General features: G+C 43.6%; 1 protein-coding gene across 2 annotated transcripts; it reads right to left on the reverse strand.

Annotated features, from left to right (window-relative positions):
• Window positions 1-22414: 22414 nt before the first annotated feature.
• On the reverse strand, window positions 22415-55428 carry LOC115153855 (globoside alpha-1,3-N-acetylgalactosaminyltransferase 1). Of its 2 annotated transcripts, XM_029699471.1 has the most exons (11): window positions 53992-55427; window positions 35827-35881; window positions 35665-35700; window positions 31256-31288; window positions 27191-27226; window positions 26575-26709; window positions 25469-25520; window positions 24699-24854; window positions 23574-23698; window positions 23168-23330; window positions 22415-23071 (listed from the first exon to the last, which is right to left on the reverse strand). In XM_029699471.1, the coding sequence occupies exons 1-11, from the start codon at window positions 54056-54058 to the stop codon at window positions 22871-22873; spliced, it is 1059 nt and encodes a 352-aa protein (XP_029555331.1). In that variant the 5' UTR covers window positions 54059-55427; the 3' UTR covers window positions 22415-22870. The 2 variants fall into 2 exon arrangements, with proteins under 2 accessions (XP_029555331.1, XP_029555332.1); XM_029699472.1 differs by lacking the exon at window positions 31256-31288 and having other exon boundaries at window positions 22871-23071; window positions 53992-55428.
• Window positions 55429-72089: the final 16661 nt, after the last annotated feature.

Raw genomic sequence — 72089 nt, forward strand, 5'->3', positions numbered from 1 at the left:
ACCCACCTCGGTGTCCCAGATCACTAGCACTCTGCCAGGACTTACATTCTGAAAGGACACGTGTACAGGACTATGACTCATTTTGAATAGAATTGTGTTCTTCATGTATTTTAACTTGATTAGGCCTACATAGCAGAGGTTAGTCCAACTCATGTTCTTGTGATGAGGTAGCCCTGCCTGCGACCTCACCCTCAGTCTAAGAGGGAATTATTTCTTGTCATGATGGTTAAAAAACATTGGTTTCACGTGGGAGACCTCACCCATAACACTTATTAGATATGCAACCATAAACAACACAGTCGTTTGTACACATGAATGTTTGTGTTCAGCCTCTATCCATCCACTCCCTCTCCCTGTCAACCATAGAGATCAATAGAGGACTCTAGTGCCCAGAAGCCCATTTTAGGTATGGGGGTAGCACCATTAAGGACTTTCACCACTGGGTGGGACTTCCTCTTGGTTAAGGAAGGATAACGTACTTCCATCCAGGTCATCAGGAGGGATCAGCCAATGAATTATACTTGTGAGCAAACATTCCACAGCTGCAGGTGGCAGAAAAATAGTCAACCTTTGCTTTTATTCCTGTTAAAACAACACCCTCCAGGTGGCAGTATGCCCCCCCCTCAGGTTGTTTACCAACTCAAACAACACCCTCCAGGTGGCAGTATGCCCCCCCCTCAGGTTGTTTACCAACTCAAACAACACCCTCCAGGTGGCAGTATGCCCCCCCCTCAGGTTGTTTACCAACTCAAACAACACCCTCCAGGTGGCAGTATGCCCCCCCCCCTCAGGTTGTTTACCAACTCAAACAACACCCTCCAGGTGGCAGTATGCCCCCCCCTCAGGTTGTTTACCAACTCAAACAACACCCTCCAGGTGGCAGTATGCCCCCCCCCCTCAGGTTGTTTACCAACTCAAACAACACCCTCCAGGTGGCAGTATGCACCACCCTCAGGTTGTTTACCAACTCAAACAACACCCTCCAGGTGGCAGTATGCCCCCCCCCTCAGGTTGTTTACCAACTCAAACAACACCCTCCAGGTGGCAGTATGCCCCCCCCCCCCTCAGGTTGTTTACCAACTCAAACAACACCCTCCAGGTGGCAGTATGCCCCCCCCCCCCCCCCCTCAGGTTGTTTACCAACTCAAACAACACCCTCCAGGTGGCAGTATGCACCTCCCTCAGGTTGTTTACCAACTCAAACAGGTAGTAGAAGAAGAAAATGGACCAGTTGAAAATAGCTCTCACATAATAGTTGCATCCTGTAACTACCTCTATGCTGTGAACAGTTGAGGTACATTACCACAGACCTGGGATCAGATTTCCTTAAACTGATTTCTAACCATAGGCATTAGATACTAACCTAACCACAGACCTGGGATCAGATTTCCTTAAACCTGTTCCTAACCATAGGCATTAGATACTAACCTAACCACAGACCTGGGATCAGATTTCCTTAAACCTATTCCTAACCATAGGCATTAGATACTAACCTAACCACAGACCTGGGATCATATTTCCTTAAACCTATTCCTAACCATAGGCATTAGATACTAACCTAACCACATATCTGGGATCAGATTTCCTTAACCCTATTCCCTAAGCATTTAGATACTAACCTAACCACGTGTGCGTACACATCACGGACAAACTGAAATGGTCCAACCACACAGACAGCGTGGTGAAGAAGTCGCAGCAGCGCCTCTTCAACCTCAGGAGGCTGAAGAAATTCGGCTTGTCACCAAAAACACTCAAACTTTTACAGATGCACAATCGAGAGCATCCTGTCGGGCTGTATCGCCGCCTGGTACGGCAACTACTCCGCCCATAACCGGAAGGCTCTCCAGAGGGTAGTGAGGTCTGCACAACGCATCACCGGGGGCAAACTACCTGCCCTCCATGACACCTGCACCACCCGATGTCACAGGAGGCCAGAAATATCACCAAGGACAACAACCACCCGAGCCACTGCCTGTTCACCCCGCTATCACCCAGAAGGCGAGGTCAGTACAGGTGCATCAAAGCTGGGACCGAGAGACTGAAAAACAGCTTCTATCTCAAGGCCATCAGACTGTTAAACAGCCATCACTAACATTGAGTGGCTGCTGCCAACATACTGACTCAACTCCAGCCACTTTAATAAGGAAAAATTGATGTAATAAATGTATCACTAGCCACTTTAAACAATGCCACTTCATATAATGTTTACATACCCTACATTACTCATCTCATATGTATATACTGTACTCTATACCATCTACTGCATCTTGCCTATGCCGTTCGGCCATCGCTCATCCATATATTTATATGTACATATTCTTATTCATTCCTTTACACTTGTGTGTATAAGGTAATTGTTGTTAAATTGTTAGGTTATATTACTTGTTAGATATTACCGCATTGTCGGAACTAGAAGCACAAGCGTTTCGCTACACTCGCATTAACATCTGCTAACCATGTGTATGTGACCAATAAAATTTGATTTGATTTGTGTCTTCTTGAAATAAATGGCAGTGTCTATCCACTAGATGGAGCTAGTGAGCTGCTATGAACATTACCCTCCATCTCAACATGGGGGAAGTAGGCGAGAATGTCCTTTCTAATTCTCACTTGAAACATCATTTGTGTATTTAATAGGCTCAATTACACATTTTGTTAATAACATCGGACTCCAGAGTGATCTGTTCCTGCAATTTGGAGTCTATGACATTTCAGGTTTGGATATGATCATTTATCATGAAGTAGTTTGGATGTAAGGCACTACTTTACCTAAATAAATAAACTATATTTAATAAATAATAAGAAGAAAAAATATTTTCCTTAAAGGGTAGAATTAATGTAGCTTTACTTCTTCCAGTGTGAAGTAAATAGTAGCTTGGTCAACTTTATTTTTTAAAGCAGATTCCCCAACGTTTCCCCAAACTCAGTCCTCAATGGGTGCACATTTTGTTGTTTGTCCCTAGCAATACACAGCTGATTCAAATAATCAACTCATCAAGCTTTGATCATTTGATTCAGCTGTATGGCCAACAAAGAAAACAATCTGTCCTAACACACCTAATTCTGCTAATCAAAGGTCTTGATGAGTATGTTTTAATGCATTAACTGAAATGTTCTCTCCAGGACTGGACATTATCATCACATGTGTTTCCCTTCTGAAATACTTCCTATAAAAGAAGGCGCCAAAAAGGTTTTAGTTACATTAAATGCAGCCTTCTGCAGATATGCTGCAGCTCTATTTTCATGTCATCTGACCATAGCATCAGTTCCAATCCAAGTGCCATGGTTAGCATCTACATAACATACATGTAATTCAGAGTCACTTGATGATAGATCTGTATATATATATACAGTACACACACACACACACACAATGAGACATGGCTTTTTAGCGTTTATTGAGTACACTTCAATGTTTCTAACTAGATTCCATCAGAAGTTATGATGGTTTAAACAAGCGTGACTTGTTTGTTGAACTGTCCCCCTTTTTTCTACAGCAAATGACATCTCCAGTAAGAGCATTAGGGACGGTAGGTAGCCTAGTGGTTAGAGTGTAGAGGCGGTAGGTAGCCTAGTGGTTAGAGTGTAGAGGTGGCAGGTAGTCTAGTGGTTAGAGTGTAGAGGGGGTAGGTAGCCTAGTGGTTAGAGTGTAGGGGTGGCAGGTAGTCTAGTGGTTAGAGTGTAGGGGTGGCAGGTAGTCTAGTGGTTAGAGTGTAGGGGGGGTAGGTAGCCTAGTGGTTAGAGTGTAGGGGGGGGGTAGGTAGCCTAGTGGTTAGAGTGTAGGGGGGTAGGTAGTCTAGTGGTTAGAGTGTAGGGGGGGTAGGTAGCCTAGTGGTTAGAGTGTAGGGGGGGTAGGTAGCCTAGTGGTTAGAGTGTAGGGGCGGTAGTTAGCCTAGTGGTTAGAGTGTAGGGGCGGCAGTTAGCCTAGTGGTTAGAGTGTAGGGGCGGCAGGTAGCCTAGTGGTTAGAGTGTAGGGGGGGTAGGTAGCCTAGTGGTTAGAGTGTAGGGGCGGCAGGTAGTCTAGTGGTTAGAGTGTAGAGGGGGTAGGTAGCCTAGTGGTTAGAGTGTATGGACGGCAGGTAGCCTAGTGGTTAGAGTGTAGGGGTGGCAGGTAGCCTAGTGGTTAGAGTGTATGGACGGCAGGTAGCCTAGTGGTTAGAGTGTATGGACGGCAGGTATCCTAGTGGTTAGAGTGTAGGGGCGGCAGGTAGCCTAGTGGTTAGAGTGTAGGGGCGGCAGGTAGTCTAGTGGTTAGAGTGTAGGGGGGGGGGGGCAGGTAGCCTAGTGGTTAGAGCATAGGGACGGCAGGTAGCCTAGTGGTTAGAGTGTAGGGACAAATCTCCGAGCTGACAATGTAAAAATCTGTCATTCTGCCCCTGAACAAGACAGTTAACCCACTGTTCCCCGGTAGGCCGTCAATGTAAATAAGAATTTGTTCTTAGCTGACTTGCCTAGTTTCAGTTAATGATTGGATATAACTTTAAAAGGTTTCATGTGTTAAACTGATTTGTTTACATATTTAATGAATGTAAATTAGGTTTTAGAATCAACAAGAGCATTGATGTAGTGTTGATAGTGATGCTATGTGAACAAGATGGCGCTGACAGAGGGCAGCCTCGTTTCTAGTCCTTAGGAAACTTCAGTATTTCGTTTTTTATGTATTATTTCTTACATGGCCCAGAAATGTTTTATTTTTTTTATTTCACCTTTATTTAACCAGGTAGGCAAGTTGAGAACAAGTTCTCATTTACAACTGAGACCTGGCCAAGATAAAGCAAAGCAGTGTGACACAGACAACAACACAGAGTTACACATGGAGTAAAACAATAAACAAGTCAATGACATAGTACAAAGGAAAAAAAAGAAAGTCTATATACAGTGTGTGCAAAAGGCATGAGGAGGTAGGCAATAAATAGGCCATAGGAGCGAAGTAATTACAATTTAGCAGATTAACACTGGAGTGATAAATGAGCAGATGATGATGGGCAAATAGAAATACCGGTGTGCAAAAGAGCAGAAAAGTAAATAAAATAAAAACAGTATGGGGATGAGGTAGGTAGATTGGATGGGCTATTTACAGATGGACTATGTACAGCTGCAGCGATCGGTTAGAAGCTCAGGTAGCTGATGTTTAAAGTTGGTGAGGGAAATAAAAGTCTCCAACTTCAGCGATTTTTGCAATTCGTTCCAGTCACTGGCAGCAGAGAACTGGAAGGAAAGGCGGCCAAATGAGGTGTTGGCTTTGGGGATGATCAGTGAGATATACCTGCTGGAACGTGTGCTACGGGTGGGTGTTGTTATCGTGACCAGTGAACTGAGATAAGGCGGAGCTTTACCTAGCATAGACTTATAGATGACCTGGAGCCAGTGGGTCTGGCGACGAATATGTAGCGAGGGCCAGCCGACTAGAGCATAGAGGTCACAGTGGTGGGTGGTATAAGGTGATTTGGTAACAAAACAGATGGCACTGTGATAGACTGCATCTAGTTTGTTGAGTAGAGTAATGGAAGCTATTTTGTAGATGACATCGCCGAAGTCGAGGATCGGTAGGATAGTCAGTTTTACTAGGGTAAGTTTGGCAGCGTGAGTGAAGAAGGCTTTGTTGCAAAATAGAAAGCCGATTCTAGATTTGATTTTTGGTTTGGAGATGTTTAATATCAAATCAAATCAAATTTATTTATATAGCCCTTCGTACATCAGCTGAAATCTCAAAGTGCTGTACAGAAACCCAGCCTAAAACCCCAAACAGCAAGCAATGCATGTGAAAGAAGCACGGTGGCTGGGAAAAACTCCCTAGGAAAAACTCCTGAGAAAGGCCAAAAACCTAGGAAGAAACCTAGAGAGGAACCAGGCTATGAGGGGTGGCCAGTCCTCTTCTGGCTGTGCCGGGTGGATATTATAACAGAACATGGTCAAGATGTTAAAATGTTCGTAAATGACCAGCATGGTCAAATAATAATAATCATAGTAATTGTCGAGGGTGCAACAAGCACGTCCGGTGAACAGGTCAGGGTTCCGTAGCCGCAGGCAGAACAGTTGAAACTGGAGCAGCAGCATGGCCAGGTGGACTGGGGACAGCAAGGAGTCATCATGCCAGGTAGTCCTAGGGCTCAGGTCCTCCGAGAGAAGGAAAGAAAGAAAGAAAGAGAGAATTAGAGAGAGCATATTTACATTCACACAGGACACTGGATAAGACAAGAGAATACTCCAGATGTAACAGACTGACCCTAGCCCCCCGACACATAAACTACTGCAGCATAAATACTGGAGGCTGAGACAGGAGGGATCAGAAGACACTGTGGCCCCATCCGATGATACCCCAGGACAGGGCCAAACAGGCAGGATATAACCCCACCCACTTTGCCAAAGCACAGCCCCCACACCACTAGAGGGATATCTACAACCACCAACTTACCGTCCGAAGACAAGGCCGAGTATAGCCCACAAAGATGTCCGCCACGGCACAACCCAAGGGGGGGCGCCAACCCAGACAGGAAGACCACGTCAGTGGCTCAACCTACTCAAGTGACGCACCCCTCCCATGGACGGCATGGAAGAACACCAGTAAGTCAGTGACTCAGCCCCTGTAAAAGGGTTAGAGGCAGAGAATCCCAGTGGGAAGAGGGGAACCGACAAGGCAGAGACAGCAAGGGCGGTTCGTTGCTCCAGCCTTTCCGTTCACCTTCACACTCCTGGGCCAGACTATACTTAATCATAGGACCTACTGAAGAGATAAGTCTTCAGTAAAGACTTAAAGGTTGAGACTGAGTCTGCGTCTCTCACATGGGTAGGCAGACCATTCCATAAAAATGGAGCTCTATAGGAGAAAGCCCTACCTCCAGCCGTTTGCTTAGAAATTCTAGGGACAATTAGGAGGCCTGCGTCTTGTGACCGTAGCGTACGTGTAGGTATGTACGGCAGGACCAAATCGGAAAGATAGGTAGGAGCAAGCCCATGTAATGCTTTGTAGGTTAGCAGTAAAACCTTGAAATCAGCCCTTGCCTTAACAGGAAGCCAGTGTAGGGAAGCTAGCACTGGAGTAATATGATCAAATTTTTTGGTTCTAGTCAGGATTCTAGCAGCCGTATTTAGCACTAACTGAAGTTTGTTTAGTGCTTTATCCGGGTAGCCGGAAAGTAGAGCATTGCAGTAGTCGAGCCTAGAAGTAACAAAAGCATGGATTAATTTTTCTGCGTCATTTTTGGACAGAAAGTTTCTGATTTTTGCAATGTTACGTAGATGGAAAAAAGCTGTCCTTGAAGCAGTCTTGATATGTTCTTCAAAAGAGAGATCAGGGTCCAGAGTAACGCCGAGGTCCTTCACAGTTTTATTTGAGACGACTGTACAACCATCCAGATTAATTGTCAGATTCAACAGAAGATCTCTTTGTTTCTTGGGACCTAGGACAAGCATCTCTGTTTTGTCCGAGTTTAAAAGTAGAAAATTTGCAGCCATCCACTTCCTTATGTCTGAAACACAGGCTTCTAGCGAGGGCAATTTTGGGGCTTCACCATGTTTCATTGAAATGTACAGCTGTGTGTCGTCCGCATAGCAGTGAAATTTAACATTATGTTTTCGAATGACATCCCCAAGAGGTAAAATATATAGTGAAAACAATAGTGGTCCTAGAACGGAACCTTGAGGAACACCGAAATTTACAATTGATTTGTCAGAGGACGAACCATTCACAGAGACAAACTGATATCTTTCCGACAGATAAGATCTAAACCAGGCCAGAACTTGTCCATGTAGACCAATTTGGGTTTCCAATCTCTCCAAAAGAATGTGGTGATCGATGGTATCAAAAGCGGCACTAAGATCTAGGAGCACGAGGACAGATGCAGAGCCTCGGTCTGACGTCATTAAAAGGTCATTTACCACCTTCACAAGTGCAGTCTCAGTGCTATGATGGGGTCTAAAACCAGACTGAAGCGTTTCGTATACATTGTTTGTCTTCAGGAAGGCAGTGAGTTGCTGCGCAACAACTTTTTCTAAAATTTTTGAGAGGAATGGAAGATTCGATATAGGCCGATAGTTTTTTATAATTTCTGGGTCAAGATTCGGCTTTTTCAAGAGAGGCTTTATTACTGCCACTTTTAGTGAGCTTGGTACACATCCGGTGGATAGAGAGCCGTTTATTATGTTCAACATAGGAGGGCCAAGCACAGGAAGCAGCTCTTTCAGTAGTTTAGTTGGAATAGGGTCCAGTATGCAGCTTGAGGGTTTGGAGGCCATGATTATTTTCATCATTGTGTCAAGAGATATAGTACTAAAACACTTTAGTATCTCCCTTGAGCCAAGGTCCTGGCAGAGTTGTGCAGACTCTGGACAATGAAGCCCTGGAGGAATACCCAGATTTAAAGATGAGTCCGTAATTTGCTTTCTAATGATCATGATCTTTTCCTCAAAAAAGTTCATAAATTTATTACTGCTGAAGTGAAAGCCATCCTCCATTTGCGAATGCTGCTTTTTAGTTAGCTTTGCGACAGTGTCAAAAAGAAATTTCAGATTGTTCTTATTTTCCTCAATTAAGTTGGAAAAATAGGATGATCGTGCAGCAGTGAGGGCTCTTCGATACTGCACGGTACTGTCTTTCCAAGCTAGTCGGAAGACTTCCAGTTTAGTGTGGCGCCATTTCCGTTCCAATTTTCTGGAAGCTTGCTTCAGAGCTCGTGTATTTTCTGTATACCAGGGAGCTAGTTTCTTATGACAGATGTTTTTAATTTTTAGGGGTGCAACTGCATCTAGGGTGTTGCGCAAGGTTGAATTGAGTTCCTCGGTTAGGTGGTTAACTGATTCTTGTCCTCTGACGTCCTTGGGTAGGCAGAGGGAGTCTGGAAGGGCATCAAGGAATCTTTGGGTTGTCTGAGAATTTATAGCACGACTTTTAATCTTCCTTGGTTGGGGTCTGAGCAGATTATTTGTTGCAATTGTAAACGCAATAAAATGGTGGTCCGATAATCCAGGATTATGAGGAAAAACATTAAGATCCACAACATTTATTCCATGGGACAAAACTAGGTCCAGAGTATGACTGTGGCAGTGAGTAGGTCCAGAGACATGTTGGACAAAACCCACTGAGTCGATGATGGCTCCGAAAGCCTTTTGGAGTGGGTCTGTGGACTTTTCCATGTGAATGTTAAAGTCACCAAAAATTAGAATATTATCTGCTATGACTACAAGATCCGATAGGAATTCAGGGAACTCAGTAAGGAACACTGCATATGGCCCAGGAGGCCTGTAAACAGTAGCTATAAAAAGTGATTGAGTAGGCTGCATAGATTTCATGACTAGAAGCTCAAAAGACGAAAACGTCATTGTTTTTTTTTTTGTAAATTGAAATTTGCTATCGTAAATGTTAGCAACACCTCCGCCTTTGCCGGATGCACGGGGGGTTTGGTCACTAGTGTAACCAGGGGGTGAGGCCTCATTTAACACAGTAAATTCATCAGGCTTAAGCCATGTTTCAGTCAGGCCAATCACATCAAGATTATGATCAGTGATTAGTTCATTGACTATAACTGCCTTGGAAGTGAGGGATCTAACATTAAGTAACCCAATTTTGAGATGTGAAGTATCACAATCTCTTTCAATAATGGCAGGAATGGAGGAGGTCTTTATACTAGTAAGATTACTGAAGCGAACACCGCCATTTTTAATTTTGCCCAACCAAGATCGAGGCACAGACACGGTCTCAATGGGGAAAGCTGAGCTGACTACGCTAACTGTGCTAGTGGCAGACTCCACTAAGCTGGCAGGCTGGCTAACAGCCTGTTGCCTGGCCTGCACCCTATTTCATTGTGGAGCTAGAGGAGTTAGAGCCCTGTCTATGTTCGTAGATAAGATGAGAGCACCCCTCCAGCTAGGATGGAGTCCGTCACTCCTCAGCAGGCCAGGCTTGGTCCTGTTTGTGGGTGAATCCCAGAAAGAGGGCCAGTTATCTACAAATTCTATCTTTTGGGAGGGGCAGAAAACAGTTTTCATCCAGCGATTGAGTTGTGAGACTCTGCTGTAGAGCTCATCACTCCCCCTAACTGGGTGGGGGCCAGAGACAATTACTCGATGCCGACACATCTTTCTAGCTGATTTACACGCTGAAGCTATATTGCGCTTGGTGACCTCTGACTGTTTCATCCTAACATCGTTGGTGCCGACGTGGATAACAATATCTCTATACTCTCTACACTCGCCAGTTTTAGCTTTAGCCAGCACCGTCTTTAGATTAGCCTTAACGTCGGTAGCCCTGCCCCCTGGTAAACAGTGTATGATCGCTGGATGATTAGTTTTAAGTCTAATACTGCGGGTAATGGAGTCGCCAATGACTAGGGTTTTCAATTTGTCAGAGCTAATGGTGGGAGCCGTCGGCGTCTCAGACCCCACAACGGGAGGAGCAGAGACCAGAGAAGTCTCGGCCTCCGACTCCGACTCGCTTAACGGGGAGAACCGGTTGAAAGTTTCTGTCGGCTGAATAAGCGACACCGGTTGAGCATTCCTACAGCGTTTCCCTCCAGAAGCCATGAGAAAGATGTCCGGCTGCGGGGACCGTGCGAGGGGGTTTATACTAACGTTACTATCTGTACTTGCTGGTGGCACAGACGCTGTTTCATCCTTTCCTACACTGAAATGACCCTTGCCTAACGATTGCGTCTGAAGCTGGGCTTGCAGCACAGCTATCCTTGCCGTAAGGCGATCGTTCTCCTGTATATTATGAGTACAACGACTGCAATTAGAAGGCATCATGTTAATGTTACTTAGCTTCGGCTGTTTGAAGTCCTGACGAACCATGTCCAGATAAAACCTCCGGGGTAGGAGAGTTGAATGAAAAAAAAGTTGAGTGAGGGAAAAAGTAAAAATATACGGTAATGAAAAAGTAAAAACCGTCAGGTAGCAAAGTAAAAACGGCAACAAAAACGCACAACAGCGTAAACAAGTCTGCAAGTTGTTTACTAATCACTCTGACATAAATGCAAATGTGATTGAAAATAAAATCGAACACTTAATGAGAGCTCATGTTGAGGAACATTTCTATAGGCTATACAATTGCGCGAGAAAACAAGAGTTTTGATGGTTTTCTGATATGAGTCTGGAAGGAGAGTTTACAGTCTAACCAGACACGTAGGTATTTATAGTTGTCCACACATTCTAGGTCGGAACCGTCCAGGGTGGTGATGCTAGCCGGGCGGGCAGGTGCGGGCAGCGAACGGTTGAAAAGCATGCATTTGGTTTTACTAGCGCTTAAGAGCAGTTGGAGGCCACGGAAGGAGTGTTGTATGGCATTGAAGCTCGTTTGGAGGTTTGTTAGCACAGTGTCCAAGGAAGGGCCAGAAGTATACAGAATGGTGTCGTCTGCGTAGAGGTGGATCAGGGAATCACCCGCAGCAAGAGCGACATCATTCATATATACAGAGAAAAGAGTCGGCCCAAGAATTGAACCCTGTGGTACCCCCATAGAGACTGCCAGAGGTCCGGACAACATGCCCTCCGATTTGACATATTGAACTCTGTCTGCAAAGTAGTTGGTGAACCAGGCGAGGCAGTCATTAGAAAAACCAAGGCTATTGAGTCTGCCGATAAGAATACAGTGATTGACAGAGTCGAAAGCCTTGGCCAGGTCGATGAAGACGGCTGCACAGTACTGTCTTTTATAGATGCCGGTTATGATATCGTTTAGTACCTTGAGCGTGGCTGAGGTGCACCCGTGACCGGCTCGGAAACCGGATTGCACAGCGGAGAAGGTACGGTGGGATTCGAAATGGTCAGTGATCTGTTTATTAACTTGGCTTTCGAAGACTTTAGAGAGGCAGATCAGGATGGATATAGGTCTGTAACAGTTTGGATCTAGGGTGTCATCCCCTTTGAAGAGGGGGATGACCGCGGCAGCTTTCCAATCTTTAGGGATCTCAGACAATATGAAAGAGAGGTTGAACAGGCTGGTAATAGGGGTTGCAACAATGGCGGCGGATAGTTTCAGAAAGAGAGGGTCCAGATTGTCTAGCCCAGCTGATTTGTACAGGTCCAGGTTTTGCAGCTCTTTCAGAACATCTGCTATCTGGATTTGGGTGAAGGAGAAGCTGGGGAGGCTTGGGCGAGTAGCTGCGGTGGGGGGCGGGGGGCGGAGCTGTTGACCGGGGTTGGAGTAGCCAGGAGGAAGGCATGGCCAGCCGTTGAGAAGTGCTTATTGAAATTTTCGATTATCATGGGTTTATTGGTGGTGACTGTGTTACCTAGCCTCAGTGCAGTGGGAAGCTAGGAGGAGGTGCTCTTGTTCTCCATGGACTTTACAGTGTCCCAGAACCTTTTGAGTTAGAGCTACAGGATGCAAATTTCTGCTTGAAAAAGCTAGCCTTTGCTTTCCTGACAGACTGCGTGTATTGGTTCCTGACTTCCCTGAACAGTTGCATATCGCGGGGACTTTTCGATGCTATTGCAGTCCGCCACAGGATGTTTTTGTGCTGGTTAAGGGCAGTCAGGTCTGGAGTGAACCAAGGGCTATATCTGTTCTTAGTTCTGCATTTTTTTGAATGGGGCATGCTTATCTAAGATGGTGAGGAAATTACTTTTAAAGAATGACCAGGCATCCTCGACTGACGGGATGAGGTCAATATCCTTCCAGGATACTCGGGCCAGGTCAATTAGAAAGGCCTGCTCGCAGAAGTGTTTTAGGGAGCATTTGACAGTGATGAGGGGTGGTCTTTTGACTGGGGCCCATAGCGGATACAGGCAATGAGGCCGTGATCGCTGAGATCCTGATTGAAAACAGCGGAGGTGTATTTGGAGGGCAAGTTGGTCAGGATAATGTCTTTGAGGGTGCACCTGTTTACGGATTTGGGGTTGTACCTGGTGGGTTCCTTGATGATTTGTGTGAAATTAGATTGTAGGACTGCCGGGGTGTTAAGCATATCCCAGTTTAGATCACCTAGCAGAACGAACTCTGAGGCTAGATGGGGGGGGGCGATCAATTCACAAATGGTGTCCAGAGCACAGCTGGGAGCGAAGGGGGGTCGATAGCAGGCGGCAACAGTGAGAGACTTATTACTGGAGAGATTAATTTTTAAAATTAGAAGTTCGAACTGTTTGGGTATAGACCTGGAAAGTATGACAGAACTTTGCAGGCTATCTCTGCAGTAGATTTCAACTCCTCCCCCTTTGGCAGTTCTATCTTGACGGAAAAAGTTGTAGTTGGGTATGGAAATCTCAGAATTTATGGTGGCCTTCCTAAGCCAGGATTCAGACACGGCAAGGACATCAGTGTTGGCGGAGTGTGCTAAAGCAGTGAGTAAAACAAACTTAGGGACAAGGCTTCTGATGTTGACATGCATGAAACCAAGGCTTTTTCGATCACAGAAGTCAACAAATGAGGGTGCCTGGGGACACGCAGGGCCTGGGTTTACCTCCACATCACCCGAGGAACAGAGGAGTAGGATGAGGGTACGGCTAAAGGCTATCAAATCTGGTCGCCTAGAGCGTTGGGGACAAAGAATAAAAGGAGCAGATTTCTGGGCGTGGTAGAATAGATTCAGGGCATAATGTGCAGACAGGGGTATGGTGGGGTGCGGGTACAGCGGAGGTAAGCACAGGCACTGAGTGATGATAAGAGAAGTTGTATCTCTGGACATGCTGGTTATAATGGGTGAGGTCACCGCATGTGTGGGAGGTGGGACAAAGGAGGCATCATAGGTATGATAAGTGGAACTAGGGGCTCCATTGTAAACTAAAACAATGATAACTAACCTAAACAACAGCATACAAGGCATATTGACATTTGAGAGAGAGACATACAGCGAGGCATAAAGTTATCACAGGTGTTGATTGGGAGAGCTAGCTAGACAACAACAGGTGAGACAGCAACAGCTGATCAGCTAACACAACAACAACAGGTAAAATGGCAATGACTGGGCAGAGAGGGTTGGTTAACTACACACAGAGCCTGAGTTCGCGGCTGGGGCCGACAGAAACAAAAAATAAACAGAATGGAGTACCGTGATTAATGGACAGTCCAGCAGGCATCAGCTATGTAGCCAAGTGATCATAGGGTCCAGGGGGCAGCAATAGATGGAACAGGGAAGCCGCGGAGTAGCCGCTACTACACTAGCACGCGTGCGACACAGCGTTTAAAGTTAGTAGCCCGGGGCTAGTAGAAGCGTCTGCTCCGACGTCCGACGGAGGCCGGTTGAAGCCACAGCGGATGGAGTATTCGTCGGCAGACCAGTCGTGGTGGTGCGGCGGGGGGAAAACCTTAAGTGTTATTAAATACAGGCGGGAAGAACTATTAGATATCACGTCAACTTACCAGCACTACGACCAGGAATACGACTTTCTCAAAGCGCATCCTTTGTCCGGACTACCCAGGGCATTTGAACTGATTCCAGAGGCTGACCCAAAACAACACCGCCAGAGAAGAGGAAGACGGAGCGGTCTTCTGGTCAGACTTCGGAAGCAGGCACCCCACCCACCGTTTCCGAGTATAGTACTCGCTAATGTCCAGTCCCTAGTTAACAAAGTCGATGAAATTAGGGCAAGGGTTGCTTTCCAGAGAGACATCAGGGATTGTAACATTCTCTCTTTCACAAAAATATGGCTCTCTCAGGATATGCTGTCGGAGTCGGTATAGCAACCTGGATTCTTTGTAGGTCGTGCCGACAAGAATAAACATCTCTCTGGGAAGAAGGACGGGGTGTATGTTCATGATTAACGACTCATGGTGTAATTGTAACAACATACAGGAACTCAAGTCCTTTTGTTCACCTGTCATAGAATTCCTCACAATCAAATGACAACCGTATTATCTCCCAAGAGAATTCTCCTCGGTCATTGTCACAGCCGTGTATATCCCCCCTCAAACCGATTCCACAACGGCCCTCAAGGAACTTCACGCAAACCATATATCCTGAGGATCATTTATTGTAGCTAGGGATTTGAACAAAGCAAATTTGAGAACAAGGCTACCTAAATTCTATCAGCATATTGACTGTAGCACTCGCGCTGGCAAAACTCTGGAACACTGCTTCTCTAACTTCCGTGATGCATACAAGGCCCTCCCCCGCCCTCCTTTCGGCAAGTCTGATAACGATTATATTTTGCTCCTCCCTTCCTATAGGCAGAAACTCAAACAGGACGACCAATCGGAATCCACGCTTCAAGATTGTTTTGATCACGCGGACCGGGACATGTTCCGAGGAGCCTCAGAGAATAATATTGACGTATATGCTGATTCAGTGAGTGAGTTTATAAGGAAGTGTATAGGACATGTGGTACCCACTGTGACTATTAAAACCTACCCTAACCAGAACCCGTGGATAGATGGTGGCATTCATGGAAAACTGAAAGCGCGAACCACCGCATTTAACCATGGAAATGTGACTGGGAATATGGCCAAATACAAACAGTGTAGCTATTCTCTCCGCAAGGCAGTCAAACAAGCGAAATGTCAGTACAGAGACAAAGTGGAGTCGCAATTCAACGGCTCAAACACGAGACGTATGTGGCAGGATCTACAGACAATCACAGACTACAAAAGAAAAACCAGCCATGTCATGGACACCGACGTCTTGCTTCCAGACAAACTACAGTGGCTTGCAAAAGTATTCACCCCCCTTGGCATTTTTCCTATTTTGTTGCCCTACAACCTGGAATTAAAATTGATTTTTTGGGGGGGTTCATTTTCATTTCATTTACACAACATGTCTACCACTTTGAAGATGCAAAATATTTTTATTTTGAAACAAACAAGAAATAAGACAAACAAACAGAAAACTTAATTATTCACCCCCCCAAAGTCAATACTTTGTAGAGTCACCTTTTGCAGCAATTACAGCTGCAAGTCTCTTAGGGTCTTTTTTGCCCATTCTTCAAGGCAAAACTGCTCCAGCTCCTTCAAATTGGATGGGTTCCACTGGTGTACAGAATCTTTAAGTCATACCAAAGATTCTCAATTGGATTGAGGTCTGTGCTTTGACTAGGCCATTCCAAGACATTTAAATGTTTCCCCTTAAACCATGCAAGTGTTGCTTTAGCAAGACAAACAGGATTCCCTCAAGGATTTCCCTGTATTTAGCGCCATCCATCATTTCCCCAATTCTGACCAGTTTCCCAGTCCCTACTGATGAAAAACATCCCAACAGCATGATGCTGCCACCACCATGCTTCACTGTGGGGATGGTGTTCTCGGGGTGATAAGAGGTGTTGGGTTTGCACCAGACATAGCGTTTTCCTTGATGGCCAAAAAGCTACATTTTAGTCTCATCTGACCAGAGTACCTTCTTCCATATGTTTGGGGAGTCTCCCACATGCCTTTTGGTGAACACCAAATGTGTTTGCTTATTTCTTTCTTTAAGAAATTGCTTTTTTCTGGCCATTCTTCCGTAAAGCCCAGCTCTGTGGAGTGTATGGCTTAAAGTGGTCCTGTGGACAGATTCTCCAATCTCCGCTGTGGAGCTTTGTAGCTCCTTCAGGGTTATCTTTGGTCTCTTTGTTACCTCTGATTAATGCCCTCCTTGCCTGGTCCGTGAGTTTTAGTGGGCGGCCCTCTCTTGGCAGGTTTGTTGTGGTGCCATATTCTTTCAATTTTTTAATAATGGATTTAATGGTGCTCTGTGGGATGTTCAAAGTTTCTGATATTTTTTTTATAACCCAACCCTGATCTGTACTTCGTTTGGAGAGCTCCTTGGTCTTCATGGTGCCGCTTGCTTGGTGGTGCCGCTTGCTTGGTGGTGCCACTTGCTTAATGGTGTTGCAGACTCTGGGGCCTTTCAGAACTGAGATATATATATATATATATATATATATGAGAGACCATGTGACACAAATAAAGTCCACCTGTGTGCAATCTAACTAATTATGTGACTTCCGAAGGTATTTGGTTGCACCATATTTTATTTAGGGGCTTCATAGCAAAGGGAGTGATTACATATGCACGCACCATTTCATTTCACCAAGTTGGACTATTTTGTGTATGTCCATTACATGAAATCCAAATAAAAATCCATTTAAATTACAGTTTGTAATGTTACAAAATAGGAAAAATGCCAAGGGGGATGAATACTTTTGCAAGGCACTGTAAAAATACCTTCTTAGCACGCTTTGAGGATAATAGAGTGCCTCTGACACGGCCCTCTACCAAGTACTCTGGGCTCTCCTTCTCCGTGGCCGACATGAGTAAGACATTTAAACGTGTTAACCCTCGCAAGGCTGCCGGCCCAGACGGCATCCCTAGCCGCGTCCTCAGAGCATGTACAGTGTGCAGACCAACTGGCTGGTGTGTTTACGGACATATTCAATATCCCAGTCTGCTGTCCCCACTTGCTTCATTCAAGATGGCCACCATTGTTCCTGTACCCAAGAAGGCAAAGGTAATAGAACTAAATTACTATCGCCCCGTAGCACTCACTTCTGTCATCATGAAGTGCTTTGAGAGACTAGTCAAGGATCATTTCACCTCTACCTTACCTGTTACCCTAGACCCACTTCAATTTTCTTACCGCCCCAATAGGTCCATAGACGATGTAATCGCCATAACACTGTACAATCTCATCTGGACAAGAGGAATACTTATGTAAGAATGCTGTTTGTTGACTATAGCTCAGCATTCAACACCATAGTACCCTCCGAGCTCATCATTAAGCTTGAGGTCCTGGGTCTCAACCCCGCCCTGTGAAATTGGGTCCTGGACTTTGACGGGCTGCCCCCAGGTGGTGAAGGTAGGTAACAACATCTCCACTTCGATGATCCTCAACACTGGGGCCCCAAAATGGTGCATGCTCAGCCCCCTCTTGTACTTCCTGTTCACCCATGACTGCGTGGCCATGCACGCATCCAACTCAATCATTAAGTTTGTAGACGACACAACAGTAGTGGGCTTGGTTACCAACAACGCCGAGACACCCTACAGGGAGGAGGTGAGGGCACTCGGAGTGTTGTGTCAGCAAGGTCAACAAAACAAAGGAGATGATCGTGGACTTCAGGAAACAGCAGAGGGAGCACCACCCTATCCACTACGACAGGACAGCAGTGGAGAAGGTGGAAAGTTAAGATCATTGCGCCACACCTCACGGACAAACTGAAATGGTCCACCCACCCACACAGACAGGCTGGAGGCTGAAGAAATTTGGCGTGTCACCTAAAACCCTCACAAACTTTTACACATGCACAACTGAGAGCATCCTGTCGGGCTGTTTTACGGCAACTGCACCACCTACAATCGCAAGGCTCTCCAGAGGGTGGTGTGGTCTGCACAACGCATCACCGGGGGCACACTGCCTACCCTCCAGGACATCTACAGCACCCGGTGTCACAGGAAGGCCAAGGACAAAAACCACACGAGCCACAGCCTGTTCACCCCGTTACCATCCAGAAGGTGAGTACAAATGGGACCAAGAGACTGAAAAACAGCTTGTATCTCAAGGCCATCAGACTGTTAAACAGCCACCACTAACACAGGAGAGGCTGCTGCCTACATACAGACTTAAAATCTGTGGCCACTTAAATAAATGGATCAGTAGTCACTTTAATAATGCCACTTTAATAATGTTTACATATCTTGCATTACTCATCTCATATGTATATACTGTATTTTATACCATCTTAGCCTATGCCGCTCTGTCATTACTCATCCATATATTTATATGTATATATTCTTATTCCATTCCTTTACTTAGATGTGTGTATATTAGGTAGTTGTTGTGGAATTGTTAGATTACATGTTAGATATTGCTGCACTGTCAGAACTAGAAGCACAAGCATTTCGCTTCACTTGCAATAGCATCTGCTAACCATGTGTATGTGACCAACTAAATTTGATTTGACAGTGTTGATAGAGTTGGTATATAGAGTTGATATAGTATTTATGTATAGAGTTGATGTATATAGTTGGTATATAATGTATGTATATAGTTGGTATATAGTGTATGTATATAGTTGGTGTATAGTGTATGTATATAGTGGGTATATAGTGTATGTATATAGTGGTGTTGATATAGTGTATGTATATAGTGATGTTGATATAGTGTATGTATATAGTGGTGTTGATATAGTGTATGTATATAGTGGTGTTGATATAGTGATGTAGTGTTGATATAGTGATGTGGTGTTGATATAGTGATAGTGTTGATGTAGTGATGATATAGTGATGTAGTGTTGATATAGTGATGATATATAGTGTTGATATAGTGATGTAGTGTTGATATAGTGATGTAGTGTTGATATAGTGATGTAGTGTTGATGTGGTGTTGATATAGTGATGTAGTGTTGATATAGTGATGTGGTGTTGATATAGTGATGTAGTGTTGATATGGTGATGTAGTGTTGATATAGTGATATGGTGATGTAGTGTTGATAGTGATGTAGTGTTGATATAGTGATATAGTGATATAGTGTTATAGTGATATAGTGATGATATAGTGATATAGTGATATAGTGGTATAGTGATATAGTGGTATAGTGATATAGTGATATAGTGATATAGTGATAGTGATGATATAGTGGTATAGTGATATAGTGATATAGTGGTATAGTGATATAGTGGTATAGTGGTATAGTGATATAGTGGTATAGTGATATAGTGGTATAGTGATATAGTGGTATAGTGGTATAGTGTAGTGATATAGTGGTATAGTGATATAGTGATATAGTGGTATAGTGTAGTGATATAGTGGTATAGTGGTATAGTGATATAGTGGTATAGTGATATAGTGATATAGTGGTATAGTGTAGTGATATAGTGGTATAGTGATATAGTGATATAGTGGTATAGTGTTACAGTGATATAGTGATGATATAGTGATATAGTGATATAGTGATAGTGATGATATAGTGGTATAGTGATATAGTGATATAGTGATATAGTGGTGTAGTGATAGTGATGATATAGTGGTATAGTGATATAGTGGTATAGTGATATAGTGATATAGTGATAGTGGTATAGTGATATAGTGATATAGTGGTATAGTGATATAGTGGTATAGTGATATAGTGATATAGTGGTGTAGTGATAGTGATGATATAGTGGTATAGTGATATAGTGGTATAGTGATATAGTGATATAGTGGTATAGTGAAATAGTGGTGTAGTGTTATAGTGATATAGTGGTATAGTGATATAGTGTAGTGATATAGTGTTATAGTGATATAGTGATATAGTGGTGTAGTGATAGTGATGATATAGTGGTATAGTGATGTTTGGCCCTGTCCGGGGGTATCGTCGGATGGGGCCACAGTGTCTTCTGATCCCTCCTGTCTCAGCCTCCAGTATTTATGCTGCAGTAGTTTATGTGTCGGGGGGCTAGGGTCAGTCTGTTACATCTGGAGTATTCTCTTGTCTTATCCGGTGTCCTGTGTGAATGTAAATATGCTCTCTCTAATTCTCTCTTTCTCTCTTTCTTTCTTTCTCTCGGAGGACCTGAGCCCTAGGACCATGCCTCAGGACTACCTGGCATGATGACCCCTTGCTGTCCCCTGTCCACCTGGCCATGCTGCTGCTCCAGTTTCAACTGTTCTGCCTGCGGCTACGGAACCCTGACCTGTTCACCGGACGTGCTTGTTGCACCCTCGACAATTACTATGATTATCATTATTTGACCATGCTGGTCATTTACGAACATTTTAACATCTTGACCATGTGCTGTTATAATATCCACCCGGCACAGCCAGAAGAGGACTGGCCACCCCTCATAGCCTGGTTCCTCTCTAGGTTTCTTCCTAGGTTTTTGGCCTTTCTCAGGAGTTTTTCCTAGGGAGTTTTTCCCAGCCACCGTGCTTCTTTCACATGCATTGCTTGCTGTTTGGGGGTTTAGGCTGGGTTTCTGTACAGCACTTTGAGATTTCAGCTGATGTACGAAGGGCTATATAAATACATTTGATTTGATTTGATTTGATATAGTGGTATAGTGATATAGTGGTATAGTGATATAGTGATATAGTGGTATAGTGGTATAATGTAGTGATATAGTGGTATAGTGGTATAGTGATATAGTGATGATATAGTGATATAGTGGTATAGTGATATAGTGATGATATAGTGATATAGTGGTATAGTGTTATAGTGATATAGTGATGATATAGTGATATAGTGATATAGTGGTATAGTGTTATAGTGATATAGTGATGATATAGTGATAGTGATATAGTGGTATAGTGTTATAGTGATATAGTGATGATATAGTGATATAGTGGTATAGTGATAGTGATATAGTGGTATAGTGTTATAGTGATATAGTGATGATATAGTGATATAGTGGTATAGTGATATAGTGGTGTTATAGTGATATAGTGATATAGTGATATAGTGGTGTAGTGATATAGTGGTATAGTGTAGTGATATAGTGATGATATAGTGATATAGTGATATAGTGATGTAGTGTTGATATAGTGATATAGTGATGTAGTGTTGATATAGTGATGTAGTGATGATATAGTGATGTGGTGTTGCTATAGTGTTGATATCTGGACCTCTGAGACTATCACAGAGCAGGTGCATTTATACGGAGACTTGATTACACACAGGTGGATTCTATTTATCATCATTAGTCATTTAGGTCAACATTGGATCATTCAGAGATCCTCACTGAACTTCTGGAGAGAGTTTGCTGCACTGAAAGTAAAGGGACTGAATAATTTTGCACGCCCAATTTTTCAGTTTTTTATTTGTTAAAAAAGTTTGAAATATCCAATAAATTTCGTTCCACTTCATGATTGTGTCCCACTTGTTGTTGATTCTTCACAAAAAATTACAGTTTTATATCTTTATGTTTGAAGCCTGAAATGTGGCAAAAGGTTGAAAAGTTCAAGGGGGCCGAATACTTTTGCAAGGCACTGTACCTACAAAAAAAAACATACACTTGGCCCTGATTGTAAGAAAGATATGGCCGTTTTTAAAGTGGGGAGTGTGACTATTACCGCGTTGTCACAGCTGTCGTGTAGAATGGGACCAAGGCGCAGCGGGTTGCGTGCTCAACATATTTATTAAATAAAAATGAGAACACCACGGAAAAACAATCAACAAACTAACGACAGGAACAGAGAAGCAGGCTCAACAAAAAGCAGTGCTAACAAACAACTACCCACAAGTGACAAACAAAACACACACCTACTTATAGGACTCCCAATCAGAGGCAACTAGAAACACCTGCCTCCAATTGAGAGTCCAGCACCCAACCTACACATAGAAAAACTAACCTAGAACATACCCATAGAAATACAAACATAAACCAGTGACCAAAAACCCCGTAATACATAAATCAACTACCCTCTGCCACGTCCTGACCAAACTACAATAACAAAATATCCTCTATACTGGTCAGGACGTGACACGCGTGACCTTTATCAAAGGCTCAGTGTCGTTATCCTCGCAAGGGCAGGGTGCTGGAGTACTGAAAACAGAGGTCCTGATCATTTCAACCCATATCTTTTTTCATTATTAATTGTTTAACAAAATCTCTTTCTCTGAGCAATTGTATTATTATAATATAACTACCCAATTTTATGGAGCATAGGCTTACAATATAGTATTATTTATTTTATACAATATTTTTTTCTCATCTTTATCAAACATGCCAAAAATGATGGAGCCCATTGAACATAAAGTAAAGATAGCTAAGTCTGAGTTGACACACTAAATAGTGCACTTCTTAACCAGGAGTTCTAGGGTGTCGTTTCGAGCATAGCCTATGTCACAAAGACACTAAACAAGAACAAACCCATATTTCACTCAACCAAAAGTGCAGTGTGCAAAAATATAAAATAAAACCAGGTAAAGTAACGGTCTGTATTAAAGTTCTCTCTCCTCCTTCCCTCTTTCCTCTCCTCCTTCCATCCTCTCCACTTTTCTCCTCTCTTTCCTGCAGCTTGTCAAAGACAAATATTCTTTCTCTCCTCTTCTCTCAGAGGTTCTCCCTGACCTCTGCCTTGTTCTTAATGACAGAGGAGAAGCGGACCAATTTGATCTCCTTCGCATCCTGTTCTTTAGCGTCGTCCCACACATACTCCGGTGACAGGAGCTTGGTGGGCTTGTTCCTCAACAGGTACCAATTCAGGTGACTCTCTTCCTGCCACACAGCCTCCACACCCTCTGACTTATCAACCTAGAGGGAGGAAGGGGGTAGGGTAGAGGGGTGGGGTGAGTGAGTGAGTACTGTACGTGAGTGACTAACTGTATGCCTGCATGCGTAAGTACCTACCTCCAGGTGCTCCCTACACGTCTTGGTCAGCCGGTGAATATCCTCCAACGTTCCTCCGAATATGTTGGCCTGGTAGTAGAAGTCTCCCTGGTCCAAGGGTATGTAGGCTTTGGAGACGGTCCGTCGCTCGTAAGGGTACTCGTTCCGGGGGTACATGTAGAACCTTCAAAAACACAAGACAGTTTTGTATTGTTACTTCACCTTTAAAAAAAAGAAAAGAAAAATACCCTTGAGGTTAGAAACCATCTTTGCGAGGTAGACCTGACAAGGAGGTTAACAGGAAGTTGTCAGCATGTAGGTGTATAAAATAAAAAGAGTGGTCAACTACAATTTCCTCCATCAGAGTTTTTAAATGAGTAAGTATTACCAGGGGTGGATGCTGGCCCTTTAAGTAAGAAAGAATTACCAGGGGTGGATGGCGGCCACCAGTCTCCCCAGAGCTTCGGGCCCCACACGGCCGTGGAACCTCATGTCTACGTCCATGCAGAAGATGTAGTGCGCCTCCCGGTGGATTTTATCCTTAATGGCAGTCTGCTCCCAAATACATGATTGGTTGATTTAATATCTACTGAACATCCACCAATCAACCAACCAAATAAAACAACTTTGTCCTCAGATGGAAATTTTGTTTTCTAGGGCGGGGCTGACATGATAAAAATACAAAGCCCATAAAGTCTACTGTCAACATTTCAACTATCTAGTATGCACTAACCCAATAAGCATTTAATCCGAACTTAACCTTAAACCTAAACCTAACCCTAAACCTATCCCTAAACTAAACCTAACCCTATTCCTAAACTAAACTAAACCTAACCCTATCACTAACCCAATAGGCATATCATCCTAACCTTAAACCTAACCCTAAACCTATCCCTAAACTAAACCTAACCCTATTCCTAAACTAAACTAAACCTAACCCTATCACTAACCCAATAGGCATATCATCCTAACTTAACCTTAAACCTAAACCTAAACTAACCCTAAACCTAACCCTATCCCTATCCCTAAACTAAACCTAACCCTATCCCTAAACTAAACCTAACCCTATCCCTAAATTAAACCTAACCCTATCCCTATCCCTAAACTAAACCTAACCCTATCCCTAAACTAAACCTAACCCTATCCCTAAATTAAACCTAACCCTATCCCTAAATTAAACCTAACCTAAACCTAACCCTAAATTAAACCTAACCCTAAACCTAACCCTATCCCTAAATTAAACCTAACCTAAACCTATCCCTAAACTAAACCTAACCTAACCCTAACCCTAAACTAAACCTACCCAAGCCTAACCCTAAACCTATCCCTATCCCTAAACTAAACCTAACCCTATCCCTAACCTATTATCAACTGAGTTACAACTGATAGTTTGCTGAGAGTTTGGAGCATGTGTAGATCATGTTTCTATAGCTACTGTACGGAGAGAAGAGCTTGTTAGTAAGCATTTCATTCTACTATGTACAGTATGCTGTATACTGAAAAGAAACTTTAATTCAATGTGATAACGATGTAATATATTATTTATAATAACCTGGATGTGCTCCATGCGGCGGAGGGATATCTCCTGCCAGCGGTCGAACTTCGGCACCCTCACAATGCTGAGCAGTCTGCCGACACCCAGAGTCACGTTGCTAGGCACGTCGCCGGGCAGGTCGGTGAACACATAGTAGTGCACGTCCAGCCCCACCTTGAATCACATGGAATTGAATGGGATGGACTTTCTATCGAATTTGAATCAAAAGGATTTAAAACTAATTGAATGGGGTGGACTTTCTAATGATTTGAATTGAATTAAAAAGGAATTAAAATCATATGAACTAATTTAAAACAAATGTAATGAAATATTTGGACCAATGAATAAGATCAAATGGGCAGGGTGGACCTAGTCCTAGAGTAGTCTTTATAAATACGGGCCCAGCATGTTTCTTTAATGAGTAAACTCTTTATAAATACGGGCCCAGAATGTTCCTTTAATGAGTAATCCCTTCATAAATACGGGCCCAGAATGTTCCTTTAATGAGTAATCCCTTCATAAATACGGGCCCAGAATGTTCCTTTAATGAGTAATCCCTTCATAAATACGGGCCCAGAATGTTCCTTTAATGAGTAATCCCTTCATAAATACGGGCCCAGAATGTTCCTTTAATGAGTAATCCCTTCATAAATACGGGCCCAGAATGTTCCTTTAATGAGTAATCCCTTCATAAATACGGGCCCAGAATGTTCCTTTAATGAGTAATCCCTGGACCTTCTTTAGACTATAACAGTCAATCCATTTGATAGACAGTTCCGGAATCTCACCATGAAGTGCTTCTCAGCCGACTCTAAGAAGTCCCGGAGAAAACGAGTGTATCTGCAAGGATGAATAGAGACGAGAAAAAAAAAGGAAACAAGAAACGTCCATATGTGAAACGACGGAACTAAAAAGTTGCGACATCTTCAACGATGGACAGAAAAATGAGGAGGTGCATCTATGTGACAGATCCAGATATGTATTTATTACACTGGATCTGGAGAAAAGAAGAATGTGAAACGTTCAGGTATAGCACAAGCAAGTGAAAATGTTTAGACGGTTTGACAAGACAATCTGAATTAACATGAGATTGCATTAATCCCGGAAATATGACGCAAAAGGATTGATATATAAGGCTATAGTGTGAATCCTGAATGGCACCTTATTACCCATTATAGTCAACTACTTTTAACCAGGGCCCCTATGGGGTAGAGTAAAGTAGTGCACTATACAGAAACAAGGTGCCAATGTAGCATACGGTTCTCTGTGAAACTCACTGCTCAGCCCGAAGGGTCCCCCCACTTGCGCTGCCGAATAGCTAGCTTTCAGTGGCGCGACGGAGTAAGACGCTTCAGTAAAAGGAAGGGGATACCGAGTCAGTTGGACAACTGAAATATGTCTTCCGCATTTAACCGAACCCCTCTGAATCAGAGAGGTGAGCGGGGGGGGGGGGGGGGCTGCCTTAATCGACATGCACTTCTTCGGCGCCCAGGGAAACAGTGGGTTAATCGCCTTGCTCAGAATGACAGAATTTTACCTTGTCAACTCAGGGATTCGATCCAGCAACCTTTCAGTTGCTGGCACAATGCGCTAACCACCAGGCTACCTGCCGTAGGGTGGTCACGTGTGTTTGTGAGGCAGAGGTTCTGAGTTCGAGCCTCGCTATGAACCAAATCAGGGGGGACCGATACTCATTTACCAAGCAGCAAGACATCCTTAACACCAGTTGAGACACAAAAATAGTCCCCCCATGATAAGGTTTTGAATAACGCAGACATTTCTTTTGGGCCCCGAGAGGCCGCAAAATGTGCATAAAAGGCTGCACATGCACACAGGAAGTGGTCTAAACCACTGCCTTTGCAACAGGTTACTACACATGGAGTCTGTGACTTACTTCCCTACAGCGAACACAGTGGTAGCGATGGTGAGGTGTTGTGAAATAAAGGCCTCGTCTATGACCTGGGGGTCAAAAGTCCCTTCCCAGACTATAGGAGCCAGCCACGGGGTTACAGTCAGCACGTCAGTCCTCCTGAAGAAGGAAGGAAGAAGGAGAAGGACAAAAGGAAGAAGGAGAATGGAGAAAGGAAGAAGAAGGAAGGAACGAGAAGGAGAAGGAAGAAGGAGAAAGGAGAAGAAAGAAGGAGGAGAAAGGAAGAAGGAGAAAGGAAAAATGAAAAAGGAAGAACAACTTTTTTTAACCAGCCACGGAGTCGGTACTTCAGTCCTCCTGAATAATAATAATAATAATAAATAATAATAAATGCACATTTTTATTTTCAGAACATAATCATCAAGATAATCATCAAGAATCAGCTAGATAATCATCAATATAATCAGCGAGATAATCATCAAGATAATCAAGATAAACAGCCATTAGTGGTAACACTAGAGACATTATAGGTATGTACTTCATAGAACGTGTTTACCATAATGGTATAATAGAATATAGAGTAGAAAAATAAAATAAACCTCTATTGAAATTCTGTTATCTGCATTTTGCTGCCACTTACACTGGTTCCATCAGTTTGGCTTGCTTGCTCTGTAATCTGAAAAACAGTGGGAGCAGGTTAACTTTCAGCAGGAAACACTGATACTGAGATAATGATGTATTTTGTTCAAGGCTAAGACTTGCTTGGGGTACCAGTTTGTTTGTGACATGTCACTCCTTCATGTTTGGAATCAAAAGGCGGTGGCATGGTGGCACAAACTGATCTGGGACCAGGCTACACTTACATTTAAGTCATTTAGCAGACGCTCTTAACCAGAGCGACTTACAAATTGGTGCATTCACCTTATGATATCCAGATACACTTGGTTGATTCATTATTTAAAACATAGATATCAATAGTAAAAGATAAGATCACTTTATTGGTCAATTGCACACAAGGTCCACCAAAATTTGACTTCCACTTTTAACCCAACCCCTCCAAAGGACGCACATACATAAGCTCGTCGAACATCTCATTCCAAAATCATGGGCATTAATATGGAGTTGGTTCCCCCTTTGCTGCTATAACAGCCTCCACTCGATGTTGGAACATTGCTGCGGGGACTTGCTTCCATTCAGCCACAAGAGCATTATTGAAGTCGGACACTGTTGCTGGGTGATTAAGCCTGGCTTGCAGTCGGCATTCCAATTCATCCCAAAGGTGTTCAATGGGGTTGAGGTCAGGGCTCTGTGCAGGCCAGTCAAGTTCTTCCACACCGAGCTCGACAAACCATTTCTGTATGTACCTCGCTTTGTGTATGGGGGAATTGTCATGCTGAAATAGGAAAGGGCCTTCCCCAAACTCTTGCCACAAAGTTGGAAGCACAGAATCATCTAGAATGTCATTGTATGCTGTAGATTTCCCTTCACTGGAACTAAGGGGCCTAGCCCTAAACAGCCCTAAAATCCAAATTAGAGCATGACAGACGTAGGTTTACCATGTTGAGAAATAAGGTGATGAAAGAAATCAGACAGGCCAAGGCAAACTTTTTTATTAACATAATTGGTGAGGCAAAGGGAAATTCAAAATTGATCTGGGAGAATCTAAAAAAGTTAACAGGGAAAGACCATAGTAACACTGCAAAAAGACTAGAAATCACGGTGAATGACAATCTAACACAGGATGCAGTCGAAATAGCAATAGCCTTCAATTCCTACTTTATTGACTCTGTCAAGGTACTGACACAGAACCCCTCCACTGGTTTATTGGGCTCAGTGCTAGTGAATGACGCTGAACCTGTCTTCATCATAAGGGAGGTTTCTGAATCAAAGGTGAACAAGGTGATTAGCTCACTAAAGAACTCTAAATCCAAAGATGTGTTTGGGCTGGACTCTACCTTTCTTAAAAACTACAAAGAGTCACTCATTGGCCCCATTACTAAGGTCACCAACACATCTATTGGTCTGGGGGTGTTTCCAAGGGTATGGAAGTCAGCCATAATAACGGCCATCTTTAAATCGGGCGACCCTGCTGACGTGAGTAACTACAGGCCCATTAGTATACTACCTGTAGTGTCGAAGGTTGTTGAAAAGTGTGTAGCAGAACAACTGATTTCCCACCTCAACAACAGCCCCTTCACATTACACTCCATGCAGTTTGGCTTCAGAGCGAAACACTCCACAGAAACGGCCAACTGCTTTCTTCTGGAAAATGTGAAGTCCAAGATGGACAAAGGGGGCGTTGTTGGGGCTGTGTTTCTGGACCTAAGGAAGGCTTTCGATACTGTTAACCATGAGATTCTCATCACAAAATTGTCCAAGTTCAACTTTTCCCCCGATGCCTTGAGATGGATGAAATCATACCTTGAAGGCAGAACTCAGTGCGTCAAAGTGAGCAATGAGCTGTCGCCCACTCTTAGCTATGATGTGGGCGTGCCCCAAGGGTCAATACTGGGGCCCCTCTTGTTCAGCCTGTACATTAGTGCATGCAAAGAGCAAACAACAAGCTGCACAAGAACTCACTACTGTAATGGTCCAGGTTACAAAGTGGCTCAGTGACTCGTGTTTGCATCAATGTGAAAAAAACTGTTTGCATGTTCTTCACAAAGAGGGCAACAGATGCTACTGAGCCAGATGTCTGTGTTAGGGGAGAAGCTCCAGGTGGTATCTGATTTTAAGTACCTTGGAATCATACTTGATTCCAACCTCTCTTTTAAAAAGCATGTGAAAAAGGTAATTCAAATAACCAAATTCAACCTAGCTAATTTCCGATTTATACGAAATTGTTTGACCACAGAGGTAGCAAGACTGTACTTCAAATCGATGATACTCCCCCACTTAACATACTGCTTGACTAGTTGGACCCAAGCTTGCTATACAACATTAAAACCTATTCAGTCTGTCTACAAACAGGCTCTCAAAGTGCTCGATAGGAAGCCCAATAGCCATCATCACTATTACATCCTCAGAAAGCATGAGCTCCTGAGTTGGGAAAATCTGGTGCAATACACCGACGCATGTCTTGTATTCAAGATCCTAAATGGCCTAGCTCCCCCTCCACTCAGTATTTTTGTTAAACAGAAAATCCAAACATATGGCAGCAGATCCACAAGGTCTGCCATGAGAGGTGACTGTATAGTTCCCTTAAGGAAAAGCACCTTTAGTAAATCCGCTTTCTCTGTGAGAGCGTCCCATGTCTGGAATACACTGCCATCAGACACACAACTGCACCACATATCACACTTTCACAAAATGCATGAAGACATGGCTAAAGGTCAATCAGATTTGTGAACATAATCCCTAGCTGTGTATTGCCGCTTTCCATGTTGTCTGTTGTCTGTAGCTTGTGAGGTGTGGAAACACTTTGTTGTTTTTATGGATTTTTCTTGTTGCTTTTTGTTCTGTTGCTCTGTCTGTATGCTACATCTTGCTTGTCCTATGTTGCTCTGTCTGTATGCTATGTCTTGCTTGTCCTATGTTACTCTGCGTGTGCTCACTGTTCTATGATTGTCTATATTGTAATTGTTTTTAATAACCTGCCCAGGGACTGCGGTTGAAAATTAGCCGGCTGGCTAAAACCGTCACTGTTACTGAAACGTTGATGAATGTGCACTGTCCCTGTAAAAATAAAATAAACTCAAACTCAAACCATGAAAAACAACCCCAGACCATTATTCCTCCTTCACCGAACTTTACAGTTGGCACTACATTCGGGCAGATAGCGTTTTCCTGGCATCCGCCAAACCCAGATTCGTCTGTAAGACTGCCAGATGGTGAAGCGTGATTCATCACTCCAGAGAACAGGTTTCCACTGCTCCGTAGTCCAATGACGGCGAGCTTTACACCACTCCAGCCGACGCTTGGCATTGCGCATGGTGTGTGGCTGCTCAGCCATGGAAACCCATTTCATGAAGGTCCTGACAAACACTTCTTGTGCTGACGTTGTGTAACAGTATAGCTTCCGTCCCTCTCCTCGCCCCAACCTGGGCTTGAACCAGGGACCCTCTGCGCACATCAACAACTGACACCCCACGAAGCATCGTTACCCATCGCGCCACAAAAGCCGCGGCCCTTGCAGTGCAAGGGGAACAACTACTTAAGGTCGCAGAGCGAGTGACGTCACCAATTGAAACGCTATTAGCACGCACCACCGCTAACTAACTAGCCATTTCACATCAGTTACAGTTACTTCTAGAGACAGTTTGGAACTCGGTAGCGAGTGTTGCAATCGAGGACAGACGATTTTTACGCGTTACGCGGTTCAGCACTCGGCGGTCCCGTTCTGTGAGCTTGTGTGTCCTACCACTTTGCAGCTGAACCGTTGTTGCTCCTAGACGTTTCCACTTCACAATAACAGCTCTTACAGTTGACCGGGGTAGCTCTAGCAGGGCATTAAGTTGACGAACTGACTTGTTGGAAAGGTGGCATCCTATGACGGTGTCACGTTGAAGGTCACTGGGCTCTTCAGTAAGGCCATTCTACTGCCAATGTTTGACTATGGAGATTGCATGGCTGTGTGCAATAGCTGAGTCCACTCATTTGAAGGGTTGTCCACATACTTTTGTATATATAGTTTACATGGAGGTTTAGGAAAGGTGCGGGGGCTGCCACACCAGTATAGTACGGACACCCACACGTACTCGCTCACCTGTGATTCAGCACAACATGGGGATGCACCTGGCTGACAGATGAGAAGGAAAAGAGTGAGATGTAACAGAGATCATTATCTTACATTTGATACCCGTCTAAGCACCTGTCCAAGCAGAAACACCCGAGTGGAGTATCAAGTTCATAGTTCAGTAATCTTGGTATTATCTACTGGTCTTACGTGTATATATAATATAATATTATTATTATTCAATAATTATTATATTAATATTATATAAGCCATTTAGCAGACACATTTATCCAAAGCAATTTAGTCATGCATTATAGTGGAAATTGCTAAATTGTTATAACGCTATTATTGAATAAAATTGTTGTTTTATGCAATAGAATAAATGGGTTCTTAGAACGCTCATCTGTGTGTGTTCTACTGAGGATGGGCCTCTTTGGGTGATACCGCGTTCCAGAGCATGAATTAAATGTTTCTGTTCTGTAAGGTACCAGGGAGAGATGACTCGGGGCCAGACCTTGGTCTCTACACAAAGATAACTGTTTTTACAGCAGATACTGTCTGCTGTGAATTATAAGTATCTTTCATACTAATCTTAATCTTGTGACCCATTCCATACATCTGTTGTTTGTCATGTAGACTGAAGGTGGTGTATCTTGGCTATAAAATCCATTTGTACTTTTGTCTAGGGGCTCTCAACGAATCATCTGAGGGTGATTCGTCGACCAGCCATCATTAACGTAGAGCACTCAATCGATTCACTTTATATGTGTGTGTTGTATTGACCTGCTCCTTATTAATACGTGAATAAAGATTTCGTTTAAGTATAACTGACTTGTGTGACAAGTTTGTCTCTCCTCATTTGATAGTAAAGAAATTAACCACCACAGCATACAGGTGGGGGGAAAAAAGTATTTGATCCCCTGCTGATTTTGTACGTTTGCCCACTGATAAAGAAAGGATCAGTCTATAATTTTAATGGTAGGTTTATTTGAACAGTGAGAGACAGAATAACAACAAAAATATCCAGAAAAACGCATGTCAAAAATTGTATAAATTGATTTGCATTTTAATGAGGGTAATAAGTAATTGACCCCCTCTCAATCAGAAAGATTTCTGGCTCCCAGGTGTCTTTTATACAGGTAACGAGCTGAGATTAGGAGCACACTCTTAATAACCTCTCTGGGCGTTTGCGTCCCACCATAGTCAACAGTCAGTGGAATCCCGTGGCGCGATATTCAAATACCTTAGAAATGCTATCTCAAACATATGACTATTTTACACCATTTTAAAAGACAAGACTCTCGTTAATCTAACAACACTGTCCGATTTCAAAAAGGCTCTACAACGAAAGCAAAACATTAGATTATGTCAGCAGAGTACCCAGCCAGAAATAATCAGACACCCAATTTTCAAGCTAGCATATAATGTCACAAAAACCAAAACCACAGCTAAATGCAGCACTAACCTTTGATGATCTTCATCAGATGACACTCCTAGGACATTGTTATACAATACATGCATGTTTTGTTCAATCAAGTTCATATTTATATCAAAAACCAGCTTTTTACATTAGCATGTGACTAGCATGTGACTAGCATTCCCACCGAACACTTCCGGTGAATTTACTAAATTACTCACGATAAACGTTCACAAAAAACATAACAATTATTTTAAGAATTATAGATACAGAACTCCTTTATGCAATCGCGGTGTCCGATTTTAAAATAGCTTTTCGGTGAAAGCACATTTTGCAATATTCTGAGTAGATAGCCCGGCCATCACAGGCTAGCTATTTTGACACCCACCAAGTTTGGTACTCACCAAACTCAGATTTACTATAAGAAAAATTGGATTACCTTTGCTGTTCTTCGTCAGAATGCACTCCCAGGACTTCTACTTCAATAACAAATGTTGGTTTGGTTCTAAATAATCCATAGTTATATCCAAATAGCGGCGTTTTGTTCGTGCGTTCAAGACACTATCCAACGGGTGACGCGCCCGGCGCGTATCGTGACAAAAATTCAAAATATTCCATTACCGTACTTCGAAGCATGTCAAACGCTGTTTAAAATCAATTTTTATGCGATTTTTCTCGTAAAATAGCAATAATATTCCGACCGGGAGTCGTTTTCGTTCAAAGACTGAGAAAGTAAAATGGACTCTTCACGTGCACGCGCGCACCCGTCTCATTGTTCTCAGATCGACCACTTGCCAAATGCGCTACTGTTTTTCAGCCTGGGACAGCAGAGTCATCATTCAACGCTCTGGCGCCTTCTGAGAGCCTATGGGAGCCGTAGAAATTGTCACATTACAGCAGAGATCCTCTGTTTTGGAAAGAGATGACAAAAAGGCCAAGAAATGGTCAGAGAGGGCGCTTCCTGTTTGGAATCTTCTCAGGTTTTGGCCTGCCATATGACTTCAGTTATACTCACACACACACACCATTCAAACAGTTTTAGAAACTTTAGGGTGTTTTCTATCCAAATCAAACAATTATATGCATATTCTAGTTACTGGGCAGGAGTAGTAACCAGATTAAATCGGGTACGTTTTTTTATCCGGCCGTGCAAATACTGCCCCCTATCCCCAACAGGTTAAAGGGAGTGCTCCTAACCGCAGCTTGTCACCTGTAAAAAACACACCTGTCCACAGAAGCAATCAATCAATCAGATTCCAAACTCTCCACCGTGGACAAGAACAAAGAGCTCTCCAAGGATGTCAGGGACAAGATTGTAGACCTACACAAGGCTGGAATGGGCTACAAGACCATCGCCAAGCAGCTTGGTGAGAAGGTGACAACATTTGGTGTGATTATTCGCAAATGGAAGAAACACAAAAGAACTGTCAATCTCCCTCGGCCTGGGGCTCCATGTAAGATCTCACCTCGTGGGGTTGCAATGATCATGAGAATGGTGAGGAATCAGCCCAGAACTACACAGGATGATCTTGTCAATGATCTCAAGGCAGCTGGGACCATAGTCACCAAGAAAACAATTGGTAACACACTACGCCATGAAGGACTGAAATCCTGCAGCGCCCGCAAGGTCCCCCTGCTCAAGAATACATATACATGCCCGTCTGAAGTTTGCCAATGAACATCTGAATGATTCAGAGGACAACTGGTGAAAGGGTTGTGGTCAGATGAGACCAAAATGGAGCTCTTTGGCATCAACTCGACGCGTTTGGAGGAGGAGGAATGCTGCCTATGACCTCAAGAACACCATCTCCACCGTCAAACATGGAGGTGGAAACATTATGCTTTGGAGGTGTTTTTCTGCTAAGGGGACAGGACAACTTCACCGCATCATTTGACGGGGCCATGTACTGTCAAATCTTGAGTGAGAACCTCCTTCCCTCAGCCAGGGCATTGAAAATGGGTCGTGGATGGGTATTCCAGCATGACAATGACCCAAAACACACAGCCAAGGCAACAAAGGAGTGGCTCAAGAAGAAGCACATTAAGGTCCTGGAGTGGCCTCGCCAGTCTCCAGACCTTAATCCCATAGAAAATCTGTGGAGGGAGCTGAAGGTTCGAGTTGTCAAATGTCAGCCTCGAAACCTTAATGACTTGGAGAAGATCTGCAAAGAGGAGTGGGACAAAATCACCCCTGAGATGTGGGCAAACCTGGTGGCCAACTACAAGAAACATCTGACCTCTGTAATTGCCAACAACGGTTTGCCACCAAGTACTAAGTCATGTTTTGCAGAGGGGTCAAATACTTATTTCCCTCATTAAAATGCAAATCATTTTATAAAATTTTTGACATGTGTTTTTCTGGATTTTTTTGTTGTTATTCTGTCTCTCACTGTTCAAATAAACCTACCATTAAAATTATAGACTGATCATTTCTTTGTAAGTGGGCAAACGTACAAAATCAGCAGGGGATCAAATACATTTTTCCCCCACTTTACATACATTTTTCATATGTGTGGCCATGGAGAGAATCAAACCCACAATCCTTGGTTTTGCTATCACCGTGTTCAACCAACTCAGCCACACAGGTCCACCACTAAGTAGTGTCCCAAATACCTTCCTGTCCCTATTTAGTAAAGGAGTGTCCCAAATACCATCCTGTCCCTATTTAGTAAAGTAGTGCAGTACATAAGGAATCGGGTAACAATTGGGCCTATTTATAGTCATTCGTCACACCACAGGATCACTTTACACTTTATCCAACAATAAAGAACCTGCCAAACAATGGCATTGTGAAAACCAACACACAGAATTCTGGGAAGAGGCTGGGGAAAAAAACTGTTTATCCTGTTCACTACACAAATAAGACATCAAACACAGCATCAAGCCAGTTTCCCCTTTAACCCCTTCCCCTTAAGCCTTAGCCGTACAGTACAGCATCAAGCCAGTTTCCCCTTTAACCCAGCCTTAGCCGTACAGTACAGTACAGCTTTCAACCAGCATGAGACAATACATGTTTTCTTACTTGAGAGACACAGGTGCACCGTATGAGAAGACAAACCTTTGAGAGGAGAATATACAATTATATAAAATCAATAACAATAATGATGATTCAAAAAAATATGACAATAATATAAAACTCCAAAAAGATCCCACATTTTGGCTGCAGCTTCTCAGATGTCCTTACCAGCAGATCGCTATTCCCACAGCCATTACTAAAAAAAGTAGGAAATGTCCACGTCCTGAAAAAAAAGAGGAAAAGCTATATGAAAAAGTACTCTAACTTAGATTAGTGTATGAAAATATCATATCTGTATATTTGAATGCATTCGATGTGCAGACACATAATAGATCTAATATCATTAAAAATATGAGACTTTCACCTTTTGCATATTGTTACAAAACCGATTAACTAGCCTGCTAATATTGATAATAGTGGTGTAAACGTTGAACCCTGGTATCAAACGTCCACACCCCTAGTATCAATATTAAACAGGCTAGTTAAATCGGCGTCGTAACAATATGCACCTCTAGGTGCAATAAATCCTCTAGGTTATATCAGCTGTGTCGGTGAACCCCTCCTGCATCTGAACTGGCTACATAGGAGGGCACAGCATGATCAGGAGGTGAGAGGTCACTTGATCAGGTCAACTGGAAGTATTATTAAAAGAAAAACAGCTAGAGATGTAGTAGTCCCAGAGTTAATGATCCTTGGTCAGTTTTGCATTTCACCTCCTGATGATTATGATGACTGACCGTGTTAGCAAGATTAAGCCTTAGAATTAATAAATACATCTCTTTTCTCCATCTGTCTCTCATCTGCAGCTTTGATGTGAGAGAGGATGCCAACCCCCAGTCCCGTCATCGCCACATCACCCGCTCTTAAGATAACCTTCAGGCCGACTGGGAGCCCAAGGCTGGTTAGGAGACACCACTAGAGACAATATTATGGAATTCATTAATCATATGCCGTCTTCCCTGCTCCTCTGTATATATGAATTACAAATCAGCCTTTAACTAGTTAAATCATGTTTCTAGTCTATTGTATAGTTACAATGTGTAACCATAGATGGATTGGTAAACACTGTTGAAGTATATCATTGTAATACATACATGCAGACACAGCATCATTCAAAGACTGGAGTTTACTCTTGGTATTGGTTTTGGATATGACTCAAAAAGCATGTCACAGACATTCATACCTGAACCACACCTTTATTTGCCAAGGTAGAGTACATGATCACTGAATATATTCAATGTACAGGCTACAATGTGGGGATCTCATGCATGGTAATAACTACATGTATATATGACTTCCATCCTTAGCACAATAACGTTATATTATTCTACTCCATCCATAGGCTTCATTAATGCCCTTTGGCTGTTTTGAAGTGGATACAAACAGCTATGATAGCGGAGGTTCATAACTAGGTTCTGAACTAATATTTATACCAAACGTTTTAGGGTCCATACACAGATCGGCTACATAGCTAGCTACACATCCGTAGGCATACAGCTATTTTTATCCTCCACTACACAATAAGCAAGAAAATGGTTAGCTAGCCAAGTTACGTTACTTTAGCTGCATTTCATGGCAAATATCAGCAAGACAAGCATACAAAATGTACATTGAATTTGCAGTAAATGCTTTAGTTAGCTAGATTCTTTACATCCACTGTTTCACAAGACGACAGCCTGGTTTGGTGTTTTTCTCAGGAGTCCCTAAAACATTAAACACGAATTACAATTTCATCCTCACGTCACAACACCCATAAAGCTAGCTAGCTGGCTAATGTTAGTTAGTCAGCTAGCTAGCTAAATAGTGATTTTTGTAAATTCATGACCAAAAAATATTTATAATCGTTTGCCTCTACATTAACTAACATATTCCTCTCAACTGTGCATATGTTGCATGATTCGTTATGGCGTTATAATTACCTAACATTTGCTTCGGTCCTAGAATTTTTGTCAGCCATCTTTGTTGAAGGAAGTCTCCAGCGGTTGGTCGCATAGCGTCAAATTCGTCATGGCAACACACTCGATATGATTGGCCCATTATTTTCTTTAGGCCTACGTCACAAGCGGCTAATCTTTATATCAGATTCGAGGCCCCAGTTTTCTTTCTTAGTATTGTAGCGACCCGCCAAGACAGCTGTGTGTTATGTGTTAGGCTATTAGTGGGTTGTGTGGTACTTACCAGTGTTCGCGGGGTCATGCCAATCAACCTGCTATCTGCCAATCATGGGAATGCCTGGAATGTTCTGATTCCGGGCATCGTGGTGGTTGGCGGAGTGGCGTGGAGGGGGGTTGGGCAGGGGGATGGAGCATTGGAAGTTAAGACCGTGTTTAGCCATTGTTCTCTCTCTTACGTCTGGGCTTCACAAGAGAAGGTCACGGTTGGTTTGTAGTGTACCTTTCATTTATTTGGCGTGGGCTACAGCCAAACAGTAGCCTGTGTTAAGTTGGGTTAATAAACCTTCCATTCGTTAACTCCATCCTCTGTCTGGACAATTGTTCCTTTATGATCTATTCAGGTCATTACAGTATTTTATGGGTTTTTTTTCTTTTGTTTTTTCCTTCTTAGTATTTTATGTTTTTTTCTGTAGAGCCTCTGGTGTCGTTATAGATTGGGTGCGCCCAGCCCGCAGCGTTAACCACAACTGCCATTTCAGTTGATCTTTTTTGTTTAGCACATGTTTCTCTAGCTTTTTGTTTAGCACAATATATCGCACCTAAACCCCTGTGGTTTAGGACTAGCTCAAACCAGCTTCTTCACCCTAGATAACATAAAGTGCTCTTTAGTTCAATTTTCAGGAGAGTTCTCAATTAACCAGTGCTGTAAAGTACTTAAGTAAAAATACTACTTAAGTAGTTTTTTTGGATATCTGTAGTTTACTATTTATATTTTTAACAACTTGTACTTCACTACAAGAAAATATTGTACTTTTTACTCCATACATTTTCCCTGACACCCAAAAGTACTCATTACATTTTGAATGCTTAGCAGGATGGGAAAATGGACCAATTCACACACTTATCAAGAGAACATCCCTACTGCCTCTGATCTGTCAGACTCACCAAACACAAATGCTTCATTTGTTAGTCATGTCAGAGTGTTGGGAGTGTGCCCCTGGCTGTTCATACATTTGAAAAGAAAGAAAACGGTACCGCCTGGTTTGCTTAATATAATGAATTTAAAATTATTTATACTTTTACTTTTGATACTTTAGTATATTTTTGCAATTACATTGACTTTTGATTAATAAGTATATTTCAAACCAAATACTTTTAGACTTTTACTCAAGTAATATTTAACTGGGTGACTTTCCCTTCTACTTGAGTCATTTTCTGTTAAGGTATATTTACTTTTACCCAAGTATGACAATTGGGTACTTTTTCCACTACTGCGATTAACCTTTATTTATCTTTCTTCATCCCATACTCACTGCCTAATCTTATATTATCCTCACAGTAACCGTTCACCCATCAAAAATTGTTAGTTTACTAACGTTACTTCACCCGCATTTCATGGCAAATATCAGCAAGGCAAGCACACAAAATTGTACATTCAATTTGAGGTAAATGCTTTAGCTAGCTGGATTCTTTACATCCACTGTTTCACAAGACGACAGCCTGGTTTGCTGGTTGTTTCAGGAGTACATAAAACATTTAACAACCAGAATTACAATTTCAAACTCATGTCACAACACCCATAAAGTTAGCCAGTTAAATGAATTTTATGACAAAAAAAATATATGCGTAATCATTTGTCGTAATCATTAACTAACATAGACATCAAGGACAACACTTCCTTTGGCCGCCTTTCCTTCCAGTTCTCTGCTGCCAGTGACTGGAACGAATTGCAAAAATCTCTGAAGCTGGAGACTTATATTTCCCTCACTAAGGTTAAACATCAGCTATTTGAGCAGCTAACCGATCGCTGCAGCTGTACATAGTCCATCTGTAAATAGCCCACCTAATCTACCTACCTCATCCCCATATTGTTTTTATTTACTTTTTTGCTCTTTTGCACACCAGTATCACTACTTGCCCATCATCATCTGCTCATTTATCACTCCAGTGTTAATCTGCTAAATTGTAATTACTTCGCTACTATGGCCTATTTACTGCCTACCTCCTGACGCCATTTGCACACACTGTATATTGACTTCCTCATTTTTCTATTGTGTTATTGACTGTACGTTTGTTTATTCCATGTGTAACTCTGTAGTTGGTGTCGCACTGCTTTGCTTTATCTTGGCCATGTCGCAGTTGTAAATGAGAACTTGTTCTCAACTAGTTTACCTGGTTAAATAAAGGTGAAATAAAAATGTAAAAAATGATAAAAAATAACATGCCATAGAATTCTGCGGTACCATGCAAGCTGCGCCGCAGTACACTGCACCTTTTAAAGGACGAACCACTGGAGGCCTGATCACCAACAACGATGAGACAGCCTATAGGGAGGTAGTCAGAGACCTGGCAGTGTGGTGCCAGGATAACAACCTCACCCTCAATGTGATCAAGACAAAGATGATGATTGTGGACTACAGGAAAAGGAGGACCAAGCACGCCCCCATTCTCATCGATGGGGCTGTAGTAGAGCAGGTTGAGAGCTTCAAGTTCCTTTGTGTCACATCACCAACAAACTATTAAGGTCCAAACACACCAAGAGAGTCATGAAGAGGGCATGACATTTCCTATTCCCCCTCAGGAGACTGAAAAGGTTTGGCATGGATGCTCAGCTCCTCAAAACGTTCTGCAGTTGCACCGTCGAGAGCATCCTGACTGGTTGCATCACCGCCTGGTATGGCAACTGCTCGGCCTCCAACCGCAAGGCACTACGGAGGGTTGAGCGAACGGCCCAGTACATCCCTGGTGCCAAGCTTCCTGCCGTCCAGGACCTCTATACCAGGCGGTGTCAGCGGATGTTCTCTCTGCTACCGCACAGCAAGTGGTACCGGAGCGCCAATTCTAGGTCCAAGAGGCTTCTAAACAGTTCTACCCCCAAGCCATAAGACTCCTGAACATCTAATCAAACGGTTACCCAGACTATTTGCATTGCCCCCCCCCACCCCCTCGTTTACACCCCTGCCACTCTCTGTTATTATCTATGCATAGTCACTTTAAATAACTCTACCTACATGTACATATTACCTCAACTAACCGGTGCCCCCGCACATTGACTCTGTACAGGTACCCCCCTGTATATAGCCTCCACATTGACTCTGTACAGGTACCCCCTGTATATAGTCTCTCTATTGTTATTTCACTGCTGCTCTTTAATTACTTGTTACTTTTATGTCTTATTCTTATCTGTATTTTTTTTAACTGCATTGTTGGTTAGGGGCTTGTAAGTAAGCATTTCACTGTAAGGTCTACTACACCGGTTGTATTCAGCATTTCACTGTAAGGTCTACTACACCTGTTGTATTCAGCATTTCACTGTGAGGTCTACTACACCTGTTGTATTCAGCATTTCACTGTGAGGTCTACTACACCTGTTGTATTCAGCATTACACTGTAAGGTCTACTACACCTGTTGTATTCAGCATTTCACTGTGAGGTCTACTACACCTGTTGTATTCAGCATTTCACTGTGAGGTCTACTACACCTGTTGTATTCAGCATTTCACTGTGAGGTCTACTACACCTGTTGTATTCAGCATTTCACTGTGAGGTCTACTACACCTGTTGTATTCAGCATTTCACTGTGAGGTCTACTACACCTGTTGTATTCAGCATTTCACTGTAAGGTCTACTACACCTGTTGTATTCAGCATTTCACTGTGAGGTCTACTACACCTGTTGTATTCAGCATTTCACTGTGAGGTCTACCTACACCTGTTGTATTCAGCATTTCACTGTGAGGTCTACTACACCTGTTGTATTCAGCATTTCACTGTGAGGTCTACTACACCTGTTGTATTCAGCATTTCACTGTGAGGTCTACTACACCTGTTGTATTCAGCATTTCACTGTGAGGTCTACTACACCTGTTGTATTCAGCATTTCACTGTGAGGTCTACTACACCTGTTGTATTCAGCATTTCACTGTAAGGTCTACTACACCTGTTGTATTCAGCATTTCACTGTGAGGTCTACTACACCTGTTGTATTCAGCATTTCACTGTGAGGTCTACCTACACCTGTTGTATTCAGCATTTCACTGTGAGGTCTACTACACCTGTTGTATTCAGCATTTCACTGTGAGGTCTACTACACCTGTTGTATTCAGCATTTCACTGTGAGGTCTACTACACCTGTTGTATTCAGCATTTCACTGTAAGGTCTACTACACCTGTTGTATTCAGCATTTCACTGTGAGGTCTACTACACCTGTTGTATTCAGCATTTCACTGTGAGGTCTACTACACCTGTTGTATTCAGCATTTCACTGTGAGGTCTACTACACCTGTTGTATTCAGCATTCACTGTAAGGTCTACTACACCTGTTGTATTCAGCATTTCACTGTGAGGTCTACTACACCTGTTGTATTCAGCATTTCACTGTGAGGTCTACCTACACCTGTTGTATTCAGCATTTCACTGTGAGGTCTACTACACCTGTTGTATTCAGCATTTCACTGTGAGGTCTACTACACCTGTTGTATTCAGCATTTCACTGTGAGGTCTACTACACCTGTTGTATTCAGCATTTCACTGTGAGGTCTACTACACCTGTTGTATTCAGCATTTCACTGTGAGGTCTACTACACCTGTTGTATTCAGCATTTCACTGTAAGGTCTACTACACCTGTTGTATTCAGCATTTCACTGTAAGGTCTACTACACCTGTTGTATTCAGCATTTCACTGTGAGGTCTACTACACCTGTTGTATTCAGCATTTCACTGTGAGGTCTACCTACACCTGTTGTATTCAGCATTTCACTGTGAGGTCTACTACACCTGTTGTATTCAGCATTTCACTGTGAGGTCTACTACACCTGTTGTATTCAGCATTTCACTGTAAGGTCTACTACACCTGTTGTATTCAGCATTTCACTGTGAGGTCTACTACACCTGTTGTATTCAGCATTTCACTGTGAGGTCTTCACCTGTTGTATTCAGCATTTCACTGTGAGGTCTACTACACCTGTTGTATTCAGCATTTCACTGTGAGGTCTACTACACCTGTTGTATTCAGCATTTCACTGTGAGGTCTACTATACCTGTTGTGTGACTAATAAAATGTGATGAATAAAATTTTATTTGATTTCAAATGGGGACGTCCACAACGGAGTGGAAATGCAACACCCCTCGGGGTGGAAGGCTTCGTTGTGATACAGTCGCTGCATACTTTGGTTACTTCCTGTTCTTTGACAGACTCTGGCTCTACTGAAGACGACGCAAAGTTTGAAAAATGTCAAACCACAGAAGATGAAAATATGTGGTTTTCAGTGATGGCTTTATGGGATAGCTAGCAACTTGTAAGCAATTATCAATTACTATTAAAATAGTAATCACTTACAGGAATGTTAAATAATACACATTGGCTGTTAAGTTTTTGATGATAATTATTAAGCGGAGGTACCACTGTAGATTGCAGTACCTTCAACTGATAAATTATTTTATCTGTTTAAGGTTTTGACTAAAGTATTCCACTCTGAAAACATATAACTTTGTGAAATGTATTAGAATTATAAGGCTATAATAATGTGTTAAAGACTATAATCCAATACTGTGTGTGAGTAGACTGCTTAAGACTAGGACACTGTTACTATTTCAAAATGAGCAGGGCAGAGTTGATAAGACGACGTTGTGAATAGGAACAGGAAAATGGGCCTCCCTAAGTTAGGGAGGTGAACAACTGCCCGAAAATGGCTAGGCTGGCGAAAGATTAGGAGAGAGGTGGTCTGGGTACTATGGAAAAATACAGCCGCCTAAAGCGGGGTGGAGTTCTCTACTGATGCGAGTTCATTTGTGTGTATGTGTGTGTGTCTGTGTACACATATACAAAGACTGTGTCCTCATTTTTAGGCAGAGCACTCGTGAATAAACATTGTTAACTATTGTAGGCTGGGCCTCCGTCTGTGTCATTTAACCAGAATCTTCTAAACTCTGGGGTGCAGACTGAGTAGTCTCATTGAAGTTCAGTTTATGAACATTGGGAACAGAATTCTCATAACATCAACCTAGCCTAGCTTTTAGCTAGCTACAGTGGTACCTTCAACCTAGCCTAGCTTTTAGCTAGCTACAGTGGTACCTTCAACCTAGCCTAGCTTTTAGCTAGCTACAGTGGTACCTTCAACCTAGCCTAGCTTTTAGCTAGCTATCTTGACTTGCTATAAAGTTAGAGAAACATGTTGAGTAAAAAGTAACTAAACAAAACATGTTCTATTATCACCTGAAAAAATATATTTATCATGTCTTAAATGAAAAGGTCATATTTTGTAATTTCCCAAAAATAAAATGGCATCTCTGATGAGACAGGCTCTCCTCCATCTTGTGTTACAAACACTACACTTGTCCGTTCAGTATCAGGGCAAGTGAAAATGGCGTACGGCGTAATGAAATACATCACTGATGTGAACGGGGCATTACACCTGCCTCAGACCACTCGTAGAACAGCTAAGAGTTTCGTTAGATGCTTTTTTCCCCCCACAGAAGAAGATCTTCACTAAATATAGAATTGCATGGTTTATCGTTTCACTGTGACTACTGATAAACTTCAGCACAAAGTTGACTACAAACAAAAAGTTGCCAATGTCTTTGCAATTGATACAAACAAGCTATGTATGAAAAGACGCTTCAAATGAAAACCGACATAAATGCATTAGAATACACATACAGTAGGCTATAGGCCTATTTCAAATCACATCGAAATACATTTAAAAAGTTCAATAAATTGAGTTCTATTTTACTACTTGTACGCTACTGTCTGTAATTTGTCTCAAGATGTGCTATGATGTGTACACAATGATGTGCCAAATGTGTGATTCAGTGAGTTTTTATTGAATAGGCATTAGAACAGGCCGCCTAAATATTTGCAGCCGTAGGCGGTAATCTCTCTCTGGGAGCTGATCTGTCGTCAGTAGGGGAGACAGGGGCACGTTCTCACACGTTTCACTTACATGTAGATTTCTCAACATTGGTATATCTATTAAGACCCATTTAAATATTGATGAATAGATTAAAAGGTATTGCCTAAATATTTGCTTTTCTCATGACTTTTTGCAAAATTAAGTTCATACTAATAGAATACACTGTGAACAGTATGGGACAACTTGCCCCCGTAGCTGACAGCATGGGACAACTTGCCCCCGTAGCTGACAGCATGGGACAACTTGCCCCCGTAGCTGACAGCATGGGACAACTTGCCCCCGTAGCTGACAGCATGGGACAACTTGCCCCCGTAGCTGACAGCATGGGACAACTTGCCCCCGTAGCTGACAGCATGGGACAACTTGCCCCCGTAGCTGACAGCATGGGACAACTTGCCCCCGTAGCTGACAACTTGCCCCAGTAGCTGACAGTATGGGACAACTTGCCCCGTAGCTGACAGTATGGGACAACTTGCCCCCGTAGCTGACAGTATGGGACAACTTGCCCCCGTAGCTGACAGTATGGGACAACTTGCCCCGTATCTGACAACTTGCCCCGTAGTTGACAGTATGGGACAACTTGCCCCCGTAGCTGACAGTATGGGACAACTTGCCCCGTAGCTGACAGTATGGGACAACTTGCCCCCGTAGCTGACAGTATGGGACAACTTGCCCCCGTAGCTGACAGTATGGGACAACTTGCCCCGTAGCTGACAACTTGCCCCCGTAGCTGACAGTATGGGACAACTTGCCCCGTAGCTGACAACTTGCCCCCGTAGCTGACAGTATGGGACAACTTGCCCCGTAGCTGACAGTATGGGACAACTTGCCCCGTAGCTGACAACTTGCCCCCGTAGTTGACAGTATGGGACAACTTGCCCCCGTAGCTGACAGCATGGGACAACTTGCCCCCGTAGCTGACAGCATGGGACAACTTGCCCCCGTAGCTGACAGTATGGGACAACTTGCCCCCGTAGCTGACAGTATGGGACAACTTGCCCCCGTAGCTGACAGTATGGGACAACTTGCCCCGTATCTGACAACTTGCCCCGTAGTTGACAGTATGGGACAACTTGCCCCCGTAGCTGACAGTATGGGACAACTTGCCCCGTAGCTGACAACTTGCCCCCGTAGCTGACAGTATGGGACAACTTGCCCCGTAGCTGACAACTTGCCCCCGTAGTTGACAGCATGGGACAACTTGCCCCCGTAGCTGACAGCATGGGACAACTTGCCCCCGTAGCTGACAGCATGGGACAACTTGCCCCCGTAGCTGACAGCATGGGACAACTTGCCCCCGTAGCTGACAGCATGGGACAACTTGCCCCCGTAGCTGACAAATTGCCCCCGTAGTTGACAGTATGGGACAAATTGCCCCCGTAGTTGACAGTATGGGACAACTTGCCCCCGTAGTTGACAGTATGGGACAACTTGCCCCCGTAGCTGACAGTATGGGGCAACTTGCCCCCGTAGCTGACCGCATGGGACAACTTGCCCCCGTAGCTGACCGCATGGGACAACTTGCCCCCGTAGCTGACCGCATGGGACAACTTGCCCCCGTAGCTGACCGCATGGGACAACTTGCCCCCGTAGCTGACCGCATGGGACAACTTGCCCCCGTAGCTGACCGCATGGGACAACTTGCCCCCGTAGCTGACCGCATGGGACAACTTGCCCCCGTAGCTGACCGCATGGGACAACTTGCCCCCGTAGCTGACCGCATGGGACAACTTGCCCCCGTAGCTGACCGCATGGGACAACTTGCCCCCGTAGCTGACCGCATGGGACAACTTGCCCCCGTAGCTGACCGCATGGGACAACTTGCCCCCGTAGCTGACCGCATGGGACAACTTGCCCCCGTAGCTGACCGCATGGGACAACTTGCCCCCGTAGCTGACCGCATGGGACAACTTGCCCCCGTAGCTGACCGCATGGGACAACTTGCCCCCGTAGCTGACCGCATGGGACAACTTGCCCCCGTAGCTGACCGCATGGGACAACTTGCCCCCGTAGCTGACCGCATGGGACAACTTGCCCCCGTAGCTGACCGCATGGGACAACTTGCGGACCCAACTTGCCCCGTAGCTGACCGCATGGGACAACTTGCCCCCGTAGCTGACCGCATGGGACAACTTGCCCCCGTAGCTGACCGCATGGGACAACTTGCCCCCGTAGCTGACCGCATGGGACAACTTGCCCCGTAGCTGACCGCATGGGACAACTTGCCCCCGTAGCTGACCGCATGGGACAACTTGCCCCCGTAGCTGACCGCATGGGACAACTTGCCCCCGTAGCTGACCGCATGGGACAACTTGCCCCCGTAGCTGACCGCATGGGACAACTTGCCCCCGTAGCTGACCGCATGGGACAACTTGCCCCCGTAGCTGACCGCATGGGACAACTTGCCCCCGTAGCTGACCGCATGGGACAACTTGCCCCCGTAGCTGACCGCAGGGGACAACTTGCCCCGTAGCTGACCGCATGGGACAACTTGCCCCGTAGCTGACCGCATGGGACAACTTGCCCCGTAGCTGACCGCATGGGACAACTTGCCCCGTAGCTGACCGCATGGGACAACTTGCCCCGTAGCTGACAACTTGCCCCGTAGCTGACCGCATGGGACAACTTGCCCCGTAGCTGACCGCATGGGACAACTTGCCCCGTAGCTGACAACTTGCCCCGTAGCTGACAGCATGGGACAACTTGCCCCCGTAGCTGACAGCATGGGACAACTTGCCCCGTAGCTGACAGTATGGGACAACTTGCCCCGTAGCTGACAGTATGGGACAACTTGCCCCCGTAGCTGACAGCATGGGACAACTTGCCCCCGTAGCTGACCGCATGGGACAACTTGCCCCGTAGCTGACCGCATGGGACAACTTGCCCCCGTAGCTGACCGCATGGGACAACTTGCCCCCGTAGCTGACCGCATGGGACAACTTGCCCCCGTAGCTGACCGCATGGGACAACTTGCCCCCGTAGCTGACCGCATGGGACAACTTGCCCCGTAGCTGACCGCATGGGACAACTTGCCCCCGTAGCTGACCGCATGGGACAACTTGCCCCCGTAGCTGACCGCATGGGACAACTTGCCCCCGTAGCTGACCGCATGGGACAACTTGCCCCCGTAGCTGACCGCATGGGACAACTTGCCCCCGTAGCTGACCGCATGGGACAACTTGCCCCCGTAGCTGACCGCATGGGACAACTTGCCCCCGTAGCTGACCGCATGGGACAACTTGCCCCCGTAGCTGACCGCATGGGACAACTTGCCCCCGTAGCTGACCGCATGGGACAACTTGCCCCCGTAGCTGACCGCATGGGACAACTTGCCCCGTAGCTGACCGCATGGGGTAAGTTATCAGAACCATTATACATCAACTGATATTATTCTTCAAATAGTATATATTTAAAGCAGATTGCAAATATATCTAAATGTCAATGCTTATTGGAGATAAATTGCACTTGATCGTGGTACATCCTTATAAATGAACTGAACACAAATAATACATGACAACGTCATCGGTTCTTTATTACAACATATTAGAACACAACTTTGGTTTGACAAAACATACATCATTTAAAAAGCTGTGTGTTTGTGTGTGTGTGTGTGTGTGTGAGCGAGAACGTGTGCAGCCTACGTGTATGTTATTATTATTATTATTATTATTATTATTATTATTATTATTATATATTTTTTGAATCTCAACCCCGTCCCCACAGGAGGCCTTTTGGTAGGCCGTCATTGTAAATAAGAATTTGTTCTTAACTGACTTGCCTAGTTAAATAAAGGTTAAATAAAAAATTCAGAAAATGTAGTAAAACAACATACTGATGAAAAAAGGATATACTGGCCTTTAAGAACATGTTAGGGCATTAATTCATAAATATGCGTGTGTAAATGAGTGTTTTCACATTAGTTTAAAATGTGAGCCTTCAAATCAATTCAAATGTATTTATATAGCCCTTCGTACATCAGCTGAAATCTCAAAGTGCTGTACAGAAACCCAGTCTAAAACCCCAAACAGCAAGCAATGCATGTGAGCCTTCAGTCCCATGTGATGGATATGCAGAGGCTTCAATAGGTTTTACATGACGAAATTAGTGTGACAATATGCCAACAACCAGACTTTCATGACAAATGTTCCTGCCCCCGAGCCGAAAGCTTGATAAATACATTCAAACGCGACATTATATCATAGTTGATATTCGCCTTATTGTGTCACACTGTGTATTTATGTGATTCCTTGTTGACCAAACAGTAATTACAAAAAATGAAAGGATTTCAAATGTTTATTCTAATCTCAGAGTGCTGAAACCAACACAGGTAAAGGTTCATTAAAGAAGGTACATATTGCACAATATTGCGACTGGACCGAACATTTCCTCGACACATGATTAGCCTTGCTCACAGTAAATACTGACGATATTTGCGAACGAGTTAAAACAACAAGATATACATTTTGTAGGAATGAAATACTTCATATAGGGGGAAACTTGAACGCGCCAAAACATTTATAAAAAGGGGAATTAAATAATGCGCGTTCGCGACGGGAGTGGATGAGTTCGCTTCATCAAAATACATTTAAATGAATAGATTAAAAAACATAAAAACGCCAACTCATTAAACAAGCCTTAACCATCTTATCTACTAAATCACTTATTATATCTACATGGAGGCCAAATGACATCTAAGTATTTATTTTTTTAAATTGTACTCACTTATATGCATTTTGACTGATGTTCCTGGAAATCACCTGGTCCCAGTTGAATGTACAGTAGCTGTCTATACCTGTCACTGTACAAAATGTTTCCATTGAGCTTCCTCTCTACAGAAGTATGCACTTGTTCACTCTACTCAAGCAGGCATAAAGTATTGGATTGGTGCACGCATGGCTGGAGGGAGGTTCCACCTTAGTCCCATACTAACCTCTAACAGACCCTCCCCCATATTCCTCACACCAGTCTGAGGGAGAGTGTATGAGTGTACACTTCTGAAAAGGGTAGAATATTGGTACGTAGCCTATTTCTTCTATTAACTAGGTTTTTGTTCCAGCCTTTCCTTCCCCCCCCCCCCCTTTCTCCCCCCCCCCACCCCCCCCAGATTCAACGTCTGTCTGATAATTTAGTTTTGTTAGCATCAAGTTTCTTAGTGCTGGACTGGAACAAAAGCCTGCAGTTTTCTGTCCAGTAGAGCAGGACAATGTCTCCCCCTGCTGTCTGTCTGTGTGAACTGCACTCCCGAACTCTTACTCGTATTCTGCGGCTGTCTTCATAGGTGAAACCTTTTTTTTTTTTTGGTTCCAGGTAAAAAAAACAATCAAGTTGTAGAAACATCTCAAGGATGATCAATGGAAACAGGATGCACCTGAGCTCAATTTCAAGTCTCATAGCAAAGAGTCTGAATACTTACAGTTGAAGTTTACATACACCTTAGCCAAATACTCAGTTTCAGAACGCGTCTCCTTCCTGAGCGGTATGATGGCTGCGTGGTCCCATGGTGTTTATACTTGCATACTATTGTTTGAACAGATGAACGTGGTACCTTCAGGTGTTTGGAAATTGCTCCCAAGGATGAACCAGACTTGTGGAGGTCTACAATTTTTTTTCTGAGGTCCTGGCTGATTTATTTTGATTTTCCCATGATGTCAAGTCAAGAGGCACTGAGTTTGAAGGTAGGCCTTGAAATATATCCACAGGTACACCTCCAATTGACTCAGATGATGTCAATTAGCCTATCAGTAGCTTCTAAAGCCATGGCGTCTTTTCTAGAATTTTCCAAGCTGTTTAAAGGTGCAGTCTACTTAGTGTATGTAAACTTCCGACTTCAACTGTATGTAAATAAAAAAAGGTATTTAAGTTTTTTCTTTCATCTGTATTAAATTTGCAAATATTTCAAAAAACAGTTTTCGCTTTGTCATTATGGGGTATTGTGTTTAGTTTGCTGAAGAATGCTGTATTTAATCCATTTTAGAATTACATTTTTACATTTTTACATTTTAGTCATTTAGCAGACGCTCTTATCCAGAGCGACTTACAGTAGTGAATGCATACATTTCATACAATTTCATACATTTTTTATATATTTTTCCTGTGCTGGCCCCCCGTGGGAATCGAACCCACAACCCTGGTGTTGCAAACACCATGCTGAATTAAATAAAATACTTGAGCTATATTTCTTTGATGATAAAAGCAGGCCTGGACAACCTTTACATGCAGCTCGACATTGAGGTCAGGGTCAAAGAAGACGTTTCTGGCCTTCGTCTTTACATTGGTGGACAAAGGACCAAAGTTATTTCAATCTAGCAAATCTCTGATTTCTTATCAATGAGCTGGAAGAAGTTGTCACACATCCAATATTTGATGTTTATTTAACCGTTATTTTACCAGGTAAGGTGACTCAGAACACATTCGCATTTACAGCAACCACCTGGGGAATAGTTACAGGGGACAGGAAGGGGGATGAATGAGCCAATTGGAAGCTGGGGATGATTAGGTGGCAATGATTTTTTTTTTTTTTTTGCCAGGACACCAGGGTTAACACCCCTACTCTTACAATTAAGTGCCATGGGATCTTTAATGACCACAGAGAGTCAGGACACCCATTTAATGTCCCATCTGAAAGACAGCACCCTACACAAGGAAATGTCCCCAATCACTGCCCTGAGGTATTGGGATTTTTTTTTTATACCAGAGGAAAGTGTCTCCAACACCACTTCCAGCATCATCTGGTCTCCCATCCAGGACCAACCCTGCTTAACTTTAGTGGCAAGTCAGCATTGGGATGCAGGGTGGTAATGCTGCTGTCAGCAAGACACTTGTAGCTATACCAGCTTGGGCCCCACAAGGGTGCATGCTCAGCCCCCTCCTGTACTCCTTGTTCACCCACGTCTGCGTGGCCATGGACGCCTCCAACTCAATAATCAATACGTTTTCAGACGACACAACAGTAGTGGGCTCGATTACCAACAACAACAACAAGACAGCCTACAGGAAGGAGGTGAGGGCACTCGGAGTGTGATGTTTGGAAAACAACCTCTCACTCAACGTCAACAAAACAAAGGAGATGATCGTGGACTCCAGGAAACAGGAACATCCCCCTATCCACATCGACGGGACAGCAGTTGAGAAGGTGGAAAGTTTTAAGTTCCTCGGCGTAAACATCACAGAGGAGGCTGAAGAAATTTGGCTTGTCAACTAAAACCCTCACAAACTTTTAAAGATCCACAACTGAGAGCATCCTGTCGGGCTGTATCATCGCCTAGTACGGCAACTGTACCGCCCTCAATCGCAAGGCTCTCCAGAGGGTGGTGCGATCTGCATAACGCATCACCGGGGGCAAACTATCATCCCTTCAGGACACCTACAGCACCTGATGACACAGGAAGGCCAAAAAGATCATCAAGGACAACAACCACCCGAGCCACTGCCTGTTCACCCCGCTATCATCCAGAAGGCGAGGTCAGTACAGGTGCATCAAAGCTGGGACCGAGAGACTGAAAAACAGCTTCTATCTCAAGGCCATCAGACTGTTAAACAGCCATCACTAACACAGAGAGGCTGCTGCCTACATACTGACTCGAAATCATTGGCCACTTTAATAAATGGATCACTAGCCACTTTAATAATGTTTACATATCTTATATTAGTCATCTCATACTGTATTTTATACCATCTATTGCATCTTGCCTATGCCGCTCGGTCATCGCTCATCCATATATTTATATGTACATATTCTTATTCCATCCCTTCATATTGTGTGTATGAGGTAGTTGTTGTGGAATTGTTAGATTACTTGTTAGATATTACTGCACTGTCAGAACTAGAAGCACAAGCATTTCACTACACTCACAATAACATCTGCTAACCATGTGCATGTGACCAAAAAAATGTGATTTAATTTGCTTGATCACTGGGTCTGATTGGTAAATAAAGCTGCTTTTCATCCACCCATGCTCACTGAGAATCGTCTGCCACATAAACATGACCTTAACCAATCGATGGCAATGCCAGAGATTCCCACCCACCTCTCCAGCCGGTCGACAAGAATGTTATGATAAATAGTATCAAAACATGGCACTGAAATCCAAAAGAACTAGGATAGAGAACTAGGATAGAAAACTAGGATAGAAAACTAGGATAGAGCACTAGGATAGAGCACTAGGATAGAGCACTAGGATAGAGCACTAGGATAGAGCACTAGGATAGAGCACTAGGATAGAGCACCAGGATAGAGCACCAGGATAGAGCACTAGGATAGAGCACTAGGATAGAGCACTAGGATAGAGCACTAGGATAGAGCATTCACCGGCATCAGCAATCATTACTGACTTTTAATGAAGCAGTTTGTGTGCTGTGAAGTGAGCGGAAGCCTGACAATTTAAAAAAAAATAAGTTGTTGATACAAAAAAAAACAAAAAAACACCAATTGTTTGAAAACAACTTTTTCATAAAATGTTGGATAAAATAAAAGGAACTGTGAGTTGTGTTTAGATTATATTGAAGCGGTCTGTTAATTATTATTCAGTGAGTAAAGAGTCTATGTTTTTAAAGAAGATGTTGGGCCAGAGGTCAGTGAGATTGTATAACAATAGACACAATGTTGGGGCCAACAGTAGCATAACCTGTGAGTAGTCTAGTAGGGACCACGTGTAAGGGGCAGGAAGAGGTCCTCATGGTGAGCTACAGTATCAAGGAGAGACTCAAAATGAGCAAAAGGAAGTAGTAGACGGTCTCAGAATAGTTGTCTGAATTGGCCCCTGACCAGAAATACTGGTGTGGGTTGGCTACTGTCAATCTGGGATTCAATATTTGTCTGTATATTTTCTGTAAAGAATCGTGGAAACTGTTCAAATAGATATGAGGATCGATAATATCACTATTAGCGGGGCACCAACAACACGATCAACTGTTTTGAAACTGAATGTTCAAGTTGTGGCAGTTTTCTGAGATCAAAGTAGAGGCGTAGTCCGCAACGTTGTGATTTCTCATCATATCCTCAGAGAATCATTTACGTTTGTAGGGCTTCCGTTTACATTCAGCCTTTCATAAGTTCACTTTTTAAAAGCCCAAATGTGCTCATTTAACCAAAAGGTGAGACTGGCGAGACTTTAATACATGACATAAATGCCATAAAACGGAAATTGTGAACAGTTGTTTAGTTTGTCAGGTCGAGGTTTCCATCCAGCAACTTGTCGGTTACTGACCAAGTTCAAACAACGCAGCGATTACTCTCTTTGAAATAATCCATTTCTTCTCTTTATAACAATGGGTATACATCTTGAAATGTAAATATATTTCAACTTACCCCTCATTCGTTCACTTGCTGTGGTACAGCAACAGTTGCCGACGACCTGAAATCTCCCCACCACCATCTGAAGGCTCGTCGTCAGTCCTTTATTTGAGCCGGATCCTCTCCGTTTTGGACTGTTTTGTTCCGGAGCCTATTTGGTTTGCGCAATATTGTAACTTATGTGTGAGAAGCGCGCCGGTATCTCTCACATAACAAGAATGAGATTGACTTTATATAATCTTTCTCTCTCTCTGCTCTGATAGACATCAGCCTGCAACTCTCATCTCTCCAGCGTTGCTCTTCGTTCATTTATTTCCTTATGGAATCGCGCGAAGGGTTCTGAAGGAACTGCATCACCACTGATACATGTAAATACATTTGTCAAAGTTATATAATTACTGCTGTCTGTTCAGAAATCATTTAGAATAACCTACTACACCACGATAAGGACTTAAAAAAATATATGTTTTAAATAGCGGAGCGTTGTGGATTTGTAGCCCAATAACAAGGGCCTTAGGTCGGGAACGCTGTTCCTTGTTATTGGGCGAGGGAGGCTTTTGGCATCAACCATCACAAGCGAGTGATGCCAGCTTCAGTTATGCAGTCTCGATGCCAGCTTCAGTTAAGCGGTCTCGATGCCAGCTTCAGTTAAGCGGTCTCGATGCCAGCTTCAGTTATGCAGTCTCGATGCCAGCTTCAGTTATGCAGTCTCGATGCCAGCTTCAGTTAAGCGGTCTCGATGCCAGCTTCAGTTAAGCGGTCTCGATGCCAGCTTCAGTTATGCAGTCTCGATGCCAGCTTCAGTTATGCAGTCTCGATGCTAGCTTCAGTTATGCAGTCTCGATGCTAGCTTCAGTTATGCAGTCTCGAAGCTAGCTCAGTTATGCAGTCTCGATGCTAGCTTCAGTTATGCAGTCTCGATGCTAGCTTCAGTTATGCAGTCTCGATGCCAGCTTCAGTTCAGTGGTCTCGATGCCAGCTTCAGTTCAGTGGTCTCGATGCCAGCTTCAGTTCAGTGGTCTCGATGCCAGCTTCAGTTCAGTGGTCTCGATGCCAGCTTCAGTTCAGTGGTCTCGATGCCAGCTTCAGTTCAGCCTGCTCTCGATTGAGCTGTATAAGGTGCATCTCCAGTAGCCGTCTGTATTCTATCTGTCACTATGTCCCTAGCGTTAGATACTAACCTATTTACAGATCTATGATCATATTTCCCCAACCTTGTTCCTAGCTATTTTTACATTTACATTTTAGTCATTTAGTAGACGCTGTTATCTAGAGCGCCGTACAGTTATAGTGCATTCGGGTTTAGATAGCTAGGTGGAACAACCATATCAGTCATAGTAAAAACATTTTTCCTCAAAGTAGCTATCAGCAAAGTCAGCGCTAATACGGGGAAAAGTCACGTCCGAGTGTTTGTTCACGAAATGTACGTTGATTAGATATTTTATTATGCATAAGCATTAGATACTAACCTAACCGCTCTCTCTCTCTCTCTCTCTCTCTCTCTCTCTCTCTCTCTCTCTCTCTCTCTCTCTCTCTCTCTCTCTCTCTCTCTCTCTCTCTCTGTCTCTCTGTCTCTCTCTCTCTCTCTCTCTCTCTCTCTGTCTCTGTCTCTCTCTCTCTCTCTGTCTCTCTGTCTCTCTCTCTCTCTCTCTCTCTCTCTCTCTCTCTCTCTCTCTGTCTCTCTGTCTCTCTCTCTCTCTCTCTCTCTCTCAATTCAATTCGCTTTATTGGCATGACGTAACAATGTACATATTGCCAAAGCTTACTTTGGATATTTACAATATAAAAATAAATAAAAAATGAGAATCAAAAATAGTCAACGAGACAACAGTAACAACAATAACCAACGGTCAATATAACCATACATTCAACAATAACAATAATCATACAGTTGAGGACATGTGCAGGTTTATTGGTCTGTCAGACACTGTCCCTCAACTTATGGCAGGCAGCAATGTAGTGCGCTGCCAACCCACAGCTCTCTGCGTCCTCCCCCAACAGGACTCTCTCTCTCTCTCTCTCGCTCTCTCTCCTCTCTCCTCTCTCTCTCTCTCTCTGTGTGTGTGTGTTTGCCTTAAATAAACAACCATTAAATGACAGTGTCCATCCACTAGATGGCGCCAGCGAGCTGCTATGAACGTTATCCTCCATCTCTCCCTTTGAGGCACATGTTGCCTTCAACTACAGATCTGAGATCAGATTTCATTATCCATATTCCTAAATATGGGCATGGAATGATGGAATGTAACCATCCATCTTTAATGTAGCTCTGGAATCATATTGAAAACGTTGGAACCCATTCGAATCTAAAAGGAATTATCTAGGTTCATGCCTTTTAAAACAGGTTCATCCATTTCGAAGCTGGCCCACTATAGGGTACAAAGGTAATCTACATCGCACTCATATTAAAACCCTTTCGTTTCCTCATGTCTCTCAGAACATTACTGTTTAACCTTTTCCACCTGCAACCCGATTGCTTGTTAAACGGGTAAAGATGAACAGGATATAAAATAATCATTGATTTAGTAGTTTAAAAAAATAAAAATAAATGATCGTTACATTCAGTACATTCAAATCAATAAAAAGAAAGATACAAAATAATGTCACAGTGAAATTATACATACAGTAGAAAACAGTAAACATTTTTATGTTTGCTTCTGCAATGCCACCCTATTCCTTTTAGAGTGCACTACTTTGGACCAGGAAGTCCTAAGGTGGATAGGGTGTCATTTTGGATACCAGCAATGTCCAGTGGTGTAAAGTACTTAAGTTGTACTTTAAAGTGTTTTTACTTAAGTCGTTTTTTGGAGTATCTGTACTTTAATTTACTAATTATATGTTTGACTACTTTTACTTCACTACATTCCGAAAGAAAATAATGTACTTTTTATTACATACATTTTCCCTGACAACCCAAAGTACTAGTTACATTTTCAATGCTTAGCGGGACAGGAAAACGGTCCAATTCATGCACTTATCAAGAGAACATCTCTGGTCATCCCTACTGCCTCTGATCTGGAGGACTCACTAAACAGAGAACATCCCTGGTCATCCCTACTGCCTCTGATCTGGAGGACTCACTAAACAGAGAACATCCCTGGTCATCCCTACTGCCTCTGATCTGGTGGACTCACTAAACAGAGAACATCCCTGGTCATCCCTACTGCCTCTGATCTGGAGGACTCACTAAACAGAGAACATCCCTGGTCATCCCTACTGCCTCTGATCTGGAGGACTCACTAAACAGAGAACATCCCTGGTCATCCCTACTGCCTCTGATCTGGTGGACTCACTAAACAGAGAACATCCCTGGTCATCCCTACTGCCTCTGATCTGGAGGACTCACTAAACAGAGAACATCCCTTGTCATCCCTACTGCCTCTGACCTGGTGGACTCACTAAACAGAGAACATCCCTGGTCATCCCTACTGCCTCTGATCTGGAGGACTCACTAAACAGAGAACATCCCTGGTCGTCCCTACTGCCTCTGATCTGGAGGACTCACTAAACAGAGAACATCCCTGGTCATCCCTACTGCCTCTGATCTGGAGGACTCACTAAACAGAGAACATCCCTGGTCATCCCTACTGCCTCTGATCTGGAGGACTCACTAAACAGAGAACATCCCTGGTCATCCCTACTGCCTCTGATCTGGAGGACTCACTAAACAGAGAACATCCCTGGTCATCCCTACTGCTTCTGATCTGGAGGACTCACTAAACAGAGAACATCTCTGGTCATCCCTACTGCCTCTGATCTGGAGGACTCACTAAACAGAGAACATCCCTGGTCATCCCTACTGCCTCTGATCTGGTGGACTCACTAAACAGAGAACATCCCTGGTCATCCCTACTGCCTCTGATCTGGCAGACTCACTAAACACAAATGCTTTGTTTGAGGCCGGACTTGAACCCGATCGAACATCTCTGGAGAGACTTGAAAATAGCTGTGCAGCAACGCTCCCCATCCAACCTGACGGAGCTCGAGAGGATCTGCAGAGAAGAATGGGGGAGAAACTCCACAAATACAGGTGTGCCAAGCTTGTAGCGTCACACCCAAGAAGACTTGTAAATCACTGCCAAAGGTGCTTCAACAAAGTACTGAGTAAAGGGTCTGAATAAATGTGATATTTCATTTTTTTCTTTTTCTTACATTTGCAAAAAATGTCTAAATACCTGTTTTTGCTTTGTCATTATGTGGTATTGTGTGTAGATTTATGAGATAGAGAAAATTATTTAATCCATTTTTAGAATAATGCTGTAACGTAACAAAATGGGGGAAAAAAAGGTGGCCGCCGTTTTGCTCCGATCCAACTTTATGATTACTTTGTCATTTAGTGTTACTCTATTTTCATGCTATTATTTTCTTACAACCAACAAGAACTTTTGATCAGTAGATCGGTAGTTATTATACCCCAAAATCCGGCTTCGACTTCCACTCATTTGCTCTGGACTACCTCTATAATTCCAACCCAATTTTCGGGCCAACCCAAGAGAAAAAAAGCCGGTGTTACAGAGGCAAGAGATGGAGGATCCTGGTGAGATTAAGGTGAAAGGCAAACCGGTCACCTCTTCCGTCCATTCTACTGGCTAATGTACAGTCACTAGATAATCAGACGGAGGATCTCTGATCGTCCCTCCATTCTACTGGTGTCACGATTCCCACCGACGGTGGCGCCCCCTCCTGCTCGGGTGGCGCTCGGCGGTCGTCGTCACCGGCCTATTAGCTGCCACTGATTCCCTTTTTTGGTTTTCCCTTTTTTTGGTTTTGTGCACCTGTGTTTAGTGTGGTTAATTAGCGGGGCTATTTATGTTAGCTGGTCCGCTTCCGTGTTGTGCGGGATTATTTCTATTGTGACGGCTCATGTTCGTGTCGGCGCTATTCTACGCCGTGTGTACTTTCTCCCCTGTGTTTGGGAATATTTTGTTTCAGTAGTGAGTCTACATTAAATACGCCACTACCCTGTGCTCGCTGCTTCCTGTGCCTCATTCCTTCACCACGACTGCCAATCCGTTACAACTGGCTAATGTACCAGTCACTAGATAATAAGATGGAGGACCTCTGATCGTCCCTCCATTCTACTGGCTAATGTCCAGTCACTAGATAATAAGATGGAGGACCTCTGATCGTCCCTCCATTCTACTGGCTAATGTACCAGTCACTAGATAATAAGATGGAGGATTTCTGATCGTCCCTCCATTCTACTGGCTAATGTACCAGTCACTAGATAATAAGATGGAGGACCTCTGATCGTCCCTCCATTCTACTGGCTAATGTACCAGTCAGTAGATAATAAGATGGAGGATTTCTGATCGTCCCTCCATTCTACTGGCTAATGTACAGTCACTAGATAATAAGATGGAGGACCTCTGATCGTCCCTCCATTCTACTGGCTAATGTCCAGTCACTAGATAATAAGATGGGGGACCTCTGATCGTCCCTCCATTCTACTGGTTTTAATGTCCAGTCACTAGATAATAAGATGGAGGACCTCTGATCGTCCCTCCATTCTACTGGCTAATGTACAGTCACTAGATAATAAGATGGAGGACCTCTGATCATCCCTCCATTCTACTGGCTAATGTCCAGTCACTAGATAATAAGATGGAGGACCTCTGATCGTCCCTCCATTCTACTGGCTAATGTACAGTCACTAGATAATAAGATGGAGGACCTCTGATCGTCCCTCCATTCTACTGGCTAATGTACAGTCACTAGATAATAAGATGGAGGATTTCTGATCGTCCCTCCACTCTACTGGCTAATGTACAGTCACTAGATAATAAGATGGAGGACCTCTGATCGTCCCTCCATTCTACTGGCTAATGTACAGTCACTAGATAATAAGATGGAGGACCTCTGATCATCCCTCCACTCTACTGGCTAATGTACAGTCACTAGATAATAAGATGGAGGACCTCTGATCGTCCCTCCATTCTACTGGCTAATGTACAGTCACTAGATAATAAGATGGAGGACCTCTGATCATCCCTCCATTCTACTGGTTTTAATGTCCAGTCACTGGATAATAAGATGGAGGACCTCTGATCATCCCTCCATTCTACTGGCTGATGTACAGTCACTAGATAATAAGATGGAGGACCTCTGATCATCCCTCCATTCAACTGGCTGATGTACAGTCACGTCATAATAAGATGGAGGACCTCTGATCATCCCTCCATTCTACTGGCTGATGTACAGTCACGTCATAATAAGATGGAGGACCTCTGATCATCCCTCCACTCTACTGGCTAATGTACAGTCACTAGATAATAAGATGGAGGACCTCTGATCGTCCCTCCATTCTACTGGCTAATCTACAGTCACTAGATAATAAGATGGAGGACCTCTGATCATCCCTCCATTCTACTGGTTTTAATGTCCAGTCACTAGATAATAAGATGGAGGACCTCTGATCATCCCTCCATTCTACTGGTTTTAATGTCCAGTCACTAGATAATAAGATGGAGGACCTCTGATCGTCCCTCCACTCTACTGGCTAATGTCCAGTCACTAGATAATAAGATGAATAACTTCTGATCGAGGGATCTGCGACCAACGGGACTCTCAAAACTGCAATATTTTTTTGCTTTTCAGAAACACGGCTCTCGGACAAGATACCGGCTATCCAACTCGATGGATTCTCTGGACACCGGCCGGACGGGACAGTGGAGTCGGGAAATTGAAGGGGAGAGGAGTTTGTCTCTTCATCAACTCCTACTTGTGTGCTAATTCCAGCGCGGTGGAAGTGTCGACCCACTGTTCACACGTCTTAGAATACCTGATGGTCAAACGCCGACCTTTCTACCCCCCGAGGGAGTTTTCAGTTGTTATTGTGACTGTTGTTATACATTCCACCTCAGGACAAGAGAAATAACAACCTGGCGCTTAATGAACTGTACAAGGCTATAAACAAGCAGGAAAACCTACATACAGAGGCTTCCTTTCTGGTTCCCAGTGATTTTAATTTGGCGTGATGCTCAACTTCCATCAACATGTCTCCTTCACCACTAGGGGGCGATAAAGTCCTAGACCACTTCTATTCTGCTCACAAGCAAGCATACAAGGCCCTCCGCACACAGAACTATTGTAGACAACCCTGAGGCTACGACCGAAGACAGGAATAAGTACAAGAAGTCCCGCTATGACTGCTACAGAATCATCAAATGAGCCAAAGGACAATATGAGAACAAGGTGGAATCATACTACACAGGCTCCAACGCTCGCCAAATGTTGCAGGGTCTACATTCCATTATGGATTACAAAGGAAGACCCAACCGTGATCTGCCTAACAATGCCTCTCCCAGACGAATTCAATGCATTTTATGCATGCTTTAAAAACAACAACATCAAGCCGGCGTGAGGGCCGCCACCGACCCAGAGGAGGCCGACGTGAGAAGGGTCTTTAATAAGGTCAACACCGGAAAGGCCAAGGGCCCCGACGGTATCCCAGGGCGCATTCTCAGAGTAGGCACAGAACAGCTGACAGGCGTATTCACAGTTATTTTCAACTCATTGTCCCAGTCTGTAATCCCCACATGTTTTAAAGATGAGTACCATCATTTCTGTTCCCCAGAACTGAAAGGCTTCATTCCACAATGCCTACCACCCTGCAGCACTCACCTCTGTAATCATGAAGTGCTTTGAGAGGCTGGTTATGGCTCACATTAGATCCACCATCCCAGATGCACTTCAATTTGCATACCGCCCCAACAGTTCCATAGACAACGAAATCTCAATTGTTCTCCACACTGCCCTCACCCACCTAGATAAGAGGATTACCTATGTGAGAATGCTGTTCATTGACTACAGCTCAGCCTTCAACAGCATTATCCCCTCCAAGCTCGTCACCAAGCTTAGGACTGGGTCTGAACACCTCCCTCTGCAACTGGACCCTGGACATCTTGACGGGCCGACCCCAGGTAGGCAACATCACCTCCGCCACGCTTACCCTTAACACAGGGGCCACCACAGAGGTGTGTGCTTACTCCCCTCCTGTACTCCCTGTTCACCCATGACTGCGTGGCCACGCACGACTCCAACACCATTATCAAGTTCGCTGATGACTTGACGGTGGTAGGCCTGATCACTGGCGATGATGAGTCAGCCTACAGGGAGGAGATCAGAGTCCTGGCAGTGTGATGCTGGAGCAACAACCTCTCCCCCAATGTCAGCAAGACAGAGTCCAGTGTCTGTGTTCTTTTGTCCATCTTAATCTTTTCTTTTTATTGGCCAGTCTGAGATATGGCTTTTTCTTTGCAACTCTGCTTAGAAAGCCAGCATCCCGGAGTCGCCTCTTCACTGTTGACGTTGAGACTGGTGTTTTGTGGGTACTATTTAATGAAGCTGCCAGTTGAGGACTTGTGAGGCGTCTGCTTCTCAAACTAGACACTCTAATGTACTTGTCCTCTTGCTCAGTTGTGCACCGGGGCCTCCCACTCGTCTTTCTATTCTGGTTAGGGCCAGTTTGCGCTGTTCTGTGAAGGGAGTAGTACACAGCGTTGTACGAGATCTTCAGTTTCTTGGCAATTTCTCACATGGAATAGCCTTCATTTCTCAGAACATGAATAAACTGATGCGTTTCAGAAGAAAGTTCTTTGTTTCTGGCCATTTTGAGCCTGTAATCGAACCCACAAATGCTGATGCTTCAGAAACTCAACTAGTCTAAAGAATGCCAATTTTATTGATTCTTTAATCAGGACAACAGTTTTCAGCTGTGCTAACATAATTGCAAAAGGGTTTTCTAATGATCAATTAGCCGTTTAAAATGATAAACTTGGATTAGCTGACACAACGTGCCATTTGAACACAGGAGTGATGGTTGCTGATAATGGGCCTCTGTATGTCCGTGTAGATATTCCATAAAAAAATCTGCCGTTTCCAGCTACAATAGTCATTTACAACATTACCAATGTCTACACTGTATTTATGATCAATTTGATGTTATTTTTTATTTAATGGACAAAGAATTTGCTTTTCTTTCAAAAACAAGGACATTTCTAAGTGACCCCAAACTTTTGAACAGTAGTGTACATCCATGTCCTTTTCGTTGAAAGACGGTACAAGCCGGCTGTTCCGACCAAGATCAAACTCTGTTAAAGGTGCAGGATGGCCTGACTGGATTCAGGATGGCCTGACTGGATTCAGGATGGCCTGACTGGATTCAGGATGGCCTGACTGGATTCAGGATGGCCTGACTGGATTCAGGATGGCCTGACTGGATTCAGAATGGCCTGACTGGATTCAGGATGGCCTGACTGGATTCAGGATGGCCTGACTGGATTCAGAATGGCCTGACTGGATTCAGGATGGCCTGACTGGATTCAGGATGGCCTGACTGGATTCAGAATGGCCTGACTGGATTCAGGATGGCCTGACTGGATTCAGGATGGCCTGACTGGATTCAGAATGGCCTGACTGGATTCAGGATGGCCTGACTGGATTCAGAGTGCTTCCAGATCTGTCTCTTTCAATCGAATGGCATGCGCACATTGTTCTTGTTCTAGTCTGGTTGCATGTTCTTCTTGTTCTTGTTCTAGTCTGGCTGCACGTTCTTCTTGATCTTGTTCTAATCTGGCAGCACGTTGTTCTTGTTCTAGTCTGGCAGCACGTTGTTCTTGTTCTAGTCTGGCTGCACGTTGTTCTTGTTCTAGTCTGGCTGCACGTTGTTCTTGTTCTAGTCTGGCTGCACGTTGTTCTTGTTCTAGTCTGGCTGCACGTTCTTCTTGTTCTAGTCTGGCTGCACGTTCTTCTTGTTCTAGTCTGGCTGCACGTTCTTCTTGTTCTAGTCTGGCTGCATGTTCTCTCCCCTCATCATCTCCTCCCTGCAAATTTTTGTACAGGAAGATCAGGTCATTCCTGATAGGATGAGATTGGAGCTCCTCCCCCTGTCCCAGGAGCCTCAGGTGCTGACTCATCGTGGTGGCCATTTTGTGCCCGCGGCCTTAACACACAGACAAACCTACCAGGAGTTTCTCAAGAGGTTTCATTAATGGAAGGAGACGCATGGAAACTTTCCTAGAGGTTTTCAGAGGAGGAAAATGGCTGAAAATGAAGAGCTGAACTTCATGTTGATGGAACTCAAGTTAAACACACTTATCTTATGTATCCAGAAATGGTTTGCTATAAAGACAAGATTGTAAAGCATCTTTAAGAACCCAAAGAGCTTTTCAGCGTTTGAGTTAGATACTAGGCTACCACAGTACCAAAATGACTGGTATACCTCATAGAGAGGTTAGGGAAAACCTTCTGCTGCAGTACGGACAGACAGAGTTTAGTGTTTCATATCTGGCACTGATATACGACTTTTCTTTCTCTCTGTGTGTGTGTGTGTGTGTGTGTGTGTGTGTGTGTGTGTGTGTGTGTGTGTGTGTGTGTGTGTGTGTGTGTGTGTGTGTGTGTGTGTGTGTGTGTGTGTGTGTGTGTGAGGGCAAGGACTCGGTGTTCTTTCGTAGTGGAAGCTTCCACGTGTTAGACTGTTGCTATCATCATGATTGCTTCCAGATGACAATCTCAATCCGTCCTCTTTTTCCCTTACTCCTCCTCTCTCTCTCTCTCTCTCTTTCTCTCTCTCTCTCTCTCTCTCTCTCTCTCTCTCTCTCTCTTTCTCTCTCTCTCTCTCTCTCTTTCCCTCTCCCTGCATTCATATGACAGTGTTCCAGTAGCCTGTACCTCCGTTACCCTCAGTGGCGGTTCTGGACCATTTCAACTGGGGGGGGCCAAGCTAGGGCCAGTTGTACTGTTAGAGGGGGCCAGTTACATTAGACGTTATTGTTGTCATATCGTTTTCTTCACTGCATTGCAGGCATTAGCAGGCAAAAGACCATGTTCATAATCATTAGTGTTCGGCGTTGCCACTGTCTAATAACGGATGTAAAAAAAAGAGAATGATAGCAAAAATGAGTTATGTAAAAATGATTTCATACTCCACATTTAGGGAGGCCACAAGGGGGTCCAAAATTGTTGTCACAGGGGCACTGCCCCCCCCCCCCCAGAACCTTCTCTCTCTCTTCCTCCCCCATCTCTCTCTCTCCCCCTAACTCTCTCTTTCTCCCTCCCTCTCCCCCTCTCTCTCTCTCCCTAATCTGACCCTGTCTCTTTCTCCCTCCCTCCCTCCCCATGTCTCTCCCTCTCTCTCCTACTATGTCCCTGTCTCACTATCTCCCTCCCTCCCTCCCTTCCTCCCTCCTTTGACCCTGGGCTGTGTAGTTATGTATTCATGTCTGCTACATGTATGATGATGTAATACAGGAATGTAAATGTTTTTGCTTTGGTATTCTGTTTGTTCAGATTCATTGTGTGTGTGAGTGTAATGGATTTGAGAGTTGACTGTCTGGGTTTCTGAGTAGGGCTGGGGGGATTGCCAGGGACCTCACAATACGATTTTATTGATACTTGTTTGCTGATAGGATATGTATTGTGATTCTCACCGTTCTATATGTTTTTAAGTTCAATGCTGAAAACAAAATGGCTCCTTATTTAAAAAATAAGATGGAGAACAAGCTATAAAAAAAACAGTTTTGGTGCAGGAACAGCCGACTAGCATAATATTGTCATATTGTCAAAACGATACGATATATCGTTAAAACTGTAACTTTATTTAAATCACTAGTTCTGAGTCTTTATGGTACGTTTTGTGTGGTTGTGAATACATCAAATGTTATTGGTCGCAGACACACACGTGGCTGTGTTTACAGGGGCATTCTAGAATTCCAGAAATGTTCCATACGCCCCCCCAAAAAACTTGATTTATCTCAAATGTTGTGCACAAATTTGTTTACATCCCTGTTATTGAACATTTCTCCTTATGCCAAGATAATCCATCCACCTGGACAGGTGTGGCATATCAAAAAAGCTGATTAAACAGCGTGATCATTACACAGGTGCACCTTGTGCTGGGGGACATTAAAAGGCCAACAGATGCGTATGTGCAGTTTTGTCACACAACACAATGCCACAGATGATGTCAAGTTTAGAGGGAGCGTGGAATTGTCATGCTGACTGCAGGAATGTCCACCAGAGCTGTTGCCAAATAATTGAATCTTCATTTCTCTACCATAAGCCGTCTCCAATGTCGTTTTAGAGAATTTGGCAGTACGTCCAACCGGCTTCACAACCGCAGACCTCATGTATGGCGTCGTGTGGGTGAGCGGTTCGCTGATGTCAACGTTGTGAACAGAGTGCCCCATGGTGGCGGTGGGGTTATGGTATGGGCCCCGTGGTGGAGGTGGGGTTATGGTATGGGCCCCGTGGTGGAGGTGGGGTTATGGTATGGGCCCCGTGGTGGAGGTGGGGTTATGGTATGGGGCAGGCATAAGCTACGGACAACGAACACAATTGCATTTGATCAATGGCAATTTGAGATACCGTGACGAGATCCTGAGGCCCATTGTCGTGCCATTCATCCGCCGCCATCACCTCATGTTTATTAAGCATGATAATGCATGGGCCCATGTTGCAAGGATCTGTACACAATTCCTGGAAGCTGAAAATCTCCCAGTTCTTCTATGGCCTGCATACTCACCAGACGTGTCACAGGCCGGCTCATAGCCTGTGGCAAAAATGAGAGGACATCGACAACTGGTATAGGCCAATTCAAAACGTTCTTTATTATAAAACAAAATTATTAACTATAAACAAAGAAAAAGGAATGAGGTGTGGAAATGTCATAATGTAGGGTGTATGTAGGGTGCATGGATGCGTGAATATGTGTGTGTAAACATGACTGAGTGGAAACTAAATACATCTACAAAGGAACAAACAAAAACCAGATCATACCTGGAGGAGCAGGGAGAAAGAGAGCAAGCCCAGCGAGCCAGAAGCTCAGCGAGGAGCCAGACCAGAGAGAGGTTAGTGGAGCAGTTTTATACCCTGAGCCAAGGTGGCTCCAATCACTAACGACCCTCCTCTGCCTGCAGGAGGAACCACCCCTGCACTGCAGAGGAGGAGCCGTGACACATGTCACCCATTGAGCATGTTTGGGATGCTCTGGATCGACGTGTACGACAGCGTGTTCCAGTTCCCGCCAATATCTAGCAACTTCACACAGCCATTGAAGAGGAGAGGGACAACATTCCACAGGTCACAATCAACAGCCTGACCAACTCTATGTGAAGGAGATGTCGCGCTCCATGAGGCAAAATGGTGGTCACACCAGACACTGACTGGTTTTCTGATCCATGCCCCTACCTTTTTTTTTTTTAAGATATCTGTGATCAACACATGCGTATCTGTATTCCCATAGATTATCCTACTGAATGTATTTTTAATTGACTGAATTCCTTATATGAACTGTAACTCAGTAAAAACCTGAGAAATTGTTGCATGTTGGGATTATATTTTTGTTCAGTGTAGGTTTTATTTACTTTGGTGTTTGTGTTTCTCTGGTTGCCCTTTTCTTATCGCAACATGTCACACATTGTCACGTCCTGGCCAGTATATAAGGTTAATTGTTTTGTAGTTTGGTCAGGGCGTGACAGAGGGTATTTGTTTTATGTGGTTCAGGGTGGTGTGTTTGATTAAGGGTGTTTGATTTAGTATTTCCGGGGTTTTGGTTTATAGTCTGTTTATGTATTTCTATGTCTAGTCTGGTGAGTGTGTTTCTATGTTGGTTAATTGGGATTGGGACTCTCAGTTGAAGGCAGGTGTTGTCTATCTGCCTTTGATTGAGAGTCTCATATATATAAGGGTGTGTCTGTGTTTGTGATTTGTGGGTGATTGTTCTGTGTAAAGCCCTATGCTTTGCCAGACTGTTATTTGTTCGTCTTCGTATTTTGTATGTTCATTCTTATAGTAAATAAAAGTCAAGATGAGCATTCACGTACCTGCTGCATTTTGGTCCTCTTTCACCGACGACAACTGTGACACACATTTTGCTGTGATGATTTCACACGGCGGTTTCTCACCTAACACATACGGAAGCTTATCAATATTAGATTTCTGTATTTTTTTATTCTCTCTCTCTTTCTCACTGTATAATTATTACCTGACCTCTCTCTCTCTCTCGTCTTCCCTCTCTCTTTCTGTCTTGTCCTTCCTCTCTCTCTCTCTCCACTTCTCATTTTCCATTCAGCCTTTCAATTATATTTTCCATGTCTCTTTTTATTCCCATGTTCTACCCTACCAAGCTCTTTTCCTCTCATCCCTCTCTCTCGTCGTATTCTATCCAATTATCAACTGATATCACAAGATATCAGCCTCATTCTGTCTGTCTGTCTGTCTGTCTGTCTGTCTGTCTGTCTGTCTGTCTGTCTGTCTGTGTCTGTCTGTCTGTCTGTGTCTCTGTCTGTCTGTCTGTCTGTCTGTCTGTCTGTCTGTCTGTCTGTCTGTCTGTGTCTGTCTGTCTGTCTGTCTGTCTGTGTCTCTGTCTGTCTGTCTGTCTGTCTGTCTGTCTGTCTGTCTGTCTGTCTGTCTGTCTGTCTGTCTGTCTGTCTGTCTGTCTGTCTGTCTGTCTGTCTGCAGTTATTGTCTCTATCTTTCCCCTCCTGTCCTCCCCTGTGTCCCTTCGGTCCCTCCTAGACCTTAGCATACACACACACACACACACACACACACACACACACACACACACACACATGGTTTTGATAACAAGGAGAGAGGAATGGAGAGAGAGGGACACAGAAAAAGAAAAACAGAGAGTCAGTGTTGCCAGTAAGTTTTACAACAGAGCTGTGACTCTCTGCTTTGGAATCTGTTCTTCCTCTATTGCACAACAACCGCGAAATAACAGAGGGAGGGAGAAGGGGGGGTTCTCTCTCTCTCTCTTTAAGGTTCTGAAAGCAGTATGTTTAGTATGTTTGGCAGGGATGGAGAAGGCAGGAGGTGTGTCAGACCGACATGCTGTATTTTGATTCAAGAAGCCTTGTTGTCACGGGAGACGCTATAGAGGGAGGGGCCACAGAGAGAGTGTGTGTATAAAAAAGGTCCTTCAACTCCAAACTGCCTGAAGACGCAAGATACCAGCCAGGTACTACTATTACTACTGCTACTAATACAGACTACTGCTACTATTACTACTGCTACTAATACAGACTACTGCTATTACTACTGCTACCAATACAGACTGCTACTAATACAGACTACTGCTATTACTACTGCTACTAATACAGACTACTACTATTACTACTGCTACTAATACAGACAACTACTATTACTACTGCTACTATAAATACTGCTACCAATACAGACTACTACTATAAATACTGCTACCAATACAGACTGCTACCAATACAGACTACTACTATTACTACTGCTACTAATACAGACTACTACTATTACTACTGCTACTAATACAGACTACTACTATTACTACTGCTACTAATACAGACTACTACTATTACTACTGCTACTAATACAGACTACTACTATTACTACTGCTACTAATACAGACTACTACTATTACTACTGCTACTATAAATACTGCTACCAATACAGACTACTACTATAAATACTGCTACCAATACAGACTGCTACCAATACAGACTACTACTATTACTACTGCTACTAATACAGACTACTAATATTACTACTGCTACCAATACAGACTACTACTATTACAGACTGCTACTAATACAGACTACTACTATTACTACTGCTACTAATACAGACTACTGCTATTACTACTGCTACTAATACAGACTGCTACTATTACTACTCCTACTAATACAGACTACTGCTATTACGACTGCTACTAATACAGACTACTACTATTACTACTGCTACTAATACAGACTGCTTCTATTACTACTGCTACTATAAATACTGCTACCAATACAGACTACTACTATAAATACTGCTACCAATACAGACTGCTACCAATACAGACTACTACTATTACTACTGCTACCAATACAGACTGCTACTATTACTACTGCTACCAATACAGACTGCTACTATTACTACTGCTACCAATACAGACTGCTACTATTACAGACTGCTACTATTACTACTGCTACCAATACAGACTGCTACTATTACTACTGCTACCAATACAGACTCCTACTATTACTACTGCTACTATTACTACTGCTACCAATACAGACTGCTACTATTACAGACTGCTACCAATACAGACTACTGCTATTACTACTGCTACTAATACAGACTGCTACTATTACTACTGCTACCAATACAGACTGCTACTAATACAGACTGCTATCAATACAGACTGCTACTATTACTACTGCTACTAATATAGACTGCTACTATTACTACTGCTATCATTACAGACTTCTACTATTACTACTGCTACTAATACAGACTGCTACTATTACTACTGCTACCAATACAGACTGCTACTATTACTACTGCTACTAATACAGACTCCTACTATTACTACTGCTACCAATACAGACTGCTAATATTACTACCAATACAGACTGCTACTATTACTACCAATACAGACTGCTACTATTACTACTGCTACTATTACTACTGCTACCAATACAGACTGCTACTGTTACTACTGCTACTAATACAGACTGCTACTATTACAGACTGCTACTATTACTGCTACTAATACAGACTACTACTATTACTACTGCTACCAATACAGACTGCTACCAATACAGACTGCTACTATTACTACTGCTACCAATACAGACTGCTACCAATACAGACTGCTACTATTACTACTGCTATCAATACAGACTGCTACTGTTACTACTGCTACTAATACAGACTGCTACTAATACAGACCGCTATCAATACAGACTGCTACTATTACTACTGCTACCAATATAGACTGCTACTATTACTACTGCTACTAATACAGACTGCTACTGTTACTACTGCTACTAATACAGACTGCTACCAATACAGACTGCTACTATTACTACTGCTATCATTACAGACTTCTACTATTACTACTAATACAGACTGCTACTATTACTACCAATACAGACTGCTACCAATACAGACTGTTACTATTACTACCAATACAGACTGCTACCAATAGACTACTATTACTACCACTATTACTACTGCTACCAATACAGACTGTTACTATTACTACCAATACAGACTGCTACCAATATACTACTATTACTACTACTATTACTACTGCTACCAATACAGGCTGTTACTATTACTACTGCTACTAATACAGACTGTTACTATTACTACTGCTACTAATACAGACTGTTACTATTACTACTGCTACTAATACAAACTGCTACTATTACTACCAATACAGACTACTGCTATTACTACTGCTACTAATACAGACTGCTACTATTACTACCAATACAGACTACTATTACTACTACTATTACTACTAATACAGACCGCTATCAGTACAGACTGCTACTATTACTACTGCTACCAATACAGACTGCTACTATTACTACTGCTACCAATACAGACTGCTACTATTACTACCAATACAGACTGCTACTATTACTACTGCTGCTATTACTACTGCTACTATTACTACTGCTACCAATACAGACTGCTACTATTACTACTGCTACCAATATAGACTACTACTATTACTACTGCTACCAATACAGACTGCTACTATTACTACTGCTACCAATACAGACTGCTACTATTACTACTGCTACCAATACAGACTACTACTATTACTACTGCTACCAATACAGACTGCTACTATGTAATAATACCGGACTGCCTCAGAACCCGTGTGGATTTGATCTCCCGAACTAAAACAATATTTCATCATCTTCTCCTCAGCTCTCTGCTACCATCACCATCATCATCATCACCATCATCATCACCATCATTATGAGGTGGGACAGTTGGAATGGGATTTGTTTAGTTTTTTGGAACAAGGTGGAATCAATGTGACTTTACATTGTGGTGTGTGTGTTCCTGAATGCAACACATGTCTGCTTGCCTGTGTGTGTATGTTATTGTATGTATATTTCTGTGTGTGGCCTTCCTTCCTGCCTGCCTGCCCTGCCCGCCTGCCTGCCTGCCTGCCCTTCCTGCCTGCCCTGCCCTGCCTGCCTGCCTGCCTGCCTGCCTGCCTGCCTGCCTGCCTGCCTGCCTGCCTGCCCTTCCTGCCTGCCTGCCTGCCCTGCCCTGCCTGCCTGCCTGCCCTGCCTTCCTGCCTGCATGCCTGCCCTGCCTGCCTGCCGCCCTGCCCTGCCCTG

This window comes from Salmo trutta, chromosome 19 (genome assembly GCF_901001165.1).
Source record: "Salmo trutta chromosome 19, fSalTru1.1, whole genome shotgun sequence".
NCBI lineage: Eukaryota > Metazoa > Chordata > Actinopteri > Salmoniformes > Salmonidae > Salmo > Salmo trutta.

What these genes read in the sequence shown, in the direction of transcription:
- LOC115153855 (XM_029699471.1), bottom strand. Translation starts at nt 54,058, where the DNA reads ATGGTGGTGGGGAGATTTCAGGTCGTCGGCAACTGTTGCTGTACCACA. An exon ending in GTGGGAATAGCGATCTGCTG is followed by an intron (nt 35,701 to 35,826) that starts GTAAGGACATCT and finishes CTCCTCTCAAAG; the next exon opens with GTTTGTCTTCTCATACGGTG. An exon ending in GCCGCATGGAGCACATCCAG is followed by an intron (nt 23,699 to 24,698) that starts GTTATTATAAAT and finishes ATTTGGGAGCAG; the next exon opens with ACTGCCATTAAGGATAAAAT.